General features: G+C 44.0%; 2 protein-coding genes and 1 pseudogene across 3 annotated transcripts; all 3 read right to left on the reverse strand.

Annotated features, from left to right (window-relative positions):
• Window positions 1–32,839: 32,839 nt before the first annotated feature.
• Window positions 32,840–38,304, reverse strand: LOC123190425 (protein FAR1-RELATED SEQUENCE 5). Of its 2 annotated transcripts, none has more exons than XM_044603064.1 (7): window positions 38,081–38,304; window positions 37,602–38,003; window positions 35,469–35,733; window positions 34,688–35,378; window positions 34,148–34,605; window positions 33,791–34,041; window positions 32,840–33,667 (listed from the first exon to the last, which is right to left on the reverse strand). In XM_044603064.1, the coding sequence occupies exons 1-4, from the start codon at window positions 38,140–38,142 to the stop codon at window positions 34,851–34,853; spliced, it is 1,257 nt and encodes a 418-aa protein (XP_044458999.1). In that variant the 5' UTR covers window positions 38,143–38,304; the 3' UTR covers window positions 32,840–33,667; window positions 33,791–34,041; window positions 34,148–34,605; window positions 34,688–34,850. The 2 variants fall into 2 exon arrangements, with proteins under 2 accessions (XP_044458999.1, XP_044458998.1); XM_044603063.1 differs by having other exon boundaries at window positions 33,751–34,041.
• Window positions 38,305–38,645: 341 nt separating this feature from the next.
• LOC123191887 (BTB/POZ and MATH domain-containing protein 2-like) lies at window positions 38,646–39,777 on the reverse strand (annotated as a pseudogene).
• Window positions 39,778–44,856: 5,079 nt separating this feature from the next.
• Window positions 44,857–47,108, reverse strand: LOC123190429 (ubiquitin). Its single transcript, XM_044603067.1, has 3 exons — window positions 46,877–47,108; window positions 46,305–46,518; window positions 44,857–45,196 (listed from the first exon to the last, which is right to left on the reverse strand). The coding sequence occupies exons 1-3, from the start codon at window positions 46,980–46,982 to the stop codon at window positions 45,097–45,099; spliced, it is 420 nt and encodes a 139-aa protein (XP_044459002.1). The 5' UTR covers window positions 46,983–47,108; the 3' UTR covers window positions 44,857–45,096.
• Window positions 47,109–72,089: the final 24,981 nt, after the last annotated feature.

The raw sequence follows: 72,089 nt of genomic DNA on the forward strand, positions 1-72,089 counted from the left end.
CCCATTTTCATATCAACACTGAAAAAAACTATTTTCCTTAACCGTGTATCCCACTGAGAAACAAGTCAAAAAACTGCATTATCATTCAGATAACGCCTCCCTTGGATCCCTCCTGGCCAGCTCCCACCTACATGTCAAATCAACTTAAACTGCTGCCCTGCTTGAACTCTCTATACGCTAGTACCTCAAAGCTGTATATAACTCAACCATCCCTACCTCGTTCTCCTACACACCGACGTCATGGATCACAATGTCGACGAGACGGATGCTCTATTCACCGGTGAAGCCATGATGGTTTCCCCCGCACGCTCAACTGCCACTACCGTCATCCCCATGAGTATTGCCACCGGCCTTTGCTTTCAAACTGGCATTGCAGAAATCATTGATATTTTGTTAAACCATATTAAATGTACAGGTTCATCCATCCACTCTCATGCCTATGACAATTAAGTAGTTGTATGATGGATTCCTGGAGGACATAGAGCGTTACCCTATCGTAGTTGACGGAGACACCGTGTCATCAGTGAGTCTATATATAAAATCATTTAGATTTTCAAAACCATCCACTAGCTGTTCTTAATATATGTCTTCATTTGATAGGTGATCCTGATAGGAACTGTTTCACACTCTACTGTTCGAATGAATCACTGGTCCTTCGATCTACAGGATGCCACAGGGTTAATCAACATATCTTTCTGGTACTAATTTCATCGTCAGTAAACTCCTTGTATCCAAAGAACTTCAGAAACAATGCATTTAACCTTTTGCTCCATTTTTTTTGTTCTTCTGTCAGGCCGGAAACAACTTCCGACTTTAAACTTGCTTGGTCAACAAGGTCTGATTTATGTATTAAGATAAAAATAATAATTTGCAGTCCTAGTTTTTCAACTAGTTGGTCAACAAGCCCACTGTTTCAATCATTACATCTTATTTGCAGCAATGGCGACTACGTTCAACTATTTGGCAAACCTGCCATGAATGACAGATTCCTTCAGATTAAAGCTTTCAAGATCAGGTTATTTTAAACCGCATCTTTTTTCCGTGTCATAAATTTTTCACATATAACATTCTTTTTTACACATAGCCATACATTTTAAAAATATTGCAGGTTAATCGAAAACTACAATGACACCACGCACCACTACTTGTATACCATACACACCACATTAGACATTCGTAAGAGAAACACCCACAAGGTAATTCTTCGTGTTTTTTTGTAAAATGTACCTAAATGATACATACATTCTTTCTCACATACATTACCTCTCATAGGCAAGAATGGAACCTGACTCCACAGCATCAACTGTTTTCCCAAAGGGGCCGTCAATTACCCCGTCGGAGGTGCCCTTAGATTCGTCAACAAAGGACAAGATATTTGCCATCCTGCGAGACCCAGCTTACCGGTAAGTACTGTATGGCTGGTACATAAAGTTCTTTGATTATTACGAAAGCTAAATGCAATATCCTGAACTAAGTTCCTTTGACCATTAAACATGTATATCCACAAATCTCACAAATAACATATAGGTCCCCGTGCCATGCATGACCAACAGTTAAAACATAAAGTTCCATGATCCATCCAAAGGATAACTCCATTTTTTTCTCACATTTGCCCTAACACAGTGATATTCAGCATGGCGTTAGCTTGAAGTTAATCCGTAGTGCATTGGACATCAGCCAGGACGAGATAATGTAAGACATCACATCATTAAATTCATTTAGCCTATTTCCTTATTCAACTTATAGTTGACACATTTTCCGATTACAACTTGGCATAATTAACCAGGCAAGTCATTACGGAGCAAATCTACATTGGGATGATATACACAACTATTGATGACAACCACTTCAAGACCTCCATCTGAATTGGTCGAGTATCCCTGTGTTAATTATTAGAGCTAAATAATGTACTTGAGTGTCAGACATTTATGGTTAAGCCATTCTGTGGATTTTCAGTTAGACCTATCATGATTGTAATATTTATTTCATCACTTTAGCAATTCTCTCAGTTATTTTATTATGTGGTTTCCCTTTCCCAATTCTCTCAGTTATTTTATTATATGTGGTGTCCCACATCAACACTTTATTATTCAGTGTGCCATATCAACACCTTTTTCCTGGCGCACCTGCTGGATAGGTGCCAGTGTGCCACCCTTACACCCCATACCACCCTTCTTCCCCAAACTAACATCTGTCGTTCTCTATCCACCATGGACATTGACCAGATAGATTTTTCATCTCGCTTAGATAACAATATTTTGAGTGAGATTTTCATCAGGCTAGGATGCACTAGATCCCTTGTTCGTAGTTCTGTAGTGAGTCCTAGATGGTTTGAGATCTGTACCTCCCAACAGTTCATCATGGAGTATGCTCGCCGCAATGCTCCAGCCGTCCTTGGATTCATTGCTGAATTCGAGCGCCTCTTCGAGCTACACATACGTCTTGTGGATGTCGTTGCTTCCCCTCCTGATCCAGGACAAGCTGCTCTGCTTGCTAGGGTGGACGTGGCAACCTTTGCCATGGAGAACATCCTTGCATCTGAAGCAGGTGAGTTGCTCGTCTTGGTCAGAGGTCTCGACGGCGGGTTCTTCTCTGTCTGTCCAAATCCTCCATTTTCTCGGTCATTCTTAGCCCCTAGAATGCCTAGAGTCCCCCTGTTCCAACATCAGCACACCCCTAATTTATATGGTCAATTTGGTGTCATTCTCATTGACAGCAGGCCTAATTTTTCGTTCTTCGTTAAGCAAGCAGCAGGCCCTTTCGTCCGTTCTTATTCTGGTTTGAGTTTCAGTTTAGTTGCTGACCTATATGTCCACGTTTGCATCCTAAAAAACAACAAATGGTCACACTTTGTTTCCCCACCGCTTCGAACTCCTCCTGGTAATGATGGACCATTGTTCCATTGGGATCCATACTGTCTCCTAGTTGGTTCCAATCTATACATGATGTATGTGGTGGGATTTGTGGTTTGCTTCAACATAGATACTTTTGTCTTCTCCACTGTCCAATTCCCTGTAAGTGTCACTTCCTGCTTTGATTACCACATCTCTAGGAGCAGTTCAGGTATCATATCATTTGTTCATAGTGACAATCTATCACTTCGCACATGGAGATTATCATCACGAGAGCATGAAGAAACAGCATGGTTTCCTATGTCAGAGATAAACCTTGCATCATCTTTTGGAAGCCGCTGTCAGCATCCCATGTGGCATCAATTATTCCTTGGAGTTGATTTAGACAATGGCATTCATTCTATGCAAATCAGGTCATCTAGCATAGATTCGTCCTTTATCTTCCTGAAATTCAGCTTTCATCATGCAATTTTCATTTTGGAGAACTCAAGCGGCAGCGTACATGAGGTGCAGTACCTTGATGAAGATGGCGCTCTAAGGTCTATTGTTTCTCTTACAGAGCATTGGCCACCAGTGGTTAATATGCCTAATCATGATGCACCATAGAGATAAACATGGCAATGGGCGTGACACCTGTGTATCTTCCTATTCAAATTTATCTTTCAGTACTGTCCAATGTAATATCTTATTATGTTCCTGGTTTGTAATCTCCGAATACTATTCGACTTAGTAATCCCTATGGATTTTTAGTCTTTGCTTTCCTATACATAATCCATTTAGCAAGAAGAATCATTTTCAAGCTCATTTTGTTGCACCACATATTTAAATGTATTGAGCATTTGTTCCGAACTTTGAATAGGAAAAAACTGACTATTATGTTGATCCACTTATGATATTTATTTCTGTTGAAATATTTTCGGTGTGAAGATATAACGATATATAACAGAAAGACTTGTGGAGTATGCTAGTCTAATGTTTTTTTGGAGCTTGACATAATATATCAATTGCTAAAGTCCCGAACTACTTTTTGAATTTATTTCTGATTCCGCTAAACATTTAAACACTAAATTTTAAGGGCCTAGCAATGTGGTACAGTTATCCCACATAAACCGCTCAAGCCAATTCAGCGATATATAAATTAAGTGTGCCACGCGTTTTATCAAATCACTTGGATTCTTTGTGAATGATTGTGAAGTTCATTAGTTTCGACCTCTCAGGGGCGGAACACGCATGAATAAGTTTTTCTATCCTAAGCGATGAAGTGTGGTACACTTTTTAACAAAGTACTCAAATAGTTATGGATGATCTTAAAGTCCTTTCCATCCGTCCTATGAAGGGCGCAACGTGCATGAATAACTTTTTGTATTCTAAGCGTTTAGAATATTTCCTAAGACATTTTGAAACCTATACCTCAAGTGTGCCACACTCCATTAGTTGCATATCATTCCTCACACTCCAGGGCAATTTTCCTAGAGTTATTGAACCGATTTTAATGATGTTAGGGTGATTCCCAATCGAGGTCTGAATTTTGGGCCTTTCATTAATAAAAATGCGATAGGTCCTTCGCGCAGTGTACCTTATGTCCACACACCACTTTATATGGTTTTAGAAAATTAATGGTGTTTTTTAAGGGCATCCGCACCCAATAGTCATGAAGGGCTCGTTTCATATACATTAATCGCGCCTCGTAGTTTAGCAAAGTACTGACATTGTTATTGAGCCCTGTAAAGTTCTTTCAGGTCGACTTCTCAAGTGAGAAACCTGCATTAACAACTTTTCCAGCAGAAAGGTTGAAATAAAGTCGACAAGCCCTTCGTGTCGAATTAATTAATTGCACCACATGCCTTTTAACAAAGTGCACAATTTTCTACGGATGATCTATCAAGTGTTGGGAAACATTGCATGTAAAACAAAAAAAAATTCTACTCACAGGCAAGATCTATCCATGGAGAGTTGGTGAGCATTTTCACACCCTTGAAGACCGCTAAGTAAAAGCGTTTATCAACGCGGTTCATGTAGGCATACATTATCACGATCCTTCCCTATAAATTTCCGAACACACGACACCTCTGTGTGCTGCAAACGTTCATCTCAATGACGTCCTCTCCTTCACTAGGAAATTAGTAGATTCGTCCCGTAGCAATACAGAAACTAGACGGGTGATATACTAGATGGCACGGGATTCCTTGGTTAATATTGATGTGTCTTATGTGCTATTCCTGCCCCTATATTTATAAGTTCAGCCCTGGTGGTGCAGGGGCTTGGAGTAAAAGCCTCATCAAAGTGGCTTTTACACGAAAGGCAGGATTCATTCTCTTACTGCGGGACCAGACGCCATGGTTCCCGTTGTTTGGACCCAGACGCCACGGACCGAGGGGATTGACCACTTGACCCAAAGAAAGTGTTCTCGTGCCCAAACACTTAGGGAGACATCTTAAACACCTTTGATATCAAACACTATTATCAGCTATATTAATCTTTACCTCCTGAATATTCCGTAGTTCCTCATCATGACCGTGATGTCATCCAGAACTCCGAACAAAATTTGTTCACCAACATAGATAACTCATATAAGACTATATCTTGAACAAATGTTAATCGTGCGGCCCCATACGGGTTTGAACGCTACGTAGACATTACCGATACGCCTATCAGTTCAATAACAAGTAGCTGAACATGGATGACAACATACGTAATTTCCTTTGTCCATTGCTATCTTAATTGCTCGAGATTCGATCGTCGGTATCTTCATACCTAGTTCAAACTCGTCACCGGCAAGTCTCTTTACTCATTCTATAATACATCATCTCGTAATTAACCCGTTAGTCACTTTGCTTGCAAGCTCCTTCTTCTGGTGTATTATGGAGATGGCACAGCGATACCTCTTCTTCACACGGAGTGACAAAATCCAGACTCGACAAATGCAAACCCAACAGACACATTCGGAGATACATGTAGAGCATCTTAATAGTCACCGAGTTAGGCTGTGACGTTTGTTAGCACACAAGGTATTCCTCCGGTATCCAGGAGTTGCATGATCTCATGGTCAAAGAAACATGTATATGACATTAAGAATGAAGTAGCAATAAACTAAACGATCTAACGCTATGCTAACGGGTGAGTCTTCATCATCAGATCATCCTCCTTATCATATGAATGACCTGACCTCGTTATCAAATGACAACTCATGTCTATTGTTAGTAAAACATCAACCATCTTTTATCAACTAGCTAGTCAGTTAGAAGCTCACTATGTACACGGGATTTGGTTATGTATCCAAACATGTGCTCAAGATTTCGGTCAATACGATTCTAGCATGAATAAAAAACCTTTCATCATGATTAAGGAAATATAATAATAACAATTTTATTACTACCTCTAGGGAATATTTCCAGCTGTCTCCCACTTTCAAATCTAATTAATATAATAATAAGGAATATAATTAGGAAATATTAATGCCCGTAGTTCACATCAACATATGACCAATACCCAAAAGAGTTTACTAGAGTAAAAAATCTAATTCACATCGCCCACCTAAATATTTCTAAGGTGCGATCATGTTTTGCTTGTGAAAGATGGTTTTAGTCAACAGGTCTGAAACATCTAGTCCCGTTTGTACTTTGCAAGAATCTATGTTTACAATGCTCTGGATAAGGCTACTTTAGCTAATTGCCCCTATATTTATTACGTTTCCATACTGAGACCCAAAGCGATATTTATTGGTGACAAAGCTGTCATCGACTTAACCCTTTAAGACGAACTATTTATCACCTCCATAGCAGAGAAACATCTCATTTTTTCTTTTAGCATAATTTGTTGAGCGATCTCCAGTTATCCACCCCTGGAGCACTCTTGTATCCCCTTGCCAGACACATGGCAAGGCACACTTTTGGTCTGGTACATAGCATGTCATGTTTTATACTCCCTCTGTCCGGTAATACTTGTCGGAGAAATGCATAAAAATGAATGTATCTAGAACTAAAATACATCTAGATACATCCATTCCTCCTACCAGTGTTTCCGGACGGAGGGAGTAGAACCTATGGATGTGGCAGAGGGAATCACTTTCACTATCTCTCTATTTTTATGTTGTGGTTGGTCTTGGAGTCTTACTCAATTTCATACCTTAGAACTCAGGCAAGAACTACCGAGGTCTCAAGCAGTGTTCATTTTGAGCTTGTTCAAAATCATGTCAATATATGTGCTCTGTGAAAGAATTATCAGGCGTCTTGATATATCCCTATACATAAGTAGATCTACCGAGGTCTTTCGTTCAAAAAGGTCCTTTAGAACAACTCTTTATGCTTTGCAGAAAATTATAATTCAGTCCTGATAAACAAGTATGTCATCCACATATACTTCAGGAATTGCTGTAGTGATACCACCCAATTTTAACATAGGTACAGACTTCACCATAAGTATGTAATAGAACAATATGCTTTATGTATAGAACAATATGCTTTGATCACCTCATCAAATCGTATATTATATCTCAGTGATTCTTCCACAAGACCAACAATGGATCGCTGAACTTGCAGAATTACGGTGAATCATATACTTTACACGTGTTCACTTGTACCCTTCGACGATGGTATACTACTTGTGCGCTTACATATGTGTGAGCGGAGCTACAGATTGATCAAGTATGAGTCTAAGATGAAGAGAACAACTCCACAATCCAAGAGGTATGCTTGGAAGCGAAGAATGAACTGTCAAGAATAAGGCGAGGTTCAAGCAGCACCGATGGTAGTCCGCAAGAAGCCACGGTACAAGCCCATGCACACGGCCGAATTCGTCAGTGCGCTTGATACCGCGACCACACATGCTTAGGTTACCCGGTTCACAAGGGCTGCCTCTATGGAGTTGTTTGGATTTTCCCATGTAATCCCAATTCTCCACTCCTTAACCGTTAGTCCCGTGGATGTATAAATACTCCTCCCCATTCAGCAATAGCCAATAATAGATCTAAACATTTGAGCTTAGATCATGTATCTCCCTTTGTGGGATTCATCTTGAGAAAGAGAAGACTCCATTGGAGTACAAGACCTCCACTTGTGGAGAAGCATTGCCCAATTGAATCATCAAGACCTCAGCTCCTATGGGATTTGGGAAGAACTCTACCTTGTATCTTTCCATTTGATTGTTCACGTATCTTGTGGATCTTGTGTGTTTGTTAGTCTAGTGGATGTTTGATTGAACTTGTTATTGAGTGTTTCTCTTGTGTTTTCATCTCTTGTTCTTGATGGAAATATGCCCTAGAGGGAATAATAAAGTTGATATTATTGTAATTCCTTAATCATCATAAGGGATTAATATTAATTCTAGGATTGTATTGACCAGAAATTTGAATATATGTGTGAATACATAAACAAATACCGTGTCCCTAGCGAGCCTCTACAAGGTTATCTTGTTTCAAACATAAATGATGATGTTTTTTGTTAAGTCCTTTCTGAAACATAAATATTCAAGTGTCGTCCTAACCGAAGTTGAGAAGTTCTTAGTGGCTTACACATTAATGTTGGGTTTCGTAGTAATTTCAAAAAAATTCCTACGCACACGCAAGATCATGGTGATGCATAGCAACGAGAGGGGAGAGTGTTGTCCACGTACCCACGCAGACCGACTGCGGAAGCGTTGACACAACATAAAGGAAGTAGTCGTACGTCTTCCCGATCCGACTGATCCAAGCACCGTTACTCCGGCACCTCCGAGTTCTTAGCACACGTAAAGCTCGATGACGATCCCCGGGCTCCGATCCAGCAAAGCATCGGGGAGGAGTTCCGTCAGCACAACGGCGTGGTGACGACCTTGATGTTCTACCGTCGTAGGGCTTCGCCTAAGCACCGCTACAATATGATCGTGGTGGAATATAGTGGCAGGGGGCACCGCACACGGCTAAGGAATGATCTCAATGATCAACTTGTGTGTTCTAGGGTGCCCCCCTGCCTCCGTATATAAAGGAGCCAAGGGGAAGGGGGCGGCCGGCCATGGAGGGCGCGCCAAGGGAGTCCTACTCCCTCTGGGAGTAGGATTCCCCCCCCCCCCAATCCTAGTTGGAATAGGATTCCTCGAAGGGGGAAAGAGAGAGGGGGGGCCGGCCACCTCTCCTAGTCCTAATAGGACTAGGGGAGGGGGCAGGCGTGCGGCCCACCTTGGGCTGCCCCTTTCTCCTTTCCACTAAAGCCCACTAAGGCCCATATAGTTCCCGGGGGGTTCCGGTAACCTCCCGGTACTCCGGTAAAATCCCGATTTCACCCGGAACACTTCCGATATCCAAACATAGGCTTCCAATATATCAATCTTTATGTCTCGACCATTTTGAGACTCCTCGTCATGTCCGTGATCACATCCGGGACTCCGAACTATCTTCGGTACATCAAAATGCATAAACTCATAATAACTGTCATCGTAACGTTAAGCGTGCGGACCCTACGGTTCGAGAATAATGCAGACATGACTGAGACACATCTCCGGTCAATAACCAATAGCGGGACCTGGATGCCCATATTGGTTCCTACATATTCTATGAAGATCTTTATCGGTCAGACCGCATAACAACATACGTTGTTCCCTTTGTCACCGGTATGTTACTTGCCCGAGATTCGATCGTCGGTATCCAATACCTAGTTCAATCTCGTTATCGGCAAGTCTCTTTACTCGTTCCGTAATACATCATCTCGCAACTAACTCATTGGCTGCAATGCTTGCAAGGCTTATGTGATGTGCATTACCGAGAGGGCCCAGAGATACCTCTCCGACAATCGGAGTGACAAATCCTAATCTCGAAATACGCCAACCCAACATCTACCTTTGGAGACACCTGTAGAGCTCCTTTATAATCACCCAGTTATGTTGTGACGTTTGGTAGCACACAAAGTGTTCCTCCGGTAAACGGGAGTTGCATAATCTCATAGTCATAGGAACATGTATAAGTCATGAAGAAAGCAATAGCAACATACTAAACGATCGGGTGCTAAGCTAATGGAATGGGTCATGTCAATCAGATCGTTCAACAAATGATGTGACCTCATTAATCAAATAACAACTCTTTGTTCATGATTAGGAAACATAACCATCTTTGATTAACGAGCTAGTCAAGTAGAGGCATACTAGTGACACTCTGTTTGTCTGTATATTCACACATGTATTATGTTTCCAGTTAATACAATTCTAGCATGAATAATAAACATTTATCATGATATAAGGAAATAAATAATAACTTTATTATTGCCTCTAGGGCATATTTCCTTCAGTCTCCCACTTGCACTAGAGTCAATAATCTAGATTACACTGTAATGATTCTAACACCCATGGAGTCTTGGTGCTGATCATGTTTTGCTCGTGGAAGAGGCTTAGTCAACGGGTCTGCAACATTCAGATCCGTATGTATCTTGCAAATCTCTATGTCTCCCACCTGGACTAGATCCCGGATGGAATTGAAGCTTCTCTTGATGTGCTTGGTCCTCTTGTGAAATCTGGATTCCTTTGCCAAGGCAATTGCACCAGTATTGTCACAAAAGATTTTCATTGGACCCGATGCACTAGGTATGACACCTAGATCGGATATGAACTCCTTCATCCAGACTCCTTTGTTCGCTGCTTCCGAAGCAGCTATGTACTCCGCTTCACATGTAGATCCCGCTACGACGCTTTGTTTAGAACTGCACCAACTGACAGCTCCACCGTTTAATGTAAACACGTATCCGGTTTGCGATTTAGAATCATCCGGATCAGTGTCAAAGTTTGCATCAACGTAACCTTTTACGGTGAGCTCTTTGTCACCTCCATATATGAGAAACATATCCTTAGTCCTTTTCAGGTATTTCAGGATGTTCTTGACCGCTGTCCAGTGATCCACTCCTGGATTACTTTGGTACCTCCCTGCTAAGCTTATAGCAAGGCACACATCAGGTCTGGTACACAGCATTGCATACATGATAGAGCCTATGGCTGAAGCATAGGGAACATCTTTCATTTTCTCTCTATCTTCTGCAGTGGTCGGGCATTGAGTCTGACTCAACTTCACACCTTGTAACACAGGCAAGAACCATTTCTTTGCTTGATCCATTTTGAACTTCTTCAAAATCTTGTCAAGGTATGTGCTTTGTGAAAGTCCAATCAAGCGTCTTGATCTATCTCTATAGATCTTTATGCCTAATATGTAAGCAGCTTCACCGAGGTCTTTCATTGAAAAACTCTTATTCAAGTATCCCTTTATGCTATCCAGAAATTCTATATCATTTCCAATCAGTAATATGTCATCCACATATAATATCAGAAATGCTACAGAGCTCCCACTAACTTTCTTGTAAATACAGGCTTCTCCGGAAGTCTGTATAAAACCAAATGCTTTGATCACACTATCAAAGTGTTTATTCCAACTCCGAGAGGCTTGCACCAGTCCATAAATGGATCGCTGGAGCTTGCACACTTTGTTAGCTCCCTTTGGATTGACAAAACCTTCCAGTTGCATCATATACAACTCTTCTTCCAGAAATCCATTCAGGAATGCAGTTTTGACATCCATCTGCCAAATTTCATAATCATAAAATGCGGCAATTGCTAACATGATTCTGACAGGCTTAAGCATCGCTACGGGTGAGAAGGTCTCATCGTAGTCAACCCCTTGAACTTGTCGAAAACCTTTTGCGACAAGTCGAGCTTTGTAGACAGTAACATTACCATCAGCGTCAGTCTTCTTCTTGAAGATCCATTTATTTTCAATTGCTTGCCGATCAACGGGCAAGTCAACCAAAGTCCATACTTTGTTCTCATACATGGATCCCATCTCAGATTTCATGGCTCCAAGCCACTTTGCGGAATCTGGGCTCACCATCGCTTCTTCATAGTTCGTAGGTTCATCATGATCTAGCAGCATGATTTCCAGAACAGCATTACCGTACCACACTGGTGCGGATCTTGCTCTGGTTGATCTACGAGGTTCAGTAGTATCTTGTCCTAAAGTTTCATGATCATCATCATTAGCTTCCTCACTAATTGGTATAGGTGTCGTAGAAACAGTTTTCTGCGATGTACTACTTTCCAATAAGGGACCATGTACAGTTACCTCGTCAAGTTCTACTTTCCTCCCACTCACTTCTTTCGAGAGAAACTCCTTCTCTAGAAAGGATCCATTCTTAGCAACGAATGTCTTGCCTTCGGATCTGTGATAGAAGGTGTACCCAACAGTCTCCTTCGGGTATCCTATGAAGACACATTTCTCTGATTTGGGTTCGAGCTTATCAGGTTGAAGCTTTTTCACATAAGCATCGCAGCCCCAAACTTTAAGAAACGACAACTTTGGTTTCTTGCCAAACCATAGTTCATAAGGCGTCGTCTCAACGGATTTTGATGGTGCCCTATTTAACGTGAATGCGGCCGTCTCTAAAGCATAACCCCAAAACGATAGCGGTAAATCAGTAAGAGACATCATAGATCGCACCATATCTAGTAAAGTACGATTACGATGTTCGGACACACCATTACGCTGTGGTGTTCTGGGTGGCGTGAGTTGCGAAACTATTCCACAATTTTTCAAATGTACACCAAACTCGTAACTCAAATATTCTCCTCCACGATCGGATCGTAGAAACTTTATTTTCTTGTTACGATGATTTTCAACTTCACTCTGAAATTCTTTGAACTTTTCAAATGTTTCAGACTTATGTTTCATTAAGTAGATATACCCATATCTGCTTAAGTCATCTGTGAAGGTGAGAAAATAACGATATCCGCCACGAGCCTCAATATTCATTGGACTACATACATCGGTATGTATGATTTCAAACAAATCTGTTGCTCTCTCCATAGTACCGGAGAACGGTGTTTTAGTCATCTTGCCCATGAGGCACGGTTCGCAAGTACCAAGTGATTCATAATCAAGTGGTTCCAAAAGTCCATCAGTATGGAGTTTCTTCATGCGCTTTATACCGATATGACCTAAACGGCAGTGCCACAAATAAGTTGCACTATCATTATCCACTCTGCATCTTTTGGCTTCAACATTATGAATATGTGTGTTACTACTATCGAGATTCATCAAAAATAGACCACTCTTCAAAGGTGCATGACCATAAAAGATATTACTCATATAAATAGAACAACCATTATTCTCTGATTTAAATGAATAACCGTCTCGCATCAAACAAGATCCATATATAATGTTCATGCTCAACGCTGGCACCAAATAACAATTATTTAGGTCTAATATTAATCCTGAAGGTAGATGTGTTGGAAATATGCCCTAGAGGCAATAATAAATTGGTTATTATTATATTTCCTTGTTCACGATAACCGTTTATTATCCATGCTAGAATTGTATTGATAGGAAACTCAGATACATGTGTGGATACATAGACAACACCATGTCCCTAGTAAGCCTCTAGTTGACTAGCTCGTTGATCAATAGATGGTTACGGTTTCCTGACCATGGACATTGGATGTCGTTGATAACGGGATCACATCATTAGGAGAATGATGTGATGGACAAGACCCAATCCTAAGCCTAGCACAAAGATCGTGTAGTTCCTATGCTAAAGCTTTTCTAATGTCAAGTATCATTTCCTTAGACCATGAGATTGTGCAACTCCCAGATACCGTAGGAGTGCTTTGGGTGTGCCAAACGTCACAAGTAACTGGGTGGCTATAAAGGTTCACTACAGGTATCTCCGAAAGTGTCTGTTGGGTTGGGCACGAATCGAGACTGGGATTTGTCACTCCGTGTAAATGGAGAGGTATCTCTGGGCCCACTCGGTAGGACATCATCATAATGTGCACAATGTGACCAAGGAGTTGATCATGGGATGATGTGTTACGGAACGAGTAAAGAGACTTGCTGGTAACGAGATTGAACAAGGTATCGGGATACCAACGATCGAATCTCGGGCAAGTACAATACCACTGGACAAAGGGAATTGTATACGGGATTGATTGAATCCTCGACATCGTGGTTCATCCGATAAGATCATCGTGGAACATGTGGGAGCCAACATGGGTATCCAGATCCCGCTATTGGTTATTGGCCGGAGAGTTGTCTCGGTCATGTCTGCATGGTTCCCGAACCCGTAGGGTCTACACACTTAAGGTCCGGTGACGCTAGAGTTGTTATGGGAAATAGTATGTGGTTACCGAAGGTTGTTCGGAGTCCCGGATGAGATCCTGGACATGATGAGGAGCTCCGGAATGGTCCGGAGGTGAAGATCGGTATATTGGACGAAGGGTATTGGAGTCCGGAACTGTTCCGGGGGTATCAGGCTATGGCCAGCATGACCGAAAGGTGTTTCGGGAGCCCCGGCAAGTGTGGGAGGGCCTCATGGGCCAAAGGGGAAGGGGCAAACCAGCCCACTAAGGGGTGGTGCGCCCCCCACACCCTTTCCCACGTTACTTGGGGGGTTGGGGCGCCTCCACCTGGCTTGGGAGGCAAGCCTCCACCTGCTTGGCTTGGGGGGCAAGTCTCCCTAGGATTTTCCCTAGGGAGATCCAATCTACCTAGCCGCCGCCCCCTAGGGGAAACCCTAGGGCGCCTCCCCCTCTCCCCTTGCCCCTATATATAGTGGAGGGGTGGGAGGGCAGCCGTGACCTCTTCCCTGGCGCAGCCCTCCCTCCTCCTACACCTCCTCCTCCTCCATAGTGCTTGGCGAAGCCCTGCTGGAGAACCACGAGCTCCATTGTCACCATGTCGTCGTGCTGCTGGAGTTCTCCCTCAACTTCTCCTCTCCCCTTTCTGGATCAAGAAGGAGGAGACGTCCCCGGGCTGTACGTGTGTTGAATGCGGAGGCGCCGTCCATTCGGCGCTAGATCGGAATCAACCACGATCTGAATCGCTGCGAGTACAACTCCTTCATCCGCGTTCTTGCAACGCTTCCGCTTAGCGATCTACAAGGGTATGTAGATGCACTCTCCTTCCCCTCATTGCTAGATTACTCCATAGATTGATCTTGGTGATGCATAGAAAATTTTAAATTTCTGCTACGATCCCCAACAGTGGCATCATGAGATAGGTCTATGCGTAGTTTCTATGCACGAGTAGAACACAAGTTGTTGTGGGTGTCGATTTTGTCAATTTACTTGCCGTTACTAGTCTTATCTTGATTCGGCGGCATCGTGGGATGAAGCGGCCCGGACCGACCTTACACGTACTCTTACATGAGACTGGTTCCACCGACTGACATGCACTAGTTGCATAAGCTGGCTAGCGGGTGTCTATCTCTCCCACTTTAGTCGGATCGGATTCGATGAAAAGGGTCCTTATGAAGGGTAAATAGAAATTGGCATATCACGTTGTGGTTTTGGCGTAGGTAAGAAACGTTCTTGCTAGAAACCTATAGCAGCCACGTAAAAACTTGCAACAACAATTAGAGGACGTCTAACTTGTTTTTGCAGCATATGCCTTGTGATGTGATATGGCCAAAAGGATGTGATGAATGATATATGTGATGTATGAGATTGATCATGTTCTTGTAATAGGAATCACGACTTGCATGTCGATGAGTATGACAACCGGCAGGAGCCATAGGAGTTGTCTTAATTTATTTATGACCTGCGTGTCAACATAAACGTCATGTAATTACTTTACTTTGTTGCTAAAGCGTTAGCCATAATAGTAGAAGTAATAGATGACGAGACAACTTCAAGAAGACACGATGATGGAGATCATGATGATGGAGATCATGGTGTCATGCCGGTGACAACGATGGTCATGGAGCCCCGAAGATGGAGATCAAAAGGAGCAAAATGATATTGGCCATATCATGTCACTATTTGATTGCATGTGATGTTTATCATGTTTTACATCTTATTTGCTGAGAACGACGGTAGCATAAATAAGATGATCCCCCGCAATAATTTCAAGAAAGTGTTCCCCCTAACTGTGCACCGTTGCGAAGGATTGTTTCGAAGCACCACGTGATGATCGGGTGTGATAGATTCTAATGTTCGAATACAACGGGTGTAAGCCTGATTTACGCACGCAATACACTTAGGTTGACTTGACGAGCCTAGCATGTACAGACATGGCCTCGGAACACGGAAGACCGAAAGGTCGAGCATGAGTCGTATAGAAGATACGATCAACATGAAGATGTTCACCGGTGTTGACTAGTCCGTCTCACGTGATGATCGGACACGGCCTAGTTGACTCGGATCATGTTTCACTTAGATGACTAGAGGGATGTCTATCTGAGTGGGAGTTCATTAAATAATTTGATTAGATGAACTTAATTATCATGAACGTAGTCTAAATTGTATTTGCAAATATGTTGTAGATAGATAGCTCATGTTGTAGCTCCCTGTTTCAATACGTTCCTAGAGAAATACCAAGTTGAAAGATATTGTAAGCAATGATGTGGACTGGGTCCGTAGTCCGAGGAGTGTCCTCACTGCTACATAGAAGGCTTACGTCTTTGATGCACCGCTCGATGTGCAAACCCCTACAACATCGTCTGTGGATGTTGTGAACACCTGAAAGACACATCCTGATGACTACTTGATAGTTTAGTGCACCAAACTTTACGGCTTAGAATCGGGATTCCAATGACGTTTTGAATGCCATAGAACATATGAGATGTTCCAAGAGCTGAAATTGGGATTTCAGGCTCATGCCCGTGTTGAGAGGTGTGAGACCTCTGACAAGTTCTTTTGCCAACAAGATGGAGGAGAATAGCTCAGCTAGTGAGCATGTGCTCAGAATGTCTGGGTGCTACAATCACTTAAATCAAGTGGGAGTTAAAACTTCCAGATAAGATAGTGATTGATAGAGTTCTCTAGCCACTATCACCGGGCTACTAGATCTTCATGATGAACTATGACATGCAAGGGATGGAATTGATCCCAGAGCTGTTCGCGGTGCTTAAGACCGCAAAAGGTAGAAATCAAGAAGGAGCATCAAGTGTTGATGGTTTAACAAGACCACTGGTTTCAAGAAGGGCAAGGGCTAGAAGGGAAACTTCATGGATGGCAAACAGTTGCCGCTCCAGTGAGGGAACCCAAGGTTGAACCCAAACCCGAGACTAAGTGCTTCTATTGTAAGGGGAATGATCACTAGTAGCGGAATTACCCCAAATGCATGGTAGATAAGAAGGCTGGCAACTTCAACAAAGTATATATGTGTTATTAATGTGTACCTCGCTAGTACTCCTGGTAGCACCTGGGTATTGGATACCGCTTCAGTTACTATTATTGGTGACTTGAAGCAAAAGCTACGGACTAAACGGAGACTGGCTAAGGGCGAGGTGACGATGTGTGTTGGAAGTGTTTCCAAAGTTGATGAGATCACCATCGCACGCTCCATCTGCCTTCGGGATTAGTATTGAACCTAGATAAATGTTATCAGGTGTCTACGTTGAGCATGAATATGATTAGCTCATGTTCATTGCAATACGGTCATTCATTTAAGTTAGAGAATAATGGTTATTCTGCTTACATGAATGATACCTTTCATGGTCATGCACCCTATGTGAATGGTTCATTGAATCTCGGTCGTGGTAATACACATGTTCACGCTAAAGGATGTAGAGTTAATAATGATAGTACCACTTTCTTGTGGCACTGCCGCTTAGGTCATATTGGCGTAAGATGCATGAAGAAACTCCATGTCGATGGATGTTTGGAGTCACTTGATTTTGAATCGCTTGACACATGCGAGCCATGCCTCATGGGTAGGATGACTAAGACCCCGTTTTCAGGTACAATGAAACGGGCAAGTGACTTGTTGGAAATCATGCATGCTGATGCGTGTGATCCAATGAGAATTGAAGTGTGCGGTGGATATCGCTATTTTCTCATCTTCACTGACGATTTGGGTAGATATAGGTATATCTACTTAATGAAGCACAAGTCTGAAACGTTTGAAAAGTTCAAGCAATTTCAGAGTGAAGTTAAGAATCATCATAACAATAAGATCATGTTCCTACGATCTGATCAAAAGGGGATTTTCTGAGTTATGAGTTTGGCAAATACTTAAGACATTGTGGAATTGTTTCACAGTTGAAGCCACCTGGAACACCATAGGGTAATGGTGTGCCCGGACGTCGTAATCGAACCTTATGAGACATGGTGCGATCTATGATGTCTCTTACCGATCTACCACTATTATTTTGAGGTTATGCATTAGAGACAGCTGCATTCACTTTAGATAGGACACCATATAAGTCCGTTGAGACGACGCCGTATGAACATTGGTTTGGCAAGAAACCAAAGTTGTCGTTTCTTAATGTTTGGGGCTGCGATGCTTAAGGATTCAGCCGGAGAAGCTTGAACCCAAAGCGGACAAACACATCTTCATAGGATACCCGAGGGTGACAGTTGGGTATACCTTCTATCTCAGATCCGAGGGCAAATTGTTTGTCGCTAAGAACGGGTCCTTTCTCGAGGAGTTTCTCTCGAAAGAATTGAGTGGGAGGAAGATAGAACTTGATGAGGTTGTCGAACCTTTACTTCAACCAGAGAGTGATGCAACACAGAAAGATGTTTTCTGTGGAGCCTACGTCTGTTGAATAGGAAGTTAATGATAGTGATCATGAAGCTTCGGATCAATTTGCTATCAAACCTCGTAGGTCGACAAGGATATGTACTACTCCTGAGTGGTACGGTAATCCTGTGTTGGATATCATGTTGTTAGACAACAATGAACCTACGAGCTATGGAGAAGCGATGGTGGGCCCGTATTCCGACAAATGGTTAGAAGCCATGAAATCCAAGATAGGATCCATGTATTAGAACAAAGTATGGACTTTGGTGGACTTGCCTGATGATCAGCGAGCCATTGAGATAAATGGATCTTTAAGAAGAAGATGGACATGGGCGGTAATGTTACCGTCTATGAGGCTCGACTTGTGGCAAAGAGTTTTTCACAAGTTCAAGAAGTTGACTACGATGAGATTTTCTCACCTGTAGCGATGCTTAAGTCCGTCGGAATCATGTTAGCATTAGCTATATTTTTCGATTATGAAATCTTACAAATGGATGTCAAAACAAGTTTTCTTACCAGTTTTCGTAAGAAAAGTTGTATGTGATACAATAAAAGGTTTTGTCGATCCTAAGGATGCTAAAAGGTATGCTGGCTCCAGCAATCCTTCTATGAACTAGAGCAAGCATCTCGGAATCGGAATATATGCTTTGATGGAGTGATCAAAGCTTTTAGGTTTATACAATGTTTGCTAGAAACTTGTATTTACAAGAAAGTGAGTGGGAGCACTACAACATTTCTGATAAGTATATGTGGATGACATATTGTTGATCCGAAATAATGTAGAATTTCTGGAAAGCATAAACGGTTGTTTGAAGAGTGTTTTTCAAAGGAAGACCTGGATAAAGCTGCTTACAAATTGGGCATCAAGATCTATAGAGATAGATCAAGACGCCTAATGATACTTTCAAAGAACACACACCTTGACATGTTTTTGAAGGAGTTCAAAATAGACCAGTTAAAGAAGGGATTCTTACCTGAGTTGTAAGGTGTGAAGTTGAGTAAGACTCAAAGCTTGACCACGGCAGAAGAAAGAGGAAGGATGAAGGTCGTCCCCTATGCTCTTGTCATAGGCTCTATACGGTATGCCATGCTGAGTACCGCACCTGATGTGTGCCTTGCCACATGTCTGGCAAGAGGGTACAAAGGTGATCTAGGACTGAATCAGCAGATAGCGGTCAAAATTATCCTTAGAGGAATAAGGAAATGTTTCTCGGTTATGGAGATGATAAAGAGTTCGACGTAAAGAGTTATGTCGATGCAAGCTTAACACCTATCCGGATAGCTCTGAGTAGAGATACCGGATACGTATAATGGAGCAAAAATTTGGAATAGCTCTAAGTGGAACGTGGTAGCAGCATCTACGATATGACATAAAGTTTTGCGAAATACATAGGGATCTGAATATGGCAAGACCCGTTGACTACAACCTCTCTCACAAGCATAACATGATCAAACCCATAACTATTTGAGTGTTTATCACATAGTGATGTGAACTAGATCATTGAGTCTAGTAGACTCTTGGATGTTGGTCACATGGCGATGTGACCTGTGAGTGTTAATCACATGGCGATGTGAACTAGATTATTGACTCTAGTGCAAGTGGGAGACTGTTGGAAATATGCCCTAGAGGCAATAATAAATTGGTTATTATTATATTTCCTTGTTCATGATAATCGTTTATTATCCATGCTAGAATTGTATTGATAGGAAACTCAGATACATGTGTGGATACATAGACAACACCATGTCCCTAGTAAGCCTCTAGTTAACTAGCTCGTTGATCAATAGATGGTTACGGTTTCCTGACCATGGACATTGGATGTCGTTGATAACGGGATCACATCATTAGGAGAATGATGTGATGGACAAGACCCAATCCTAAGCCTAGCACAAAGATCGTGTAGTTCGTATGCTAAAGCTTTTCTAATGTCAAGTATCATTTCCTTAGACCATGAGATTGTGCAACTCCTGGATACCGTAGGAGTGCTTTGGGTGTGCCAAACGTCACAAGTAACTGGGTGGCTATAAAGGTTCACTACAGGTATCTCCGAAAGTGTCTGTTGGGTTGGCACGAATCAAGACTGGGATTTGTCACTCCGTGTAAACCGAGAGGTATCTCTGGGCCCACTCGGTAGGACATCATCATAATGTGCACAATGTGACCAAGGAGTTGATCATGGGATGATGTGTTATGGAACGAGTAAAGAGACTTGCCGGTAACGAGATTGAACAAGGTATCGGGATACCGACGATCGAATCTCGGGCAAGTACAATACCGCTGGACAAAGGGAATTGTATACGGGATTGATTGAATCCTCGACATCGTGGTTCATCCGATGAGATCATCATGGAACATGTGGGAGCCAACATGGGTATCCAGATCCCGCTATTGGTTATTGGCCGGAGAGTTGTCTCGGTCATGTCTGCATGGTTCCCGAACCCGTAGGGTCTACACACTTAAGGTTCGGTGACGCTAGAGTTGTTATGGGAAATAGTATGTGGTTACCGAAGGTTGTTCGGAGTCCCGGATGAGATCCTGGACATGACGAGGAGCTCCGGAATGGTCCGGAGGTGAAGATCGGTATATTGGACGAAGGGTATTGGAGTCCGGAACTGTTCCGGGGGTATCAGGCTATGGCCAGCATGACCGAAAGGTGTTTCGGGAGCCCCCGCAAGTGTGGGAGGGCCTCATGGGCCAAAGGGGAAGGGGCAAACCAACCCCACTAAGGGGTGGTGCGCCCCCCACACCCTTTCCCACGTTACTTGGGGGGTTGGGGCGCCTCCACCTGGCTTGGGAGGCAAGCCTCCACCTGCTTGGCTTGGGGGGCAAGTCTCCCTAGGATTTTCCCTAGGGAGATCCAATCTACCTAGCCGCCGCCCCCTAGGGGAAACCCTAGGGCGCCTCCCCCTCTCCCCTTGCCCCTATATATAGTGGAGGGGTGGGAGGGCAGCCGTGACCTCTTCCCAGGCGTAGCCCTCCCTCCTCCTACACCTCCTCCTCCTCCATAGTGCTTGGCGAAGCCCTGCTGGAGAACCACGAGCTCCATTGTCACCATGTCGTCGTGCTGCTGGAGTTCTCCCTCAACTTCTCCTCTCCCCTTGCTGGATCAAAAAGGAGGAGACGTCCTCGGGCTGTACGTGTGTTGAATGCGGAGGCGCCGTCCGTTCGGCGCTAGATCGGAATCAACCGCGATCTGAATCGTTGTGAGTACGACTCCTTCATCCGCGTTCTTGCAACGCTTCCGCTTAGCGATCTACAAGGGTATGTAGATGCACTCTCCTTCCCCTCATTGCTAGATTACTCCATAGATTGATCTTGGTGATGCGTAGAAAATTTTAAGTTTCTGCTACGATCCCCAACAAGATGTAGAGGTAGCGTGCCGATCGTGATCACATCGACTGTGGAACCGTTTCCCACGCGCATCGTCACCTCGTCCTTCGCCAGTGTTCGCTTAATCCGTAGTCCCTGTTTCGAGTTGCAAATATTAGCAACAGAACCAGTATCAAATACCTAGGTGCTACTGCGAGCTCTAGTAAGGTACACATCAATAACATGTATATCACATATACCTTTGTTCACCTTGCCATCCTTCTTATCCGCCAAATACTTGGGGCAGTTCCGCTTCCAGTGACCAGTCTGCTTGCAGTAGAAGCACTCAGTTTCAGGCTTAGGTCCAGACTTGGGTTTCTTCTCCTGAGCAGCAACTTGCTTGCCGTTCTTCTTGAAGTTTCCCTTCTTCTTCCCTTTGCCCTTTTTCTTGAAACTAGTGGTTTTGTTAACCATCAACACTTGATGCTCCTTCTTGATTTCTACCTCCGCAGCTTTCAGCATTGCGAAGAGCTCGGGAATAGTCTTGTTCATCCCTCGCATATTATAGTTCATCACGAAGCTCTTGTAGCTTGGTGGCAGTGATTGGAGAATTCTGTCAATGACGCAATCATCTGGAAGATTAACTCCCATCTGAATCAAGTGATTATTATACCCAGACATTTTGAGTATATGCTCACTGACAGAACTGTTCTCCTCCATCTTGTAGCTATAGAACTTATTGGAGACTTCATATCTCTCAATCCGGGCATTTGCTTGAAATATTAACTTCAACTCCTGGAACATCTCATATGCTCCATGACGTTCAAAACGTCGTTGAAGTCCCGATTCTAAGCCGTAAAGCATGGCACACTGAACTATCGAGTAGTCATCAGCTTTGCTCCGCCAGACGTTCATAACATCTGGTGGTGCTCCAGCAGCAGGCCTGGCACCCAGCGGTGCTTCCAGGACGTAATTCTTCTGAGCAGCAATGAGGATAATCCTCAAGTTACGGACCCAGTCCGTGTAATTGCTACCATCATCTTTCAACTTTGCTTTCTCAAGGAACGCATTAAAATTCAACGGAACAACAGCACGAGCCATCTATCTACAATCAACATAAACAAGCAAGATACTATTAGGTACTAAGTTCATGATAAGTTTAAGTTCAATTAATCAAATTACTTAAGAACTCCCACTTAGATAGACATCTCTCTAATCCTCTAAGTGATCACGTGATCCAAATCAACTAAACCATAACCGATCATCACGTGATATGGAGTAGTTTTCAATGGTGAACATCGTTATGTTGATCATATCTACTATATGATTCATGCTCGACCTTTCGGTCTCCGTGTTCCGAGGCCATATCTGCATATGCTAGGCTCGTCAAGTTTAACCTGAGTATTCTGCGTGTGCAAAACTGGCTTGCACCCGTTGTAGATGGACGTAGAGCTTATCACACCCGATCATCATGTGGTGTTTGGGCACGACGAACTTTGGCAACGGTGCATACTCAGGGAGAACACTTCTTGATAATTTAGTGAGAGATCATCTTATAATGCTACCATCAATCAAAGCAAGATAAGATGCATAAAAAGATAAACATCACATGCAATCAATATAAGTGATATGATATGGCCATCATCATCTTGTGCTTGTGATCTCCATCTCCGAAGCACCGTCATGATCACCATCGTCACCGGCGCAACACCTTGATCTCCATCGTAGCATCGTTGCCGTCTCGCCAATCTTATGCTTCCACGACTATCGCTACCGCTTAGTGATAAAGTAAAGCATTACATCGCGATTGCATTGCATACAATAAAGCGACAACCATATGGCTCCTGCCAGTTGCCGATAACTCGGTTACAAAACATGATCATCTCATACAATAAAATTTATCATCATGCCTTGACCATATCACATCATAACATGCCCTGCAAAAACAAGTTAGACGTCCTCTACTTTGTTGTTGCAAGTTTTACGTGGTTGCTACGGGCTTAAGCAAGAACCAATCTCACCTACGCATCAAAACCACAACGATAGTTTGTCAAATAGGCTCCGTTTTAACCTTCGCAAGGACCAGACGTAGCCACACTCGGTTCAACTAAAGTTGGAGAGACAGTCGCCCGCAAGCCACCTATGTGCAAAGCACGTCGGGAGAACCGGTCTCGCGTAAGCGTACGCGTAATGTCGGTCCGGGTCGTCTCGTCCAACAATACCGCCGAACCAAAGTATGACATGCTGGTAGGCAGTATGACTTATATCGCCCACAACTCACTTGTGACTTGTGTTCTACTCGTGCATATAACATCAAACCATAAAACCTAGGCTCAGATGCCACTATTGGGTTTCGTAGTAATTTCAAAAAAATTCCTACGCACACGCAAGATCATGGTGATGCATAGCAACGAGAGGGGAGAGTGTTGTCTACGTACCCACGCAGACCGACTGCGGAAGCGTTGACACAACATAGAGGAAGTAGTCGTACGTCTTCCCGATCCGACCGATCCAAGCACCGTTACTCCGGCACCTCCGAGTTCTTAGCACACGTACAGCTCGATGACGATCCCCGGGCTCCGATCCAGCAAAGCGTCGGGGAGGAGTTCCGTCAGCACGACGGCGTGGTGACGATCTTGATGTTCTACCGTCACAGGGCTTCGCCTAAGCACCGCTACAATATGATCGAGGTGGAATATAGTGGCAAGGGGCACCGCACACGGCTAAGGAACGATCTCAATGATCAACTTGTGTGTTCTAGGGTGCCCTCCTGCCTCCGTATATAAAGGAGCCAAGGGGGAGGGGGCGGCCGGCCATGGAGGGCGCGCCAAGGGAGTCCTACTCCCTCTGGGAGTAGGATTCCCCCCCCCCCAATCCTAGTTGGAATAGGATTCCTCGAAGGGGGAAAGAGAGAGAGGGGGCCGGCCACCTCTCCTAGTCCTAATAGGACTAGGGGAGGGGGGAGGCGCGCGGCCCACCTTGGGCTGCCCCTTTCTCCTTTCCACTAAAGCCCACTAAGGCCCATATAGTTCCCGGGGGGTTCCGATAACCTCTCGGTAGTCGGGTAAAATCCCGATTTCACCCGGAACACTTCCCATATCCAAACATAGGCTTCCAATATATCAATCTTTATGTCTCGACCATTTCGAGACTCCTCGTCATGTCCGTGATCACATCCGGGACTCCGAACTATCTTCGGTACATCAAAATGCATAAACTTATAATAACTGTCATCGTAACGTTAAGCGTGTGGACCCTACTGTTCGAGAATAATGCAGACATGACTGAGACACATCTCCGGTCAATAACCAATAGCGGGACCTGGATGCCCATATTGGTTCCTACATATTTTAGAAGATCTTTATCGGTCAGACCGCATAACAACATACGTTGTTCCCTTTGTCACCGGTATGTTACTTGCCCGAGATTCGATCGTCGGTATCCAATACCTAGTTCAATCTCGTTACCGGCAAGTCTCTTTACTCGTTCCGTAATACATCATCTCGCAACTAACTCATTGGCTGCAATGCTTGCAAGGCTTATGTGATGTGCATTACCGAGAGGGCCCAGAGATACCTCTCCGACAATCGGAGTGACAAATCCTAATCTCGAAATACGCCAACCCAACATCTACCTTTGGAGACACCTGTAGAGCTCCTTTATAATCACCCAGTTACGTTGTGACGTTTGGTAGCACACAAAGTGTTCCTCCGGTAAACGGGAGTTGCATAATCTCATAGTCATAGGAACATGTATAAGTCATGAAGAAAGCAATAGTAACATACTAAACGATCGGGTGCTAAGCTAATGGAATGGGTCATGTCAATCAGATCATTCAACTAATGATGTGACCTCGTTAATCAAATAACAACTCTTTGTTCATGGTTAGGAAACATAACCATCTTTAATTAACGAGCTAGTCAAGTAGAGGCATACTAGTGACACTCTGTTTGTCTATATATTCACACATGTATTATGTTTCCTGTTAATACAATTCTAGCATGAATAATAAACATTTATCATGATATAAGAAAATAAATAATAACTTTATTATTGCCTCTAGGGCATATTTCCTTCAATTAAGTGCGCCTCCCTCTTCGTAGAAAGTACTACATAATGGTATGAATGGCGGTACAGTTCTTTACGGTTGGCATCACAAGTGCGCAACGTTCATTGAGAACGTTTCAATCCGAAGTGACAAAGAGGTGAATAAGCACTTCGTGTCATATTATTAAGTGCACCACATGCCTTGACGGAGTACTAATGAACTTGTGTAAGCTCGAGAAATCTGTCTATGTATAACATATGAAGTGCAGAGCATGCATGAATAACCTCTCCTACCCTAAGTGGAAATTTCATTTGCTAAACCCTTTATAAAGTGCGGAATATGAATAAATACTGTGCGTCATATAATTAAGTGCACCACATGCATTAGCAAAGTACTCAAGAAGTCGCGTACGTTCGTGAAAAGGTCTATATGTTTGACATATAAAGTGCGGAAGGTAGATGTATAAAGTATTTCTCTCAGGCGACGGAGCTCACATGACCTCGAAATACTCAAGAAGCTTTGTACGCTCGCGAAAATTTCTATATGTTTGACATATAAAGTGCGGAAGGTAGATGGATAAAGTGTCTCTATCAGGCGATGGAGTTCACATGACCTCAAATGCGCCCACACGCATTTGTAAAAGTTCCGTGGAATATTATAGAAAACGGTGTTTTCATTTTTGGTCGACCTCTAAGTGCGGAAGAATTCAAAGATAACTTTCTATTAATTAAGCCCTACGTGTGCTCCAAGTTAAGTGCGCCATTCTTTCTGGTAAAGTATTGAGATTCATATAAATGACGTTTCAGACATAAATGGCGACGCTCTTTGGTTAGTCCTTCCTGGTCGACCTATAAGTGTGAAATTATGCATGAATAAGATTTTCATTAAGCCCCACATGTCGTCTAACTTAAGTGCGACATTCCTTCTATTAAAACACTAAGATTCATATGGACAATGTTAAATTCTTTTCTGTTTGGCAACTCGGGTGTGGAACGTGCGTGAATGATGTTTCAAACATAAATGATGAGGTTCTTTGCTAAGACCTTTTTGAAACCTAAAGATTCTAGTGTCGTCCTAACCGTAGTTGAGAAATTCTTAGTGACTTATACATTAAGTGCGCCTCCCTCTTCGTGAAAAGTACTAAAAATGGTAGGTCGGGCGGTAAAGTTCTTTCCGGTTGGCATCTCAAGTGCAGAACGTTCATTGACAACGTTTCAATCCAAAATGACAAAAAATTGATTCAGCACTTCATGTCATGTGATTAAGTGCACCGCATGCCTTAGCGGAGTACTCAAGAAAATGTGTATGCTCAAAAAAGTTCTCCATGTATGACATATGAAGTGCGCAGCATGCATGAATAACTTCTCCTACCCTAAGTGGAAAATTCATTCGCTAAGCCCTTTATAAGGTGTTGAACGTGAATAAGCAGTGCGTGTCATATAATTAAGTGCACCACATGCATCAGCGAAGTACTCAGTAAGTTGTGTACGCTCGAGATAGTTCTATATGTTTGACATATAAAGTGCGGGAGGCAGATGGATAAAGTGTATCTCTCAGGCGATTGTATCTCTCAGGCGATTGATTTCACACGCATGAGTGTAAGTTCCTTGTAATATTATGCAATACGATATTTTCATTTATGGTGGAACTCTAAGTGCGGAAGAATGCACGGATAACTTTTCCACTAAGCATTACGTGTGCTCCACACTAAGTGCGCCATTCCTTCTAGTAAAGTATCGAGATTCATATAGATGTTGTTAAAGTTCTTTCTGTTCAGCAAATCAATTGCGAAACATGCGTGAATGACGTTTCAAACATAGATGATGATGTCCTTTGATACCTCCTTTCTGGTCGACCTCTAAGTGCGACATATGCACGAATAAGTTTTACATTAAGCCCTACTTGTCGTCTAACTTATGTGCGCCATTCCTTCCAGTAAAGTCATAAGATTCGTATGGACGTTGCTAAAGTTCTTTCTGTTCAGCAACTCGGGTGCGAACGTGCGTGAATTATGTTTCAAACATAAATGATGAGGTTCTTTGCTAAGTCTTTTTTTGAAACCTAAAAGTTCAAGTGTTGTCCTAACCAAAGTTGAGAAGTTATTAGCGGTCTATACATTAAGTGTGCCTCCCTCTTCGTGGAAAGTACTAAAAATGGTATGAATGGCGGTAAAGTTCTTTCCGGTTGGCATCAAAAGTGCACAACGTTTGTTGACAATGTTTCAATCCGAACTAACAAAGAGGTGAACAAGCACTGTGCGTCATATAATTAAGTGCACCACATGCATTAGCGAAGTACTCAAGAAGTTGTGTACGTTCGTGAAATGGTCTATATGTTTGACATATAAAGTGTGTGCATGAATACATAAACGATGTGTGAATACATAAACAAATACTGTGTCCCTAGCGAGCCTCTACAAGGTTATCTTGTTTCAAACATAAATGATGATGTTTTTTGCTAAGTCCTTTCTTAGACATAAATATTCAAGTGTCGTCCTAGCCGAAGTTGAGAAGTTCTTAGTGGCTTACACATTAAGTGCGCCTCCCTCTTCGTAGAAAGTACTACATAATGATATGAATGGCGGTAAAGTTTTTTCCGGTTGGCATCACATGTGCGCAACGTCCATTGAGAACGTTTCAATCCGAACTGACAAAGAAGTGAATAAGCACTTCGTGTCATATTATTAAGTGCACCACATGCCTTGGCGGAGTACTGATGAACTTGTGTACGCTTGAGAAATTTGTCTATGTATAACATATGAAGTGCAGAGCATGCATGAATAACCTCTCCTACCCTAAGTGGAAATTTTATTTGCTAAGCCCTTTATAAAGTGCGGAATATGAATAAGCATTGTGCGTCATATAATTAAGTGCACCACATGCATTAGCGAAGTACTCAAGAAGTCGCGTACGTTCGTGAAAAGGTCTATATGTTTGGCATATAAAGTGCAGAAGGTAGATGTATAAAGTATCTCACTCAGGCGACAGAGTTCACATGACCTCGAAGTACTCAAGAAGCTTTGTGCGCTCGCGAAAATTTCTATATGTTTGACATATAAAGTGCGGAAGGTAGATGGATAAAGTGTCTCTATCAGGCGATGGAGTTCACATGACCTCAAATGCGCCACATGCATTTGTAAAAGTTCCGTGGAATATTATGGAAACGGTGTTTTCATTTCTGGTCGACCTCTAAGTGCGGAAGAATTGAAAGATAACTTTCTATTAATTAAGCCCTACGTGTGCTCCAAGTTAAGTGCGCCATTCTTCCTGGTAAAGTATTGAGATTCATATAAATGACGTTTCAGACATAAATGGCGACGCTCTTTGGTTAGTCCTTCCTGGTCGACATATATGTGCGAAATTATGCATGAATAAGATTTTTAAAACCTAAAAGTTCAAGTGTTGTCCTAACCAAAGTTGAGAAGTTATTAGCGGTCTATACATTAAGTGTGCCTCCCTCTTCGTGGAAAAAACTAAAACATGGTATGAATGGCGGTAAAGTTCTTTCCGGTTGGCATCAAAAGTGCACAACGTTTATTGACAATGTTTCAATCCGATCTAACAAAGAGGTGAATAAGCACTTCGTGTCATATAATTAAGTGCACCACAAGCCTTGGCGGAGTAGTTAAGAACATGTGTATGCTCGAAAAAGTTCTCTGTGTATAACATATGAAGTGCAGAGCATGCATGAATAACTTCTCCTACCCTAAGTGGAAAATTCATTTCCTAAGCCCTTTATAAAGTGCGGAGTGTGAATAAGCGATGTGTGTCATATAATTAAGTGCACCACATGCATTATCGAAGTACTCAAGAAGTCGCGTACGTTCATGAAAATTTCTATATGTTTGACATATAAAGTGCGGAAGGTAGATGTATAAAGTGTCTCTTTCAGGCGATGGAGTTCACATGACCTCGAAGTACTCAAGAAGTTTCGTACGGTCACGAAAATTTCTATATTTTTGACATATAAAGTGCGGAAGGTAGATGTATAAAGTGTCTCTCTCAGGTGATGGAGTTCACATGACGTCAAATGCGCCACACGCAGTTGTAAAAGTTCCTTGGAATATTATGGAATACGGTGTTTTCATTTCTGGTCGACCTCTAAGTGCGGAAGAATGCACATATAACTTTTCAATTAACTAAGCCCAACATGTGCTCCAAATTAAGTGCGCCATTCTTTCTGGTAAGGTACTGAGATTCATATGAATGACGTTTCAATCATAAATGGTGAGGTTCTTTGGATAGTCCTTCCTGGTCGACGTATAAGTGCGAAATTATGTACGAATAGGTTTTACATTAAGCCCTACATGTTGTCTAATTTAAGTGCGACATTCCTTCTATTAAAGTACTAAGATTCATATGGACATTGTTAAATTCCTTTCTGTTTGGCAACTCGGGTGTGGAACGTGCGTGAATGATGTTTCAAACATAAATGATGATGTTCTTTGCTAAGTCTTTTTTGAAACCTAAAGATTGTAGTGTCGTCCTAATCGTAGTTAAGAAGTTCTTAGTGACTTAAACATTAAGTGCGCCTCCCCTCTTTGAAAGTTATTAAAACCATCGTAGGAAGGGCAGTAAAGTTCTTTCTGATTGGCATCTCAAGTGCAGAACGTTCATTGACAATGTTTCAATCCTGAATGACAAAAAATTGATTCAACACTTTATGTCATATAATTAAGTGCACCACATGCCTTAGCGTAGTACTCAAGAAAATGTGTACGCTCGAAAAACTTCTCTATGTATGACATATGAAGTGGGCAACGTGCATGAATAACTTCTCCTACCATAAGTGGAAAATTCATTCACTAAGCCCTTTATAAAGTACGGAACATGAGTAAACAGTGCATGTCATACAAATAAGTGCACCACATGCATCAGCGAAGTACTTAATAAGTTGTGTACGCTCGAGAAAGTTCTATATGTTTGACATATAAAGTGCGGAAGGCAGATGGATAAAGTGTATCTCTCAGGCCATGGATTTCACATGACCTCAAATGCGCCATACGCATTAGTGAAGGTTCCTTGTAATATTATGTATTACGGTATTTTCATTTTGGGTGCGAACGTGCGTGAATTATGTTTCAAACATAAATGATGAGGTTCTTTGCTAAGTCTTTTTTTGAAACCTAAAAGTTCAAGTGTCGTCCTAACCAAAGTTGATAAGTTATTAGCGGTCTATACATTAAGTGTGCCTCCCTCTTCGTGGAAAGTACTAAAACATGGTATGAATGGCAGTAAAGTTCTTTTCGGTTGGCATCAAAAGTGCACAACGTTTATTGACAACGTTTCAATCCGAATTAACAAAGAGGTGAATAAGCACTTCGTGTCATATAATTAAGTGCACCACATGCCTTGGCGGAGTAGTCAAGAACTTGTGTACGCTCGAAAAAGTTCTCTGTGTATAACATATGAAGTGCAGAGCGTGCATGAATAACTTCTCCTACCCTAAATGGAAAATTCATTTGCTAAGCCCTTTATAAATTGCGAAAAGTGAATAAGCGATGTGTGTCATATAATTAAGTGCACCACATGCATTAGCGAAGTACTCAAGAAGTCGCGTATGTTCGTGAAAATTTCTATATGTTTGGCATATAAAGTGCGGAAGGTAGATGTATAAAGTGTCTCTTTCAGGCGATGGAGTTCACATGACCTCGAAGTACTCAAGAAGTTTCGTACGCTCGCGAAGATTTCTATATTTTTAACATATAAAGTGCGGAAGGTAGATGTATAAAGTGTCTCTCTCAGGCGATGGAGTTCACATGACCTCAAATGCGCCACACGCATTTGTAAAAGTTCCTTAGAATATTATGGTGCACCAGATGCATTAGCAAAGTACGCAAGAAGTTATGTACGCTCGGGATAGTTCTATAGGTTTGACATATAAAGTGTGGAAGCTAGATGGATAAAGTTTCTCTATCAGGCGATGGATTTTGCATGACGTCAAATGCGCAACACACAATTGTAAAAGTTCCTTGGAATATTATGGAATACGGTATTTTCAGTTCTGGTCGACCTCTAAGTGCGGAAGAATGCACAGAGAACTTATTAAGCCCTACGTGTGCTCCAAATTAAGTGTGCCATTCTTTATAGTAAAGTACTGAGACTCATATGGATGTTGTTAAAGTTATTTCTGTTTTGCAACTCGAGTGCAACATAAATGATGAGGTTCTTTGGTAAGTCCTCCCTGGTCGACCTCTAAGTGCGAAGTCATGCACTAATAAGTTTACATTAAGCACTACGTGTCGTCTAACTTAAGTGCGTCATTCCTGCTAGTAAAGTACTAAGATTCATATGGACGTTGTTAAAGTTTTGTATGTTCGGCAACTCAGGCGCGGAACGTCCGTGAATGATGTTTCAAACATAAATGCTGAGGTTCTTTTTTAAGTCCTTTTTGAAACCTAAAAATTCTATTATCGTCCCAACCGACGTTGAGAAGTTCTTAGTGAATTATACATTAGGTGCGCCTCCCTCTTCGTGAACAGTACTACAAAAAATGGTATGAAGGGCAGTAAAGTTCTTTCGGGTTGGCATCTCAAGTGCACAACGTTCATTAACAATGTTTCAATCCGAAATGACAAAAAGGTGAATAAGCACTTCATGTCATTTCATTAAGTGCACCACATGCATTAGCGTAGTACTCAAGATCCTGTGTACGCTCGAAAAAGTTCTGTATGTATGACATATGAAGTGCGTAGCAGCCATGAATAACTTCTCCTACCCTAAGTGGAAATTTCATTTGCTAAGCCGTATATAAAGTGCGAAATGTGAATAAGCACTGCATGTCATATAATTAAGTGCACCACATGCATTAGCAAAGTACTCGAGAAAATTCTATACATTTGACATATAAAGCGCAGAAGGTAGATGGATAAAGTGCCTCTATCAGGAGATTGATTTCGCATGACCTTAAATGCGCCACAGGCATTTGTAAAAATTCCTTTAAATATTATGGAACATGATATTTTCACTTCTGGTCGACCTCTAAGTGCGGAAGAATTCACGGATAACGAGTCCATTAACCTCTATATGTGCTCCAAATTAAGTGCGCCATTCTTTCTAGTAAGTACTGAGATTTATGGAATGTCATCTTTTTAGAACAAACACATCTGGAAGTACTACATGCCCAGCAATTCATGTTGTTTCCGATCATAGAACAGAACAGAAGAACTTGTATTTTGCACAGTCATTTAGTTTCATCTGTGTTTGTTCCATGATCTTAATCAGATTTCCAAACATAATAATGAAACATCTGTCACATAACACGCTGTCACACTGACAAGCAGTCTGTTTAAAAAGATATGGAATTCAAGGATCATCATTACATTTCCAATACACATCAGGACATTGAGTTTATGTCCGAAGTGCTTTGATTTGTTAAGCTACTCATCTAAACCACGATTCAAATGTTCTGTTGCATTGTGTCCTGATGTGTCCAAGTACGCCACACTTCCCGCACTTTGGTTCTTTCCTCTGCTTCTTGTTTGATCCGTCATTTGTTGGGCACTTCCCAGAGCTGTGTCCCTTTCCCCTGCAAGTTTTACAAAACTTGGTTCTTGGATTGCTCACTTCATAGCCTGGCCTAGATCTTGCGTTGGTAGGTCGCCCACGATCTCTCTTGCGAGATTCTATCCTCATTGATGATTTGAGATTAGTGTCGCCTGCATCAACCCCGTTGATATCAATGTTTTCTTTACCTAGTATATCCTCTAGTCCTTTGCCATCTTTCTCAGTTGCTTTTTCTTTGAGATCATCCCTTGCATCTGACAGCCTTACCATTGCAAGGTCGAAGGCCTCAGGGTTGCTGTCACCCATCCTTACAATATCAAGAGCTGTTGTGTAAAGTGTTGTATGCCTGAAGGTAGTTGATTCCAGGATAGGGCTGCGTCCCTTATATATTTTCAAGTGCTCAGGTAAATCTTCACATGCGTTTTTAGTCCACCTCCTCATGATGTGCTCTTCTGGTATCTTCGTGAATTTCAAGTGTGCCATTACCTGAAACATTAGTTAGCACGTTTTAAATAGATTCAGTAATGGTCTTCAAATTCTAACATAACCTTTTAAGGAAAACATTTTACCCGGATCGCATGGCAGCAGAGCAAACCCATATGCTCATACATTCCACACTCGCATTTGAAGATATTCTCAGGTTGATGCACTTTGACATTGTAAGATGTTTTTCACTAGCTCTCTCTCCGCTCTGCAAAAAGGTGTGTGACACAATATGTATCGTTCATGACCAGAGTGTTCTCGACGTAGTAGGATGCAGATTTGAAGCATGCTTCTTGGAACTGTTTGAACAGCGCAGGTGTGTAAACCTTCGCAGCATGCCTCTCCATAGGCAAACCGGTCTTGAGCACTGTGCTCACCTATATTAAGAACAATGAAAATTATAGTCAGAATTGTTTGTCCCAACAGTTAGAAAAAGAAAGCTAAGTACTTAGTATTTAGTACAGTTAAGGCCATTAAACACACCAAGTGGCTTTTCTTCTCAGCAAAATTTTCTTCTGAATCACGGTCAAACTGAAGTTTCTGGTAGTTCCTAACAAACATGTGCATTGAGGCACCAGCAGGTACAAAATTCTTCAACATGTGGTTAGCGCTCTCTGACCGTTGGATGCTTGTCATCCTCGCGCAGAATACACCTGCAAAATATGGCTTTGCCCATTTCTGTCGAAGCTCGTATATCTGTGTCAACATTGGGTGTTCCTGAAGACCATACTTTTGAATCAACTTTGCCCAAGCTGCTTCGAACTCTTCTACAGTGAGCATATATTCCAATATCTTGTGTAGTTCATCCCTGAAATCTTTGTTCTGTGTGTATACAGAGCCAAGGGATTCCTTTGCACGACGCAACACATGCCATTTGCACCACCGGTGCTTCGTTCCAGGCAATACTTCAGCAATAGCCAACTCCATGGCACGACATTGGTCTGATAGGAATTTTATGGTCATAATGAAGGTACAAGATAAATTACATGTTTTGAAATGCATTAGGAGGCTCCAATTATTTACCTGTTAGGATAGTTACCGGTGCTTTACCTCCCATTAATGACACAAATTCCTTGAATACCCACTCGAATGATTCTTGCTTCTCGTTCCTCATCATAACGCCTCCTAATATTATGCTCTGGAAATGATGGTTGACCCCAACAAATAGTCCGAATGGCATATCGTACTAGTTTGTACGATATGTTGTGTCGAATGTGATTGCATCGCCAAACATTTTGTATTGGTATCTACTCCTTCCATTGGTCCACATAAGAGCCTGAATCTTGCTGTCGCCGTCGACAAGAACACTGTCAGCAAACATTGGGTCATTCTTCTTAAGTTCAAAGAAGAGCTGAACTGTTTTCCTTATGTCATCATCTGCAGTTTCTTGGTTCATCCTCTTGCACATGTACTTGAGAGCTCTCTTGTTAAATGGTACACTCTCCATTGATCCAAAGAAGCTTGCGATGACACAAAAAACCTTGGTTATCCCAATGTTGTTGCTCCTCAAGTGCTTGACAATATCTTTTGTGTGTGTGTCAATGTTCCTGTGTGATGGCCAATGTAGTTTCTCGCCACACGATGAGGACAAATGGTGGTTGTGTTCAGATCTAAAATCATGTATATACCATCCATTGTCGGCTGTGCGGTGTAGCCTGATCAAGGCTTGGCAGTTGCAGGCTATTGACTTTGTGTTTTCTTTCTTTGGACTTCCCTGAAATTATAACGGTAGTGCAACATTAGTATTTTTTAGTGGCTAAGAAGCATGTCATCCAAAGAATCACTTGATGCTGTCTATACTTACCGCACAGCCGCAAACGATGTCCTGAACGGTTCTGCTCTTCTTTGCATTTGTCCTAGATTGACCATATCTGATGCCAAACCCAATCTCCCAAGAATAAAGATTATAAAATTCAAATGCCTCCGCAAGTGAGTCGAACTCTCTTCCAATCTCAGGGGCGACAACTTGTCCAGACTTCCTTTGAACAAATTCACGCATTGCTTTTTCGAGCGCACAGACCCTTCCCTGTTTAGGCTGCCGCTGATCTGGTATTTTCCCACGACGTATCCTGACAGAAATGGAAGTAAACTTCTCAGGGAAAGACTGAGTTATGTGAAAAAGAGAAAATCTAGCGGGGGACTAGCTAGCGGGTGGAAGGCCTAGGCGACTAGGGTTTCCCCCTCCCCACCTCCCGCCGCCGCCGGCCCTCCCGCCGCCGCCGGCCGCCGGCCCCGCGCTCCACCTTCGCCCCCTTCCTCCCTCCCCTCTCCCCCGTCCAGACCCACCTCGCGCCGCCTCCCCGGGAGGTGGCCGGGGCAGAGCTCGCGCCCCTCCTCCGCGGGCCTCCCGTTCCCCCTTTGTCCGCTCGCCGCCGCCGGTGGTCGCCCCCGGCGCTGGCCCGGGTGGCTCCGGCGGCGGCGGGCCTTCCCTTCCCCGTGCGCGCGTGCTCCCTTCCCGGGGCAGGGAGGCGGCGGCGGTGCAGCTCGGCGTGGCTGCGGTCCGGCTGCCCTGCGGCGGCGGCCGGCGGCTGGCGTGGTGTCGGCGCCGCTCCTTGGCGGCGGGGCGGCGTGGTGGTGCTGGGTGGCCGTCGTCGCGACCCCGGCCCAGATCTGGGCCCGGCGGGCCCCATCTGGGTCCTAGCGGGCCGGCTCCCCGGCGTGGCTTCGTCGTCGTCTGTGTGGTGAGGAGGAGGAGCGGCTTGGATGGGGGGCGGCGATGCCGATGGCATGCCGGCTGCAGCGCGATGGCGGGAGCTGTCCGGGAATGGAGTTCCCGGCCGGGCCTGTGGGCACACGGGCCTGGTAAGCTCCTGCTTGTGTGTCCGGTCGGCTACCGTTGTTGACGGTGGAGGTTGTGCCCTCCCGCGTGCCGACGGTGCCGCGGCCCCTAGTCCCGGCTCCTATCCCTTGTCGTGCAGACCTCACCTCGTGGTGCCGTGGTGAGACGGCGTGGAGGCTTCTTGACCATGGTGGCGCAAGTTGGTGGTCGGTTTGGTGGCAGGCTCTGGAGCACCCGAGGTGAAGGTTGGGATCGAGGGAAACCCCTGTCGGCCTGTCCGACACCGACGCGGCGACGCCGGTGGGTGTCGCCGGACCTTCCTGGAGGGCGTCAGGGGCGACCCTTCCCCTCACCTCGTCGGGTACCGGGGGAAACCCTTGGCAGCAGCGTCGTCTTCGTCGCGGTCCCTCTTGAGGTGCTGATTGGTACCGGTGCTTCGGAGCCTTGGAGCTTGGTGGGAGACCCTCGGTGAGCGCAGTGGTTGTGAAGCTTCTTCGTTTCCGTCGATCCGCCGTTGTCGGCATTCTTTTCTTTTGTTGTTTCTCTTTCGTTTCTTTTGGGTGTGATTGTGCTGCTTCCGCCCCAGCACCTATCCTTGGATGTATCGGTTGGTTGCTTTGGAATACAAAGCGGGGGGAAACCCTTTTTCGTCAAGACTGAGTTATGTGGCGAATCTTATCTGCATTTTCATGAAAGACTAAGTTTCAATATGATTTTTGCAGAGCTATTTGGAGTCCTAGATGACCATAAAAAGCTGTCACAACCCATAATTCCTCGCATGTAAAACTAACCATACTGCACATACAGCAGTTACCAGTTCATGGAGTTCTGAACTTTATGGCTGCTCAATGTTATATGATTAACGAGATATGCACACAAGCTACAAATGGTTCAGACCAAAAAGTTCAGTATGTAACCCAGATTAGAATCCAAAGTCCAAAAAACAGATTCAGTCCCAGCTTCCTCTACTGCAATGTAAATATTGCAGTGATTGGAGTTGCATATAGACACAGTTTCTTTCACTGAAAAAACCACCATATTGACTGTAATCGCTGATAAGTTAGTGCAGTATGCAACTCCTTGTAATCGGTAACCACAAAGCATTCAACAGGATGCAAAGGAAAAGAACATGGAGACCTAAGCGGCAGATGTGGTTACCTTCTCTTCCATGGACATTGGTTAGGACGAGATTGGTCTGACTGAACCAGGTTTGGCTTGTTGGTTTTCTCTGACAACGGCGACTCCAAGCATTCATCTCCTGACCAAGTGTATCCATCGAGCTCTGGCGTTGGCGAGCGGAGCTCTGGCGTTGGCGAGCGGAGCTCTGGCGTTGGCGAGCGGAGCTTGGCATCGTCGTTCTCACAATTCACCTCGCCGTCGGCCTCATAGATGGGGGAAGTTGGATCTGGTATGGTGGGAGAGGACTGAAATTGATCCTCGGTGTCGATGCCGCCCCCGCAATGGTTTCCGCCCTCCGTCCAATCTGTCTCTCCCACATACTCTTGTTCTTCTTGCTGGGTCCAACAGAGATTTGGATCTTGGGAAGGGATGGAGGAGAAGCTGTCCGCCGGAGGGCATGCGAGATGAATCGTTGAGGAACAAAGATTTGAATGGATTGACAATGGGTTTGAGCATACCTTAGAAGTAGTTGGGTGAACGATCCAGGCGCGAGGACCATCCGTGGCGGCGGCGTATCCATCGCCGGACGGGAGATCTTTTGCGGAATTCTCTCCGAAATCTCGGAGCTCTAGTCAGGAACTGGGAGCTGTTCAAATTTTGAATGGTTTGCTCCTCCCACAGGGTGGGGTCGTTTCCACAGCACAGGTATGGGCCGCCGCTCGTATCTGAATATGTATGGTAGGAATGGTCTCTGTATTCCTGGCGTATTTGTTTAGGAAAAGATGTGAGGTGGGGTCGGAGAGAATTGCCACATGGGCTGCGGGTCCACACAAGCATGGATCCACACGCGCTCGCGAGCGGTTGGGATAGCCGCTGTGAACGGAACGCGGAAGTAAAAGGCTTTATCGATAAAATAGTTGGCAAAACAAAACTACTTCTCTTCCTGAAGCACCAAACATATTTTTTCCAATCAAGACACTCGTTAGAGAAGTACTACTATATCAAGTTGCTATTTATGCGACTAAATTACCAATATGAAATAAAGACTTTGTTTGCCGATCGAGCCTACTAAGTAAAACTAACTTACATCCTGATATATCTTACTGTTTGCACTAAACTACCAATATGAACTGACGACTTTGATTTGCCGAGCCTATTCGTTCAACTAAAACCAAAGGAGATGTTGCTTTGAGCTCAGCATACTCTTGGCTCGCTATCACATCATCCAGTTCCGTTGCATCCAAGGAGGCAATGAACTGAATGCAAGCATCATTCAACCTGTTGCAGCGATGCTGATCAGCCAAGGCTAGCGAGGTCATCACGGTCTTTGCATGAATGTTCTTACAGAGGATGCTTTCACATATGACCTTGAGCCTCTCCATGGCATACCGATCCGCCGCGACAAACAAATGCATAACAATCTCTTTGTAGTCATCACGGCCAGGATCAACCATGGCGGGCAGCGAATCGGTGTAGATAAAATGGAGCAGGGCCTCGAACACGGCCGGCTGCATGTCGATGACGGTGATACGACCCGTGTCTTTTTCTCCTCTCATGGCGCCATACAGCTCTCCGCTTTGAAGACCGGCGACCGCATCGCGAGCACGAGCTTGTGGGCGTGGAAGGCCTCCCCTTGGACCTCGAGAACCACGTCGGCGCCCTCTTTCCCCTGCAGCAGCTTCCCGAGATGCGCCGCGATGTCGGACGGCGGCACCTCGGCGTCGGCGACGTCATCGACGAACGGCCTCGCGTCCTTGAGAATGCTGATGACGCACTCGATGGTGAGGCGGTCGTCGCGAAGGTAAGGCGACGCCTCTAGCTCGCCCCTCTCCATGAACCGGTAGAAGCCGGTGGAGAAACTCTTGCCGCCGGTATCGAACTCGTGCGTCTTCGCCATCGTGTGCGGCGGCGAGCGCCCGGTGACGTCCACCAGGCTGAGCCGAAAGGATGCCCTCACCTTGGCGTCCCCGTTCTTGCTCCGTAGCAGGAGGAGCACCGCCGCGTAGTCTTTGAGAAGCTCTCGGCGGAACTGGATCTGCCAGTCGTGGCCTCCGACGGCGAACTCGGCCGACGACACGCTCCCGCGTTCTCCCAGCCGCTCCCGGAACAGGCTGTAGCCTGAGATCTCGAACACGTGAGTGCCCTCGTGGGATCCCGAGCGCTGCGCCTTGCTCGCGCCGCCGGCGCGGCGGGTGGACGACGTGCTGCTCCCCATGATCGCTTGTCGTGCTCACGGGTTGGGTGTTGGGTTTGTTCCGGGGGGTGGAGGGCCTTTTTGTAGGAAGGCGACGGAGCCGCCGGCCGGGTTGGACTCCGATCACATCCTTCCTGAAACTTGCATCTTTCCATTTTTGGTGCGCGGATCAGATCAGAAATCGCAAAGTCCTCGGCCGTGTCCTGAATTCCTGATGAACATCGTTCGTTTTGGCAAGTCTACCTGGCTAGCTGTCTTTTTTTTCATGATAAAATATGACTCATTTATATCATAAAAATCAAAATATAAGTCAAGTAAAAGTGAATATGGTAAAACTGAAAAGATAACATAATATCTTTGAGTTTGACATCAATGTCCGTCATCTGCCTCCGGCACAACCATAGAAGTCACCAAAGGAAAAAATAACGGATCCCCTTCTCACCTGAGCTTCACGCGGCTCCATCGCTGATATGCAGTTTTATGGACCTCCAAGGTGTCTCACCAAAAATGAAGTCATTGTCGTTGAACGAATAAGACTGGAACAACGTTCCGGACACGTCATCGAACTTCAGATCTGACACTCCACCACGAATGTGATGTCAAAGGAGGAAACCATATCTGCCATCCATCAAACACGAACCCAGCACACGTTTCGTCTTTCAGATGTTGTCGATGCAGATAACTCCTGGACTATCTACCAAGCTCCGCGTCGGCGTTGGAGCAAACGTCGTCGCAACGGCGGAGCCCGAGGACACAGGTCCACCACAAGGATGACGCAGCTGCCACCATCCTCACTTGAAGACTGATTTTCAAATCTATCCCCATCCATAGGACCGATTGTCTCGTTGGGGACAGATATAAAGTTTGTTTATTCAGAGCCGCCATCGCTGTCGCCGAAACAAAGACGATGAGCAACCGAAAAACCTAAGCTATTAAGGCATAATCTAAAGCTACACGATCCAGACGAGTAGCTCCGGCTACTCCCCTCACCACCGACGACCGAGGTCGCCGACGCAGGGAAGCCGCCGGAACAACGAAGCGGAGGGACCCTCCTGGCCGCGGCTTAGGGTTTCTAGTCGCCTACCCAAGAGAACAGAACAGAACGATAGCTGCTCCAAGAAGAGACTCAAAGTACTACCTGGCTCGCTGCTGACCACCAAGTTTGGCAAGATTGTTCATTTTCACTTTTCACTGAAGATACGGGTCGCAACTCGGCTGAGTAGGCCTTTATCTCAAGAAAGTGCATGTGTTGAATCCTTCGGATACATAAAAAAAGGCGGTTATGTGGCTTGCGGTTTTACACTAGATACTAGTACTCCCTTCGTAAACTAATATAAAAATATTTAGAATATTAAAGTAGTGATCTAAACGTTTTTATATTAGTTTAAAGAGAAAGTATTGAACATGACGTGGTCCTTGCGGTTCTAGACTAGATACGGTTAAGGGCTGTGATGTTTACGCTATTAGATTACGCGGCAGTGCACAAACCCATCTCCCTGCTGTAACTATGGACCTCTGAATCAGGTGCCAGAAACAAGCATGGATATGCCTTGCCACATTTAAATTCAGGTTCAGGTGTCCATGCTTTGTATGTCTTGTAACTGCACAGTTTCCTAATTCTCCAGTTGTGGACACAAGTTCTCCTAGTATGGTCCCCGGAATTTCATCTACCAAGGCGCTACCGTATGATCTGATCGGCAAGGGCTGGCAGTAGTGTATATATGTGGCAACAAGCATGGATTCTGCCAAGGTGACAAGGTAAAGCGATTTCAGTGCTTCGACTCTGTTTTACATGCTCCTAAACAAATTCCATCTATGGTTCTACTGTTTCCATGTGTGGCAGCAAATACAGAGTCTCATTTTTTTTTCCAAGCAACTGATTAGTGTGACATATTACTTGCATGTTCTGTTTCAGTTTACCCCATTTGACAATCAACAGTGTGAATTAGAGCTTCTTTGTTAAGAAGGGCATGACAGTCTTTTGTACATTTATGGAAACTCATATTGTATGGCATCGTATGTACGTACATTCTGTATACCCATTCAATCTTCTATTTATAGTACATTTTTTATTAATAACCAGTACATTATTTCTTTATTCCTTATTTTTTTGGTAAAAGCAAGTTTAAGAATTGAGAAGGAAATGTTGTTATTCAAAAAAATGTCTGAAAAATGATCGTTGTGAATTTTGAATTGGTTGCCGTGTATTTGAAAAATATCCATCAAGTGTTCAAAAATTTAATCATGTATTCAAAATTTGTGCACCGTGTATTTGAAAAGGTTTTGTCACATATTTTTAAAAATGTTCGACATATAATTTAAGTAATATCCATATGTACAAAAAGTGAAAAATAAAATAAAATGAGAAGAACAATTAAAAAACCTGAAATAAAAAAAAACGAGCACAAAACATAAGTACCTTGCCTAATGAAAGTAATACAAAGAAACCAAACCGTCAAAAATCAGCCTGGATACCCAGAAAATGGGCCTACTCACATGATGCACGCTTGGGCGTATGGCACTTCCCATCGTTATGAGCATCAACTAACTTTTCTTTTACCCGCAAAAAAACTAAGTTTTCTTTTATCCAAAAATATAAAATAAGTTTGTTTGTGCTATGCGTCACTTAGCAATAGCCTAGAATTGCCCGTGTTGCACTCATTGTGGCTCATTAAGATAAATGCATTTTTCTGGAATTTTGTTAAACTAGACAATAACTAAGAGCCTATTTGGGACTGCCCCACCATCAAAATCAACTTCCCTCCAACAAAACCACTTTGGAGTAATTCCTCCCAGGAGTTCCAACTCCACCAAAGAGCATTTTATCTTGTTTGGTCTTCCTGTTAGCTCCAATTTAAGAATGGAAAATTTTGATGGGAAAAGTCTATTTAATTGGGTGACATGGGAAGAAACAAAGGGATATCCACTGATAATTCTCTCTCAACACCATGAGGACTCTATGAACTAGAGTTCTTTTCGAACCCCTGAAGAGCTTCACAAAAAATAGGCAGTTGTACCCCACATTTCAGTTTTTTTTTGCGTAGTGGAACATCGTGAAGCCGCCCTTTTTGGGTCTGTTTTTTAAAACGAAACTGAATTTTACGAAGCGGAGCAATCTCAAACAGGTTCTAACTAGGGATGCCCCTCGGTGGACTTATCAGAGGATGGGGTGCTTGGATGGTGTGCCGCGTGGTGGCTTGGCATGGAGCGCACAAAGTGAGGCAAGTGAAGTGCTTCAATGTTTTTTTTTTTGTTTTCTGGTTTCTTACTGCATGTTTTTTCTCATGTACTTTAATACGTCGAAGTATAATGCATGGGTTGTGCTACCTGTGGACGACATGTGCTTCGTGTGGGAATCATGGATGTGTGAGTTGTAAAGGTATGCTGCATGGTGAAGTTGTACTTCACACTCCAATGGGTTTGTTGCACGCTTCGCACCAAAGCACATGTGTGTTTTGGCGACGTAACACACTTTTGTCGGAGTTTCAAGTACACCTATAATATTGCCGGGAGCAAAAGTTTATTATTTTTCGGAGTACATATTGCGTTTGAAAAAAATATCATTGAAACCATCAAGACAGGTCTCTTTATAGAAAAAAAATTCAAAATGGGGTCTAGTTTCAAAAAGCTCAACGAAAGTAATACAACCGTGAAAAAGGTTTGTAATTTGAGCGCTCGATTCACGAAACAAAGCGACACAACATCTTCCCATCTTCTTTGTGGCATGAAAGAACACCAAAACTCTCTGGTGGCGACAAGGGGCGCTTGCCACCAGGGTGGTTTGACAGTAACCTTTGAGAGAGTATCATTTATCCCCTTAACTAGTGATTTTGGTTAAAATAATATATTAGAATTAATTTAATAAATAAATATCCATGTACTTCTAAAAAAATTCATTTTTAAGTTGTGTTCACAAATTTTCAAAAATAATTCATGTAATTTTTTTGTGTACTTTAAAAAATGTTCATGCATTCCAAAATATATTCATGCAACTAAAAAGATCTATCTTAATAATATGATGACAGCTTTCAAAAAATATTCATGTAACTTTTAAAAGTGTTAACATATTTATTGAAATGTTCGTATAACTAAAAAAAGTATTTACCTTTTTAAAAATGTCATTTACTTTTACAAAGTGTTCATGTGTTTAAATTATTTATTTATTTTTTAACATTTATATTTATTATAAAAAGGAAAATGATAATAATCATCATAACAATAAATAGAAAAATGAAAAATAAACATAAAAAAGAGAAGGCAATGCAAATGGGTGTCGGCCATGTAGGGCATAGGTGGGTGATTTGGCAATGTACATGGTAATTCTCTAGAATGAATTTACCCAATTCAAAATTCTGAAGTGGGGCGTACCGAAGCAAGACCTATTTCTGTTTCCTTAAGTGAGGGTCTACTTCGTTCTCACATTGGCATCCTTTTGGCGTTGGTTATCCTGAAACTCAAAAGTGCACGTCCCTGATCCCTCAGATTATCCTGAAACTCAAAGTCCAAGGCTCCGAAGTGCATATAATAGAAGCTGTTATAAAATGTGGATTCCTGAGATACTAGTACTGAACATGACATGGTCCTTGCTGTTTATGCTAACGATGGACCTCTGAATCAAGCGCCACAAATTAGCCAGTCCTGCCACATTTACATTCAGGTTCAGGTTTCCATGCTTGGTAATATGTCTTGTAACTGTACAGTTTCCTAATTCTCAAGTTCCCTCCATGGACACAAGGGGGCTGCAACTATTAATAGCACCGGAGTATGGTCCCTTCCCTTGGACGAAATGTACCCGGTGGACGACGGTGGAAATTTCATCTATGAAACTACTGCATAGATGGATTCAGTGAAGGTGACAATGCAATGTGATTTCAGAACTGCAACTCTGTTTTGCATGCAGGTGGCATTTGGTTTCCTAACAAATTTGTACTTCAGAGTTTTAACAGTGCTCATGCTACACCAGATAGAGATGCAGCAGCAAATGCAGCGTTGCATATTTTGATTTGGACGACGAAACCATGCAATTCCCAAGTAGGAGTAATTAGCAGAATATGCTGCCAGGAGAAACTTGATTCAACCATAGTGCACAGATGACAGAAATATAGAAAGCAAGAGCATTACTTGACTTCATCATCCATTCAAGCTAGTAGACCTCAAATACCTGATTAATTTCATCATTCATGCAAGAGCAAATTGGACAGTACTACGAGAGAAACTGATACAAGAGCATAGGGTTCTAGATTCCAGAAGCAACATTTAACTGAAACTAAGACTCGAACCGAACTTTGAATTCCCAGTTAATCCAGCTATCGCATGTCACCTAGTTATGTTTCCAACGCTTCAGTGGGGGCGCAGCTTCTCCTTGGGCCTGATGTCATTGCTGTGGCCGCACTTCTTCTTGCGGCAGTTGGCAGACCTGAGGGGCAGGCGTGCATAGCACCTGTAATGCAAAATCATGGACAAGTTAAGATATAATCTTGTGAACGACTAGTACTTATTGTGATAAGGCAAATAGAGTAAGGCACCAACTAATACTAATACTTGTTGAAAGTATGCTAATAGGCTACTAGTTCCCTGGATCCAAACCACACTGAGATATGATCTACATACGCATCCATGCATCCCCATCGAACGGCTCACAAAAGAAACATGGCATTTCACAAACTTCTATCATGCATAGACATCCAGATACAAATATCAAACATGTACACAATTGCATACTGATGAATCGTGAAAGAAATAGTCCATCTACACCTCAACAACAGTATGCATCCATCCCCATTGAACAGACCACAATATCAAACATGGCATTTCACAAGCTTTAATAGACATCCAGATACAAACATGCATGTAAACAACAACAGTATATTGATGTATATATAGTGAAAGAAATCGTCCAAGTAGTACTTGATTAAAAGTATGCTAACTAATAAGCTAGTTCCCTGGGTCCAAACCACAGAGATATGATCTACATATGCATCCATCCCCATCGAACAGGCCACAAAAGAAACACCGCATTTCACAAAGTTCTATCATGCATAGACATCCAGATACAAACATGTAAACAACTGCATATCTATGAATCGTGAAAGAAATGGTCCATCGATCTAGTACTTGATGAGAGTATGCTAATGAGCTAGTAGTTCCCTGGATCCAAACCACATGGAGATATGATCTACATATGCATCCATCCCCATCAAACAGAGTACAAGAGAAACATCACAATTCACAAGCTTTTAACATGCATAGACACATCCACATAAATACAAACAGAGCATGCATGCAACAGAAGCATATATCGATCTGTACTTGATAAGAGGTATGACAATAAGCTAGTTTAACCTCCTTTATTTAAAAAAGAAGAAGACAATAAGCTAGTTCATGGATCCAAATTGACCACACAGACATACGGTGATCCCCCCATTGAACAGACCACAATGGAAACATCTCAATTCACAAGCTTGTATCATTCATAGTGATCCAGACATGCATGTAACAGCGGCAAATCCATGTATAGTGAAAGAAATGGTCCAAGGAATAGAACATACTTGCGGCACACAAGCCTGTGCTGCCTGTACTTGAGCGCGAGCATGCGCAGGTTAGGCTCCATCCTGGTGGGGTAGAACCCGCCCTTGCCACCGCCGACGAGGCGCAGCGCGAGGTGGATCGTGGACTCCTTGTGGATGCTGTAGTCGGTCAGGGTGCGGCCATCGTCGAGCTGCTTCCCCGCGAAGATGAGGCGCTGCTGGTCCGGCTGGATACCTGCGATTATATTGAAGCCAACACAGCGTCCGCAGTTAGTTTAGCACCACAAACTGTAAAATCGAGCAAGAAACAGAGGATCCGCTCAGATCCGGGCAGATGGCGTAGAAAAGGTGGCTAATTTGTCCTACCGCGAGGTCAATTGCAAGGCAATCCAACATCAGATTACGGAACCCGCCGGACAAGCTAGCGGAGAAGCCATGATATTTTATTTTCTAACCCAAGAAAAGGTAGTCACGGAGGTCGATCTGCTCTGAACCGGGGCAAGACCATCGATCGAACAAAGGAGCAACACAACCGACGGCGGCGAAGGCGACCGGAGGCCGTCATGTGCGAAAGGCGGAGGGCGCGCGCGTACCTTCCTTGTCGTGGATCTTGGCCTTGACGCTGTCGACGGCCGCGCAGCTCTCGACCTCGAGCGTCACGGTCTCCCCGGTCGGCGTCTTCACGAAGATCTGCATCATCTCGCCGCCGGCTGCTCGCTCCTCCTCTGCTCTCCTCTCGCCGGGCGGTGGTGGTGGTGGTGGTGGAAGTGGAGTGGCGCCGCGGACGCAGGGCTCTTTTATAGAGCGGAGTGGAGGAGGAGACGACGCAGCCGCTACGTAATCTATGGAAGCCCTAGCGAGCGAGTGAGGCCCCGTCGCCGCGAAGCCCGGGGCTCGGTCGGAGGAACAGGGCTGCGCGGCCACTCTCTACAGTTTTGGCCCATTAAAGGCCCAAACCAAATGTCTGATTCATTTGGGAAAAGATCTGCCCCAAATGTCTGATTCATCTGGGAAAAATTCTGAAAAATATGATCTCACAATGTCTTGAAAGCAAACTCGTCCAACTCTTGTGGAAATTATTTTGCATTTATGAATTCCAAACATGGCTCCTATATTCGCAGCATCCGTTTGAGCATTTCTTGGCCGATTAATATCCGGTAACACCAACTCAAAAATAAATAAATTGGTGACTAGTATGAACAGTCAAACCTTGCGAAGTGTCAATCTGAACCTCTCGACACAATATAAGTATATTACTGGTGCTATTTATCATATTAAAATGTGTTTGCGACACTATCTAAGATTTAAGTATTTTTGTCACAATTTACCAGATTTAATAACAAATTCCCCCTTTTTAAATGATAAGTAGTTTATTTTTTTGAGCAAAAGAGAGGCCATCCTCTCCTATTTTAATTACCGGAACCATAGGTTTTCGAAAGTACAACTCACACCACACACACTCTAAGCTAGACGAAAGCGAAATATATCACTAGGTTCCATTACACACACACCAGGGCTCAACAGCTAGACTACAAATTCAAACGGGAGATAGAAATAGCAAACTGCTTTGTTCTCAGGGTCAAGAACTTTGCCTCTGGATCCTTTATTTGTAAAACAGACCAATCATTGATCTAATTACACATCAGTTTCACAAACATCATAGGATCACATAATTTCTATATGTCAAAGATTATAGCGTTTCTACATTTCCAGACGCAATCCAGCCCCAAACTCGACACTAGTAGAAAACATGACTTTGGTCCAGGCCTGGCTAGCCCATTAGTCCCGGTTCAGTCACGAACCGGGACCCATGGAGACATACATCCCGGTTCGTGAGCTGAGGGGCCGGCCGGGCCTCGTGGGACATTGGTCTCGGTTCATCTGTCCCCTTTGGTCCTGGCTCAGTCACGAACCGGGACCCATGGGGGCATACGTCCCGGGTCGTGAGCCCAGGGGGCCGGCCCGGCCTCGTGGGGCATGGGTCCCGGTTCATCTGTCCCCTTTGATCCCGGTTCCAGACATGAACTGGGACCAATGGGCCTCGCTCCTGGCCCACATCCATTGGTCCCGGTTCGTGGCTGGAACCGGGACCAAAGGGGGGCCTTTAGTCTCGGTTCCCCCCTTTAGTCTCGGTTTCAGCCACGAATCGGGACCAATGAGGTGCCTATATATACCCCCTCGCCCGCGAGTAAAGCACTCCACTGCTCTGTTTTTTTCTGGCCGGCCAGGGGAGGGCTTTGTGGTGCTCTAGCTCACCTCCTATGCACATTAGGTGTTCGATGAAATGCCCAAGCCACACTACTTAAGCTTTCTCCTCTCCAAACTCGACCTCCAAGCTCCATTTTCTCAAGATTTGTCTAGGTTTAGCGGTCCATCACGTCCCGTCCCCGTCTTCACCGCCGTCGATCGCCCGCGCCGATCTCGTCGCCGGCACCACTGTGGTGAGCCTCTTGTTCTATCTTCTTTCTAAAAGAAAAAAATTATTACATGTATGATTTAGATCAATTGTTACCTTGGTTGCGGTTATGATTGCATTTTCTTACTTTTATTATTGTTTGTTATTATATAGTACGATGGTTTTGGTATTCGCCTCCGTCGGTCCTCGTCCTGTATATGATTCGGATGTGGTATATATTATCTTTTATAACTATTTGGTTCATTTATTGTTTATAACAATTATGCCGACCAACGCGACATCAATTTTTTTTATCTAGGAGGTATGTGAACCGGAAATTCCAACCGACCCTATTGTCGAGAGGTTAAATTTAGTTGAAGAAGAAAACAATTACTTGAAGGAAAAAAATAAAAAGGAGGAGAAGATGATATTGGAGTTTCATGTTGCGGATGTCGTCGATGATCACACGATCAAGATGGATGCAATGCGCTTGAAGATTAGAAAGATTGGAAAATATGCCATTCATACCGAGGCTTGGTATCATTATGCCGTTGGATCAATTGTTACCTTGGTTACGATTATGATCGCATTTGTTGTTGTATTGATTTTTTTTACATAGTTTCAATGTATGGTTTAATTAGATGCTCTGGAGAGCTATATGTTATTCAATGAGAACTATGTATGTACTTTGGTTTTAATATGATGATGAACTTCTATTAATTTGGTCACTTATCTATTCATGATGTTCTGTAATGGTTTTGACACACTTAATTATATATAATGCACGCAGATGAACTGGCAATGGATGTACGGTGACAGACGCACCTCCGGGTACATTAAGGGCGTGCATAATTTTCTCGAAGTGGCTGAGGCAAACAAGCAGAATGGTTTTATGTGTTGTCCATACCCTATATGAGGGAATACGAAGTCTTACTCTGACCGGAAAATCCTTCACAGCCACTTGCTTTATAAGGGTTTCGTGCCACACTATAATGTTTGAACCAAGCACGGAGAAATAGGGGTTATGATGGAAGACATCGAAGAAGAAGAGGATGATGACAACTATGTGCCCCCTAAATACGGTGATGCTGCAACGGGGGAAGCTGAAGATCAAGTGGAACCAGACGATGTGCCCGATGATGATCTCCGTCGGGTCATTGTTGATGCAAAGAGACGGTGCGAAAGTGAAAAGGAGAAGCTGAAGTTCGATCGCATGTTAGAGGATCAAAAAAAGGGTTGTACCGCAATTGCGAAGATGGCAACACAAAGCTCGGTACCATACTGGAATTGTTGCAGTGGAAGGCAGAGAATGGTGTGCCTGACAAAGGATTTGAGAAGCTACTGAAAATATTGAAGAAGAAGCTTCCAAAGGATAACGAAATACCCGACAGTACGTATGTAGCAAAGAAGGTCGTATGCCCTCTAGGATTGGAGGTGCAGAAGATACATGCATGCCCTGATGACTGCATCCTCTACCGCGGTGTGTACGAGGATTTGAACGCATGCCTGGTATGCGGTGCATTGCGGTATAAGATCAGACGAGATGACCCTGATGATGTTGACAGCGAGCCCCCCAGGAAGAGGGTTCCTGCCAAGGTGATGTGGTATGCTCCTATAATACCATGGTTGAAACGTCTGTTCAGAAACAAAGAGCATGCCAAGTTGATGCGATGGCATAGAGAGGACTGTAAGAAAAACGGGAAGTTTAGAGCACCCGCTGACGGGTCGCAGTGGAGAAAAATTGAGAGAAAGTACTGGGAGGAGTTTGTAGGTGACACAAAGAACGTATGGTTTGATTTAAGCGCGGATGGCATTAATCCTTTTGGGGAGCAGAGCAGCAATCACAGCACCTGGCCCGTGACTCTATGTATCTATAACCTTCCTCCTTGGATGTGCATGAAGCGGAAGTTCATTATGATGCCAGTTCTCATCCAAGGCCCTAAGCAACCCGGCAACGACATTGATGTGTATCTAAGGCCATTAGTTGAAGAACTTTTACAACTATGGAATGGAAACAGAGTATGTGTGTGGGATGAGCACAGACAGTAGGAATTTCACCTGCATGCATTGCTGTTTGTAACCATCAATGATTGGCCTGCTCTCAGTAACCTTTCAGGACTGATACGTCTCCATCGTATCTACTTTTCCAAACACTTTTGACCTTGTTTTGGACTCTAACTTGCATGATTTGAATGGAACTAACCTGGACTGACGCTGTTTTCAGCAGAATTGCCATGGTGTTATTTTTGTGCAGAAATAAAAGTTCTCGGAATGACCTGAAACTTCACGGAGAATATTTTTGGAATTTATAAAAATACTGGTGAAAGAATCAACACTAGGGGGCCCACACCCTGTCCACGAGGGTGGGGGCGCGCCCACCCTCCTAGGGTGCGCCCCCTATCTCGTGGGCCCCCTAAGACTCCACCGGCCTCAACTCCAACTCTATATATTCACATTTTGGGAGAAAAAATTAGAGAGAAGGATTCATCGCGTTTTACGATACAGAGCCACCACCAAGCCCTAATCTCTCTTGGGAGGGCTGATCTGGAGTCCATTCGGGGCTCCGAAGAGGGGAATCCGTCGCCATCGTCATCATCAACCTTCCTCCATCACTGATTTCATGATGCTCACCGCCGTGCGTGAGTAATTCCATCGTAGGCTTATTGGATGGTGATGGGTTGGATGAGATTTATCATGTAATCGAGTTAGTTTTGTTAGGATTTGATCCCCAGTATCCATTATGTTCTGAGATTGATGTTTCTATGACTTTGCTATGCTTAATGCTTGTCACTAGGGCCCGAGTGCCATGATTTCAGATATGAACCTATTATGTTTTCATGAATATATGTGAGTTCTTGATCCTATCTTGCAAGTCAATAGTCACCTACTATGTGTTATGATCCAGTTGTTGGGTAACGTAGTAATTTCAAAAAAATTCCTACGCACACACAAGATCATGGTGATGCATAGCAACGAGAGGGGAGAGTGTGATCTACGTACCCTTGTAGACCGACAGCGGAAGCGTTAGCACAACGCGGTTGATGTAGTCGTACGTCTTCACGGCCCGACTGATCAAGCACCGAAACTACGGCACCTCCGAGTTCTAGCACACGTTCAGCTCGATGACGATCCCCGGACTCCTATCCAGCAAAGTGTCGGGGAAGAGTTACGTCAGCACGACGGCGTGGTGACGATCTTGATGTTCTACCGTCGCAGGGCTTCGCCTAAGCACCGCTACAATATTATCGAGGATTATGGTGGAAGGGGGCACCGCACACGACTAAGAATATGATCACGTGGATCAACTTGTGTGTCTATGGGGTGCCCCCTGCACCCGTATATAAAGGAGTGGAGGAGGGGAGGGCCGGCCCTCTCTATGGCACGCCCTAGGGGAGTCCTACTCCCACCGGGAGTAGGATTCCCCCTTTCCTAGTCCAACTAGGAGTCCTTCCATGTAGTAGGAGTAGGAGTCAAGGCAAGGGAAAAGAGAAGAGAAGGAAGGAGGGGGCGCAGCCCTTCCCCCTAGTCCAATTCGGACTAGGCCTTGGGGGGGCGCCCAACCTCTCCTATCTCTTTCTCCTAAAGCCCAATAAGGCCCATATACTCCCCGGCGAATTCCCGTAACTCTCTGGTACTCCGAAAAATACCCGAATCACTCGGATCCTTTCCGATGTCCGAATATAGTCATCCAATATATCAATTTTTACGTCTCAATCATTTCGAGACTCCTCGTCATGTCCCCAATCTCATCCGGGACTCCGAACTCCTTCGGTACATCAAAACTCATAAACTCATAATATAACTGTCATCGAAACCTTAAGCGTGCGGACCCTACGGGTTCGAGAACAATGTAGACATGACCGAGACACTTCTCCGGTCAATAACCAATAGCAGAACCTAGATGCTCATATTGGCTCCTACATATTCTACGAAGATCTTTATCGGTCAGACCGTATAACAACATACGTTGTTCCCTTTGTCTTCGGTATGTTACTTGCCCGAGATTCGATCGTCGGTATCTCAATACCTAGTTCAATCTCGTTACCGGCAAGTCTCTTTACTCGTTTCATAATACATCATCTCGCAACTAACTCATTAGTTGCAATGCTTGCAAGGCTTATGTGATGTGCATTACCGAGAGGGCCCAAAGATACCTCTCCGACAATCGGAGTGACAAATCCTAATCTCGAAATACGCCAACCCAACATTTACCTTTGGAGACACCTGTAGAGCTCCTTTATAATCACCCAGTTATGTTGTGACGTTTGGTTGCACACAAAGTGTTTCTCCGGCAAACGGGAGTTGCATAATCTCATAGTCATAGGAACATGTATAAGTCATGAAGAAAGCAATAGAAACATACTAAACGATCGTGTGCTAAGCTAATGGAATGGGTCATGTCAATCACATTATTCTTCTAATGATGTGATCCCGTTAATCAAATAACAACTCTTTTGTTCATTGTTAGGAAACATAACCATATTCGATTAACAAGCTAGTCAAGTAGAGGCATACTAGTGACACTCTGTTTGTCTATGTATTCACACATGTATTATGTTTCCGGTTAATACAATTCTAGCATGAATAATAAACATTTATCATGATATAAGGAAATAAATAATAACTTTATTATTGCCTCTAGGGCATATTTCCTTCAGTCTCCCACTTGCACTAGAGTCAATAATCTAGTTCACATGGCCATGTGATTCAACACTAATAGTTCACATCACCATGTGATTAACACCCATAGTTCACATTGTCATGTGACCTATACCCAAAGGGTTTACTAGAGTCAGTAATCTAGTTCACATTGTTTATGTGATTAACACCCAAAGGGTACTAAGGTGTGATCATGTTTTGCTTGTGAGATAATTTTAGTCAACGGGTCTGTCACATACAGATCCGTAAGTATTTTGTGAATTCTATGTCTACAATGCTCTGCACGGAGCTACTCTAGCTAATTGCTCCCACTTTCAATATGTATCTAGATCGAGACTTAGAGTCATCCAGATCTGTGTCAAAACTTGCATCGACGTAACTTTTTACGACGAACCTTTTTGTCACCTCCATAATTGAGAAATATTTCCTTATTCCACTAAGGATAATTTTGACTGCTGTCTAGTGATCTACTCTTAGATCACTATTATACTCCCTTGCTTAACACAGTGTAGGGTATACAATAGATCTGGTACACAGCATGGCATACTTTATAGAACCTATGGCTGAGGCGTAGGGAATGACTTTCATTCTCTTTCTATCTTCTGCCGTGGTCGGGATTTGAGTCTTACTCAATTTCACACCTTGTAACACAGCCAAGAACTCTTTCTTTGACCGTTCCAATTTTTGAACTACTTCAAAATATTGTCAAGGTATGTACTCATTGAAAAAAAAACTTATCAAGCGTCTTGATCTATCTCTATAGATCTTGATGCTTAATATGTAAGCAGCTTCACCGAGGTCTTTCTTTGAAAAACTTCTTTCAAAACACTCCTTTATGCTTTGCAGAATAATTCTACATTATTTCCGATCAACAATATGTTATTCACATATACTTATCAGAAATGTTGTAGTGCTCCCACTCACTTTCTTGTAAATACAGGCTTCACCGCAAGTCTGTATAAAGCTATATGCTTTGATCATCTCATCAAAGCGTATATTCCAACTCTGAGATGCTTGCACCAGTCCATAGGTGGATCGCTGGAGCTTGCACATTTTGTTAACACCTTTAGGATCGACAAAACCTTCTAGTTGCATCGTATACAACTCTTCTTTAATAAATCCATTAAGGAATTCAGTTTTGTTTATCCATTTGCCATATTTCATAAAATGCGGCAATTGCTAACATGATTCGGACAGACTTAAGCATAGATACGAGTGAGAATCTCTCATCGTAGTCAACACCTTGAACTTGTCGAAAACCTTTTGCGACAATTCTAGCTTTGTAGATAATAACACTACTATCAGCGTCCGTCTTCCTCTTGAAGATCCATTTTTTTTATGGCTTGCTGATCATCGGGCAAATCCATCAAAGTCCATACTTTGTTCTCATACATGGATCATATCTCAGATTTCATGGCCTCAAACCATTTCGCGAAATCTGGGCTCATCATCGCTTCCTCATAGTTCGCAAGTTCGTCATGGTCTAGTAACATGACTTCCAGAATAGGATTACCGTACCACTCTAGTGCGGATCTTACTCTGGTTTACCTACGAGATTCGGTAGTAACTTGATCTGAAGTTACATGATCATCATCATTAGCTTCCTCACTAGTTGGTGTAGTAGTCACAAGAACAGATTTCTGTGATGAACTACTTTCCAATAAGGGAGAAGGTACAATTACCTTATCAAGTTTTCTACTTTCCTCCCACTCACTTCTTTCGAGAGAAACTCCTTCTCTAGAAAGTTTCCGAATTTAGCAACAAAAGTCTTGCCTTCGGATCTGTGATAGAAGGTGTATCCAATAGTTTCCTTTGGATATCCTATGAAGACACATTTCTCCGATTTGGGTTTGAGCTTATCAGGTTGAAACTTTTTTCACATAAGCATTGCAACCTCAAACTTTAAGAAACGACAGCTTAGGTTTCTTGCCAAACCATAGTTCATACGGTGTCGTCTCAACGGATTTAGATGGTGCCCTATTTAACGTGAATGCAGCTGTCTCTAATGCATAACCCCAAAACGATAGTGGTAGATCGGTAAGAGACATCATAGATTGCACCATATCTAATAAAGTACGGCTATACGTTCAGACACACCATTACATTGTGGTGTTCCAGGTGGCGTGAGTAGTGAAACTATTTCACATTGTTTTTAACTGAAGGCCAAACTCGTAACTCAAATACTCTTCTCTACGATCAGATCGTAGAAACTTTATTTTCTTGTTACGATGATTTTTCACTTCACTCTGAAATTCTTTGAACTTTTCAAATGTTTCAGACTTATGTTTCATCAAGTAGATATACTCATATCTGCTCAAATCATCTGTGAAGATCAAAAAATAATGATACCTGTCGCGAGCCTCAATATTCATCGGACCACATACATCAGTATGTATGATTTCCAACAAATCTGTTGCTCGCTCCATTGTTCCGAAGAACGGAGTCTTAGTCATCTTGCCCATGAGGCATGGTTCGCAAGCATCAACTGATTCATAATCAAGTGATTCCAAAAGCCCATCAGCATGGAGTTTCTTCATGCGCTTTACACCAATATGACCTAAACGGCAGTGCCACAAATAAGTTGCACTATCATTATTAACTTTGCATCTTTTGGTTTCAATATTATGATTATGTGTATCACTACGATCGAGATCCAATGAACTATTTTCATTGGGTGTGTAACCATATAAGGTTTTATTCATGTAAACAGAACAACAATTTATTCTCTTACTTAAATGAATAGGCGTATTACAATAAACATGATCAAATCATATTCATGCTCAACGCAAACACCAAATAACACTTATTTAGGTTCAACACTAATCCCGAAATTATAGGGAGTGTGCGATGATGATCATATCAATCTTGGAACCACTTCCAACACACATCGTCACTTCACCCTTAACTAGTCTTTGTTTATTCTGCAACTCCCGTTTCGAGTTACTAATCTTAGCAACTGAACTAGTATCAAATAATGAGGGGTTGCTATAAACACTAGTAAAGTACAGATCAATAAGATGTATATCAAATATACTTATGTTCACTTTGCCATCCTTCTTATCCGCCAATCACTTGGGGTAGTTCCGCTTCTAGTGACCAGTCCCTTTGCAGTAGAAGCACTTAGTCTCAGGCTTAGGACCAGACTTGGGCTTCTTCACTTGAGCAGCAACTTGCTTGCCGTTCTTCTTGAAGTTCCCCTTCTTCCCTTTGCCCTTTTCTTGAAACTAGTGGTCTTGTTAACCATCAACACTTGATGTTTTTCTTGATTTCTACCTTCGTCGACTTCAGCATCACGAAGAGCTTGGGAATTACTTTTGTCATCCCTTGCATATTATAGTTCATCACGAAGTTCTACTAACTTTGTGATGGTGACTAGAGAATTCTGTTAATCACTATTTTATCTGGAAGATTAACTCCCACTTGATTCAAGCGATTGTAGTACCCAGACAATCTGAGCACATGCTCACTAGTTGAGCGATTCTCCTCCATCTTTTAGCTATAGAACTTGTTGGAGACTTTGCTTGAAATATTAACTTCAATCCTGGAACATCTCATATGGTCCATGATGTTCAAAACGTCTTTGAAATCCCGATTCTAAGCTGTTAAGCATGGTGCACTAAACTATCAAGTAGTCATCATATTGAGCTAGCCAAACGTTCATAACGTCTGCATCTGCTCCTGCAATAGGCCCGTCACCTAGCGGTGCATCAAGGACATAATTCTTCTGTGCAGCAATGAGGATAAACCTCAGATCACGGATCCAATCCACATCATTGCTACTAACATCTTTCAACACAATTTTCTCTAGGAACATATCAAAATAAACATATGAAAGCAACAACGCGAGCTATTGATCCACAACATAGATATGCTAATACTACCAGGACTAAGTTCATGATAAATTAAAGTTCAATTAATCATATTACTTAAGAACTCCCACTTAGATAGACATCCCTCTAATCCTCTAAGTGATTACGTGATCCAAATCAACTAAACCATGTCCGATCATCACGTGAGATGGAGTAGTTTCATTGGTGAACATATCATATCTACTATATGATTCACGCTCGACCTTTCGGTCTCCGTGTTCCGAGGCCATATCTGTATATGCTTGGCTCGTCAAGTATAACCTGAGTATTCCGCGTGTGCAACTGTTTTGCACCCGTTGTATTTGAACGTAGAGCCTATCACACCCGATCATCACGTGGTGTCTCAGCACGAAGAACTTTCGCAACGGTGCATACTCAGGGAGAACACTTCTTGATAATTAGTGAGAGATCATCTTAAAATGCTACCGTCAATCAAAGCAAGATAAGATGCATAAAAGATAAACATCACATGCAATCAATATAAGTGATATGATATGGCCATCATCATCTTGTGCTTGTGATCTCCATCTTCGAAGCACCGTCGTGATCACCATCGTCACCGGCGCGACACCTTGATCATCATCGTAGCACCGTTTTCGTCTCGCCAATCTTATGCTTCCACGACTATCGCTACCGCTTAGTGATAAAGTAAAGCATTACAGCGCAATTGCATTGCATACAATAAAGCGACAACCATATGGCTCCTGCCAGTTGCCGATAACTTGGTTACAAAACATGATCATCTCATACAATAAAATTTAGCATCATGTCTTGACCATATCACATCACAACATGCCCTGCAAAAACAAGTTAGACGTCCTCTACTTTGTTGTTGCAAGTTTTACGTGGCTGCTACGGGCTTAAGCAAGAACCAATCTTACCTACGCATTAAAACCACAACGATAGTTTGTCAAGTTGGTGCTGTTCTAACCTTCGCAAGGACCGGGCGTAGCCACACTCGGTTCAACTAAAGTTGGAGAAACTGTCACCCACTAGCCACCTTTGTGCAAAGCACGTCGGGAGAACCGGACTCGCGTAAGCGTACGCGTAATGTCAGTCCGGGCCGCTTCGTCCAACAATACCGCCGAACCAAAGTATGACATGCTGGTAAGCAGTATGACTTATATCGCCCACAACTCACTTGTGTTCTACTCATGCATATAACATCAACACACAAAACCTAGGCTCGGATGCCACTGTTGGGTAACGTAGTAATTTCAAAAAAATTCCTACGCACACGCAAGATCATGGTGATGCATAGCAACGAGAGGGGAGAGTGTGATCTACGTACCCTTGTAGACCGACAGCGGAAGCGTTAGCACAACGCGGTTGATGTAGTCGTACGTCTTCACGGCCCGACCGATCAAGCACCGAAATTACGGCACCTCCGAGTTCTAGCACACGTTCAACTCGATGACGATCCCCGGACTCCTATCCAGCAAAGTGTCGGGGAAGAGTTCCGTCAGCATGACGGCGTGGTGACGATCTTGATGTTCTACCGTCGCAGGGCTTCGCCTAAGCACCGCTACAATATTATCGAGGATTATGGTGGAAGGAGGCACCGCACACGGCTAAGAATATGATCACGTGGATCAACTTGTGTGTCTATGGGGTGCCCCCTGCACCCGTATATAAAGGAGTGGAGGAGGGGAGGGCCGGCCCTCTCTATGGCGCGCCCTAGGGGAGTCCTACTCCCACCGGGAGTAGGATTCCCCCTTTCCTAGTCCAACTAGGAGTCCTTCCATGTAGTAGGAGTAGGAGTCAAGGCAAGGGAAAAGAGAAGAGAAGGAAGGAGGGGGCGCAGCCCTTCCCCCTAGTCCAATTCGGACTAGGCCTTGGGGGGGGGCGCCCAACCTCTCCTATCTCTTTCTCCTAAAGCCCAATAAGGCCCATATACTCCCCGGCGAATTCCCGTAACTCTCCGGTACTCCGAAAAATACTCGAATCACTCGGATCCTTTCGGATGTCCGAATATAGTCGTCCAATATATCGATTTTTACATCTCGATCATTTCGAGACTCCTTGTCATGTCCCCGATCTCATCCGGGACTCCGAACTCTTTCGGTACATCAAAACTCATAAACTCATAATATAACTGTCATCGAAACCTTAAGCGTGCGGACCCTACGGGTTCGAGAACAATGTAGACATGACCGAGACACTTCTCCGGTCAATAACCAATAGCGGAACCTAGATGCTCGTATTGGCTCCTACATATTCTACGAAGATCTTTATTGGTCAGACCGCACAACAACATACGTTGTTCCCTTTGTCATTGGTATGTTACTTGCCCGAGATTCGATCGTCGGTATCTCAATACCTAGTTCAATCTCGTTACCGGCAAGTCTCTTTACTCGTTTCGTAATACATCATATTGTAACTAACTCATTAGTTGCAATGCTTGCAAGGCTTATGTGATGTGCATTACCGAGAGGGCCCAGAGATACCTCTTCGACAATCGGAGTGACAAATCCTAATCTCGAAATACGCCAACCCAACATTTACCTTTGGAGACACCTGTAGAGCTCCTTTATAATCACCCAGTTATGTTGTGACGTTTGGTTGCACACAAAGTGTTTCTCCGGCAAACGGGAGTTGCATAATCTCATAGTCATAGGAACATGTATAAGTCATGAAGAAAGCGATAGCAACATACTAAACGATCGTGTGCTAAGCTAATGGAATGGGTCATGTCAATCACATCATTCTTCTAATGATGTGATCCCGTTAATCAAATAACAACTCTTTTGTTCATTGTTAGGAAACATAACCATCTTCGATTAACGAGCTAGTCAAGTAGAGGCATACTAGTGACACTCTATTTGTCTATGTATTCACACATGTATTATGTTTCCGGTTAATACAATTCTAGCATGAATAATAAACATTTATCATGATATAAGGAAATAAATAATAACTTTATTATTGCCTCTAGGGCATATTTCCTTCACCAGTAACCCCGAAGTGACAATAATCGGGACCACTCCCGGTGATGACCGTAGTTTGAGGAGTTCATGTATTCACTAAGTTAATGCTTTGGTCCGGTACTCTATTAAAAGGAGGCCTTTATATCCCTTAGTTTCCAATAGGACCCCGCTGCCATGGGAGGGTAGGACAAAAGATGTCATGCAAGTTCTTTTCCATAAGCATGTATGACTATATTCAGAATACATGCCTACATTACATTGATGAACTGGAGCTAGTTATGTGTCATCTTATGTTATAACTGTTGCATGATGAATCGCATCCGATATAATTATCCATCACTGATCCAATACCTATGAGCTTTTCACATATTGATGTTTGCTTAGTTACTTTACCGTTGCCACTGTTACAATTACTACAAAACTGCTACTGTTACTTTTGCCACCGTCACCGTTACTTTCATATTACTTTGCTATTAAATACTTTGCTGCAGATATTAAGTTTTCCAGGCATGGTTGAATTGACAACTCAACTGCTAATACTTGAGAATATTCTTTGGCTCCTCTTCTGTCGAATCAATAAATTTGGGTTGAATACTCTACCCTCGAAAATTGTTGCGATCCCCTATACTTGTGGGTTATCAAGACTATTTTCTGGCGCCGTTGCCGGGGAGCATAGCTCTATTCTTCGAGTCACTTGGGGATTTATATCTATTGATCACTATGAGGAACTTGAAAGATGAAAGAACCAAGATTTTTCCCTCAACTACGAGGGGAGGTAAGGAACTGCCATCTAGCTCTGCACTTGATCCACCTTCTGTTTTGAGTAAACTTGTGACACCTACTCCTGCTATTGATTCTGATATGTCGCGTGTTATTGATGATGTCACTTCTGCTATGCATGATGCTTATGATGAAACTACTTCTATGCTTGATAATACTGTGCCATTAGGTGAATTTCTTGATGAACAACTTGCTAGGGTTAGAAGAGAATGAAATTATTGAAACTGATAATATTGATGAAAGTGATGATGAAGATTCTCCCCCTAGATATGAATTGCCTGATGTACCTGAGGGTTATGTTATGGATGAAGAAACTGCTAAAGACCTTTTTGCTTGCAAAGATAGATATGATCTTAAGAAACTGCTAGCTAAGCTGAAAGAAAAGTCTTTGAATGCTAGAATGAAATATGACCCTGCTTTTGCTACTTCACCTATCGTGTATTTCTGATAGGATTATGATTTCTCTGTCGATCCTGAGTTGATTACTTTGGTTGAATCTGATCCTTTTTATGGCTATGAATCTGAAACTATTGTGGCACATCTTACTAAATTGAATGATATAGCCACCCTATTCACTCATGAGGAAAAAATTCGCTACTACTATATCCTTAAGTTATTTCCGTAGTGTGCGTAGTCCCTAGGAAAAAATATGTTAAAATATGGTTTAATTCTCTTGCTCCTGGTTGTGTGCGTAGTCCCCAGGATATGATTTATTACTTCTCTGGTAAATATTTCCCCGCTCATAAGAAACAAGCTGCCTTAAGGGAAATATATAATTTCATGCAAATTGAAGAAGAGAGTCTCCCACAAGCTTGGGGGAGGCTTCTCCGATTACTGAATGCTTTGCCTGATCATCCTCTCAAGAAAAATGAAATACTTGATATCTTTTATAATGGACTAACCGATGCTTCCAGAGATCACCTGGATAGTTGTGCTGGTTGTGTTTTCAGGGAAAGAACTATTGATCAAGCTGAATTGCTATTGATGATATGTTGAGTAATGATAATGGTTGGACACTTCCTGAACCAACTCCTAAGCCAACTCCGAAGAAAAGGGGTATTCTATTTCTCGGTCTTGAAGATATGCAAGAGGCAAAGAAATCTATGAAAGAAAAGGGTATTAAAGCTGAAGATCTTCAGAATTTACCACCTATTGAAGAGATACATGGTCTTGATAACCCGACACATGCCAGAAAGACGGACCAGGAGGCCGAGCAGTCTGTGGTGTCGCCGCCGTCCTCCTCGTCCGCGGTAACGGAGAGAGACGACCCGTCTGGAGCTCAAGTATAGGTGACCGCATCTCTTTCCTTTCTCATCTTTCGTATGTATCTTTTTCGCTAACTGTTAACGACATATGATGCATGGTCGCTGACTGTATTGTAGATGTAATAACATGATTTGTTAGGCAATCATCATGCAATCTTCACCAACAGCATTGTGCCCTGCTAAGAGCGAATCTGTTAGGATATAGATCTAGCTGGGGTTGCTGCTGGCAAATCATCCTGCTTAATTTATAGGTACAAAGTACTTCAATTCCTCACATGGTTGGCTGGTCGTTCCAAAACATTCTCGCCACTAGGATGTATAACCCAACTGCAGGAATCACCTTTTATTTACATAGTGTTTCTGGGTGTGGTCGTGCGTGGATATATATCATTTTGTGCATTAACACTTTTTGGTTCTACAATCGCTTTCATGGTTTCTTTTGACGCTCACCTATTGCATGGCTTGGTGGTGTTGTTCGTCGTGATAGCACAAGGCAGTGATTTGTTCACTTAAGATACATATCCTGTCCCCATAATGTAATTGTCGGGACCCCGATTCTAAGTCACACTGATCTAGCATGTAACACCTCATATCACTTTGCGGCCTCACGCACGGTATTCCCATGGTTGTCGCCTTACCATGGCCGGGACCGTTTGTGCCTTTTGGCTCACGTATATGATAGTATCGCTAGCATCCATATGACAGAGAACCCGGGCCGACATGGCTAGTCGTGAACCCAGAGCGACACTAACCTATGGGGACATGCATACATGATTCACATCGAGCATGTCGGTTAGCAGCGTGTGAATCCGGGTTGTAGCACTGGGCTAACAGGACTCCGGGGAACCCGAGCTGTAGCAGGCTAGGCAGGACTCCAGATGTCACTGCGTGACATTTCCCCGAGGGGACAGACACAGGAACAAAGCGAAACACGTGCCGGCCAGTCAAGTGTCCTGAGCAGTAGTGCTGGGCTAGTAGGACTCCGGTGAACCAGACTGTAGCGGACTACTATGGCTCAAGGAAGCACTAGACTACATTTCCCCACAAGAGAGGCTGCCAAAGATAAACAGCTAGATTGTCGGACCCCACACATAGCAATACACGTCACACGTACGCATAACATGCAAGTATGTGCTGTACAACATGGCATCACAACATAACGCAAACTCATATAGATAAAGGCCCAGAAGAGCCACATAGCATTAAATACAAACAGGGGTCACATGACCCATCATTCAGAGCATACAAGCAACGGAAGCATTACATGTCTGAGTACAGACAACTACAAAAGAAAAAGGCCAAGAAGCCTGACTATCTACAAGTCCCTCCCAAGGGTACAAGATCGTAGCTGAGGTAACAAGCTACTCGTCGAAGTCCAAGCGGTACTACTAGTGAGACAGATGTCTCACCTGCAAAACATAAATAAAGCAAACGTGAGTACAAAGGTACTCAGCAAGACTTACATCAGATCCTATCATACATGCATTTGTATCAAGAAGGTAATGTGGGGTTTAGTTGCAGCAAGCCAGCTTTGACTCAGTGGCTATCCTGTTCTACGACAACGAGAAACTTCTTTGAGGTGAGGCAGCGCACACGAGTCCACTAATCACCACATCAATACACTACTATGGATTCATCCTCGTCTCCTACGAGAAGGCCATCCATAGCACTCACACTTGTCTTGAGCATTTTAGAGTATCCACTTTAAGTTGTCTATGTACCACGTAAGCATCCAAGAAGTCCATAACCGAGGACACGGCTATTCGAATAGATCATGATAACCCTGCAGGGGTGTACTTCTTCACACACGCTCTCACCACTTATCACCATATACACGTCATGTATCTCGGCAACCTTCAAGCGGAAGCCTGGCGAGGGTGTCGGCCACGACCTGACTAACCACACAAGACTCTAGTCCAGGTTTATCGCCTATTCGGGTTCCATCCGCAAGGAGATCCGGCCGGGGTTTCGCTCACGGCCCCAAACGATGTGTACAGGGTTCCCGAGCCCACCATCCGGGTGCCACTCGGTACACCGGGCCACGGTGCCTAGTCTGTCCCAAGTCCACCCTGCCGGGTGCCACTCGGTAGAAAAATAGCACTACCTACAAACACCAGAAACTATTTGCAACTCCTGGACAGAGATCAAGTTGGTTAATAAGTCGAGAGGGGCACTTAAGCATTCCAATGTGTGGTAGTAGCTAGTCATTGGACGACATACATGGAACTCAGTGCTTAAGGACGGTTCCAGTGAGACAACCCACCATGTACTCCTACATGGCCTCTCACCGCTACCTTTACCAAATCGTGTTCACACACTTAACTCTCAGCATCAGAACATAGCATTACACTCCAATTCATTCCCAATGAATCAGACCTGACATACTCTAAGCAATAGCAGGCAAAGCATGGTAGGAACACAACATGGCTCAATCAACTCCTACACACGCTAGTGGGTTTTAACTATTTACTGTGGCAATGACAGGTCATGCAGAGGAATGGGTTCAACTACCGCAGCATAAAGTAGCAGTTGAATCGTTGTTGTCCTAATGCAATAAATGAGAGCAGGAGCGAGAGAGTAGGATTGTATCGGAATGAACAAGGGGGTTTGCTTGCCTGATAGATCAACAGGGGGCACTGCTCCTCAGACAGGTACTCTGGAGCACTCTCCGGAGCAGGACCTATCGAGAGGGAACAGTGTCGGAAATCAAACACAAGCATATGCAACATTATGATGCATGAATATGGCATGAGTATGTGATGTTGTTTGAGTTAATGCATCTAGCATTTATTTGGTTGAAGTCCATTTGAACCAAGGGTTCAAATGCAACTCCAAATTAAGCTCTTAAATATGCCATTTATATGTTTTCATATATAAATCATGTATAGGTTGGTTTGTCATGCATGAAAATGGTACGGATGGATAGATTGAATTTTTTTGATCATTTTTCATATATAAATTATTTCAATCTGAGCTACGGTTGAATTTCTATGAATTTGTGAAGTTTTGGCTAATTTCTGGAATTTCCGAATTGTTTTAAATCCAGAAAATCCATTACTGCGTCAGCACGGCATCATGCCTGCGTCAGCAGGTCAACAATGCTGACCAGGTCAAACCTGACATGTGGGGTCCACACGTCAGTGACACAGTTAGTTAACAGGGGGTTATAATTAGCCTAACTAAAAATTAGGGGGCGCCAGGGCCCATCTGTCATTGACCCAGAGGGTCATTAGGTTAGTGTTAACTGGGGTTTGACCGGCGTTAAGCCGCCGGTGAGGCCGCACACGGCGGAGGGGCACAGGAATCACCCTCCAGCGACCATTTAGGCGGCGGAGACCATGGACGAGGAGCTGGAGCTCGTCCGCGTCGTTTGGAGCAAGCGGGAGGCTGCGGGGGTGCCAGAGCTCGCCGGAAACAAGGTCGAGGCGGCGGCCGGAGTTCGGCCGGGTGCGCGCGCAGCGCTACGGTGCACGGCAGGAGCTGCGGAGGGCCTCAACGGCCTCCTGGAGTCACCAGGGGCACGGTGACGCGCGCGGTTGCGAGCTACGGCGGCTAGCGCGACGTCGGTGGCATGGATGGCGGCGAGGAGCTACGGCCATGGTGCGGAATGAAGCTACGACACAGAAACGACAGAACGGAGAGGGGGAAGCGGAGCAGAAGCTCACAGCGAATCCGGCGAAGTCTTCAGCGAGCTTGGGGGAGGTCGAATGCGAGCAGAACAGCGTGGGCGATCTCCGGCGGCCGGAAGTGAAGACGACGGCGAGTCAGCGCTCCAGGGCCTCCCGAGGTGCGTGTCTTGGCGGAGAGGACGAGGAAGACGCGACAAAGCTCTTGGGCTTGTTGGAGAGGCGTGGCCGTGGTGGTGGGCGCGGCAATGGCGTGCGGCGGCGACGGCAGCGCTCGGGCGCGGTGAGAGAGAGAGCGAGGGAGAGGAGGGGAGACCACGGGAGAGCAAGAGAGAGGTGCGGGGCGGCGCATGGCGTCGCGCGGGGCATCCAGGCGACGGGGAGGGGGGAGGACAGGCAGGCAGGAGGAGTGACGCCCATGCGCGCGGGCGGCGAGCGCGTGCCTCTCATCCTCCTGGCGCCAGGAGGACGACGACTGGCGCTGCCAGTCGGCTGGGCCAGCCTGTTGGGCCACTGGGCCAGGCCAGGCTGCACAGTGACGGGCTGCACTGTGAGATAAGTGCAGGTAAGCGTTTTTTCCGGTTTTGTTTTCTTTTCTATTTTCTGACATTTGTTTCTGCTTTTAAAATAATACTAAACTAATTTATTTCCTTATGCCAATTTTTGTAGGAGCTAATGGTATTATTCCGGAGCTCCTCAACAACTAGCATAATTTTTGGACATATATTATTTATATAACATATATATATCCAAAGCAAATAATTATGCATTAATTCCAAATGGCCAAAATAAATATTTATGAGCTCCTGAAAATATTTGTTAGAATTTTACCTTTGACCAATATTTTCAGAGAGCAACATGAACATTTTCTTGGACCCTTTTGGAGCAATTCTTATCTGGGTTATTTCCAGAAATAATTTCTGAGGGTTTCACAAATCCCCATTTCAAATTTAAATGAAATTTAAACATGATGCGAACATGAAGGCTAGCCTAGGTCATACCAGAACTAGGGATGTGACAACTCGCCCCCACTCGGAAGAATCTCATCCCGAGATTCAGGAGTTGGCGGAAAGAAAGCGGGGTACTCAAGTCGAAGACAATCTTCACGCTCCCAGGTAGCTTCTCTCTCGGAATGATGAGACCACTGAACCTTGAGAAACTTGATGTTATGACGTCGAGTGACATGCTCTGCTTGATCCAGAATGCGGACGGGGTACTCTCGATAAGTGAGGTTATCTTGGAGATCAAGCGTTTCGTGGTCCACTCCGCGGATGGGATCCGAGAAGCAACGCCTGAGTTGAGAGACGTGGAAGACATCATGAACTCAAGAAAGATGTTGGGGTAGTTCCAACTGGTAGGCAACCTCTCCTCGTTTAGCGAGAATGAGAAAGGGACCAATGTAACGAGGAGCCAACTTGCCCTTGATACCGAAACGATGGGTACCCTTCAAAGGAGTAACCCGAAGGTAAGCCTTGTCGCCAACTTCATAAGCCACTTCCTTATGACTACGGTCATACTGGCTCTTTTGACGAGATTGGGCTGTTTTCAAATTCTCACGAATGATGCGAACTTGCTCTTCTGCCTCCTGGATCATATCCGGTCCAAAGAATTGTCTTTCACCGGTTTCTGACCAGTTCAAAGGTGTTCGACATCTTCGTCCATACAGAACCTCAAAAGGAGCTTTCTTGAGGCTGGATTGGTAGCTATTGTTATAAGCAAACTCGGCGAAGGGAAGACACTTCTCCCAATCCATACCGAATGAGATAACACAAGCTCTAAGCATGTCTTCGAGAATTTGGTTGACCCTTTCCACCTGACCACTTGATTGAGGGTGGAAAGCGGTACTGAAGGAAAGATGGGTGCCCATGGCAGTTTGGAAACTCTCCCAGAAATGAGAAGTGAAAAGACTACCACGGTCTGAATTGATCTCTAGTGGAACACCATGAAGTGACACTATTCGAGAAATATATAAGTCAGCGAGCTGACTAGCAGTGATACTCTCTCGAACAGGTAGGAAGTGAGCCACTTTGGAAAGACGATCAATGACTACGAAGATAGCATTATTCCCTCTCTTGGTCCTGGGAAAGCCGGTGATGAAGTCCATACCAACTTTATCCCATTTCCACTCAGGAATAGCTAAAGGCTGAAGGGTGCCAGCAGGCCTTTGATGTTCTGCCTTAACGCGACGACAAACGTCGCAGTTAGCAATGAACTGAGCAATTTCTCTCTTCATCCTAGTCCACCAGAACCTCTGGCGTAGGTCCTGATACATTTTAGTACTACCGGGATGAATCGTGAGAGGAGATTCATGAGCCTCCTTAAGAATCAGTTGTCGCAGATGTTGATTCTTGGGAACCACCAAGCGATTCTCAAAGAAAACAACACCTCGATCATCCATAGAGAAACATCCACCAACTCCCTTCTTAATGTTCCTCTTAATGCGGATAACACCCTTATCAAACTTCTGGTCAGTAATGATCTGATCCTCAAGGGTAGGTTTCGCCACCAAGGTTGATAGGAATCCGTGAGGAGCAAGGTGAAGGTTAAGCTTACTGAATTCCTCATGGAGAAGTGGTTGGCCCTGCTGCAACATGAGATTGTTGCAATAGGACTTACGACTTAGCGCATCAGCCATGACATTGCCCTTGCCTGGGGTGTAGGTAATTCCTAAGTCGTAATCTGAGATCAACTCCAACCAACGTCCTTGCCTAAGGTTTAAATCTGGTTGGGTGAAGATATACTTGAGACTCTGGTGATCGGTGTAAATCTCGCAACGCTTACCAAGAAGGTAATGTCGCCAGGTCTTATGTGCATAGACTACGGCTGCAAGCTCTAGATCATGTGTAGGATAATTCTCCTCATGTGGATGCAACTGTCGAGATGCATAGGCAATCACATGGCGATCTTGCATAAGAATGCAACCTAGTCCCTGTCGTGAGGCATCACAATTGATAACAAAGTCCTTAGTGAAATCCAGTGGCACAAGTATGGGAGCAGAAGTCAGGCGTCTTTTCAGTTCCTGAAAACTGTGCTCACACTGTGGGGTCCACTCAAACTTTTTATCTTTCTTGAGAAGTTCCGTGAGAGGTTTGGCCACTTTGGAGAAGTTCTCAACAAAGCGGCGACAATAACTGGCTAGGCCAAGGAAACTCCTAACTTGCTTAACCGTTTCAGGCGGAGTCCAATCAAGAACGGCCTGAACTCTCTCGGGATTGACAGCAATGCCCTTACCAGATATCACGTGGCCTAGGTAGGTCACTTCTGGCAACCAAAATTCGCACTTGGAGAACTTGGCATAAAGGTGGTGCTCTCTGAGTTTCTCTAACACAAGTCTAAGATGTTCGGCATGCTCTTCCTCGTTCTTCGAGTAAATAAGAATACCATCGAGGTAAACCACGACGAACTTATCTAAGTACTCCATGAAGATCGAGTTCATCAAGCGGGAGAATGTAGCTGGAGCATTGGTTAGACCAAAGGACATGACGGTGTACTCGTACTGGCCATAACGAGTGACAAAAGCCGTCTTAGGAATGTCCCCATTTCTGATCTTGATTTGGTGGTAGCCTAACCTCAAATCCATCTTGGAAAAGACTGAGGATCCAGCGAGCTGATCATACAGATCGTTGATCCTGGGGAGCGGATACTTGTTCTTTATTGTGACCAAATTAACGGGACGATAATCTACAACCATCCGGTCCGTACCATCCTTCTTCTTGACGAAGAGGACGGGGCAAGCCCAGGGAGAAGAACTAGGACGGATGAAACCCTTTTGCAAGGATTCATCGAGTTGTTTCTTAAGCTCAGCTAGTTCTAAGGGTGCCATCTTGTAAGGTCTCCTAGAGATTGGAGCGGTTCCTGGGATAAGATCTATGACAAACTCTACATCTCTGTCAGGTGGAATACCTGGCAGTTCCTCTGGAAAGACATCCGGAAAGTCACGGACTACCGGGATATCTTCAAGGTCTGGAAGAGGGCTGGCATTAAGAGAATAGAGTTGACGCTTTGCAACTCTAGTGGAGACAGTGACTATCTTGCCAGATGGGTGTGTAAGCTGAACAAACCTTGTGTAACAATCAATCTTGGCATAATGAGCTTTCATCCAGTCCATACCCAAGATGATGTTAATATCTGTAGACTTGAGGGCTATAAGTGATGCAAGGAATACAAGTCTGTCAGCAAGGATTTCATTACCATGGCTTATTTTGGTAGTTTGCCATCTAGACCCTGGAGTTTGGATTTCAAGTGGAGTTGGCATATCACAAAATGACATGTCGTGCAAACGAGCATAGCCTTCAGAGATGAAGGAGTGAGATGCTCCGGTATCGAACAGAACCGAAGCTGGATGACAGTTGACAAGGAGTGTACCAAGAACGACATCCGGATCATCATGAGCGTCTTTAGCTGAGACGTGATGCACACATCCACGTTCAGTGGGAGCTGACTTGACACTAATCATCTTGCGTGATGGCTTACCACGGCCAATAGACTTGTGAGACGGGGATGGAGCATAGTTGGTTTGAGAGCAGTCACGTGCATAGTGTCCTGGCTCTTCGCATGTGAAACAAGTCCCTAAAGTAGGACGTGGACCCGCATTGACAAGCGGTCTACCAATAGGTCTGGGTGGAGCATGTAACTGAACTGGGTGAGGCGCCACATAAGAGGGCCTCGGTGAATAACCGGGTGGAAGAGCAGAGTTCGGAACCCAAATCCGACGCTTCTACGAACTAGAACCGGAGGAGGAACCCAAATCACGGGTGTGCTTACGAGACTCCTCGTAAGTGAGTTGAGCTGTCTCTGCATTAATGGCCTTGTTTACAAGAGCCTGGAATGTATTGCAATGATGCAAGTGCAGATCACGACGCAACTTGGGGTTGAGACCCTTCCGGAACCTAGCCTGCTTCTTGGCATCTGTGGACACCTCTTCTATAGCATAGCGGGCGAGGTTCTCAAACTCTCTACTATAAGCATCAACATCCATCTTACTCTGGGTGAAACTACAGAACTCTTCTCTCTTGCGGTCGATGAGATCCTGAGGAATGTGATGCTCGCGAAAAGCCTCAGTGAAATCTCTCCAGGTGGTTATCTGGCCAGCTGGAAGCATAGCCTCATAGTTCTGCCACCAAATACTAGCAGGACCTTCCAGATGATAAGCAGCATAGGTGACCTTGTCACTTTCAGCTACGTTCACAGAACGCAGCTTGTGTGTGATACTACATAGCCAGTCATCTACATTGAGTGGTTCAATGGAATGATGGAAGGTAGGTGGTTTCAGACCAATGAAATCATAGATGGTCGCTGACTCTTTGCACTGGGGTGCGGTGTTCTCCTCAATACGTGCTAACAAGCAGTTAGACTCACGCTTGTTCCTCTCCATCTCTAACATGAACTCTACCAACGAAGACTGATCGGGAGGATCCTCATCCCTAACATCTCCGTGGTTCCGACTACGAGCAACAGAACTTCGGTTAACCGGCAACATCCCGAAGAACGAAACCAAGGAAACAAGGATGGATTCAGTATCATCATAAGGATGTAGAATATAGTACAAGGAAAATACTATCTCTTGAACTCCTAGGACAATTCCGGCAGCATAACGACAGTAAAATGCTCAAAATGAAACATTCTGCAAAAGACGGGGTAGCACCAAACTCAACATCATCACTCAAGGTTCAAAGATATTACTAAACAGGCTACACCGGAGGTACTCAAACTGGGATAAGACTCATATCAATGAAACCTTAGAGACTATGGAGTAGTAACACGTGATCCTGATAGACGGAAGAGAAAGCCTAGTTCCTTAACCCCGTAGGAAAGATACGATGACTCAGATCAAAAGGCATGAGGTATAAGGAGTAAAAAGAGCCTTACGTTCCCTTCCACAATCAATTCCCCTATATAACTAAAGAATTTCTAGACTCAACTTCGACCAGGTTGGCTTGGTAATCCTACAGGCAGTCAGGCTCTGATACCAAAGCTGTCGGGACCCCGATTCTAAGTCACACCGATCTAGCAGGTAACACCTCATATCACTTTGCAGCCTCACGCATGGTATTCCCATGGTTGTCGCCTTACCATGGCCGGGACCGTTTGCGCCTTTTGGCTCACGTATATGATAGTATCGCTAGCATCCATATGATAGAGAACCCGGGCCGACATGGCTAATCGTGAACCCAAAGCGACACTAACCTATGGGGACATGCATACATGATTCACATCGAGCATGTCAGTCAGCAGCGTGTGAATCCGGGTTGTAGCACTGGGCTAACAGGACTCCGGGGAACCCGA

Source organism: Triticum aestivum, chromosome 2A (assembly GCF_018294505.1).
Source record: "Triticum aestivum cultivar Chinese Spring chromosome 2A, IWGSC CS RefSeq v2.1, whole genome shotgun sequence".
In the NCBI taxonomy this organism is placed as follows: Eukaryota; Viridiplantae; Streptophyta; class Magnoliopsida; order Poales; family Poaceae; genus Triticum; species Triticum aestivum.

Coding starts and splice junctions, on each gene's coding strand:
- LOC123190425 (XM_044603064.1), bottom strand. CDS start 38,142: ATGGATACGCCGCCGCCACGGATGGTCCTCGCGCCTGGATCGTTCACC. Junction 35,734..37,601: donor CAATGTCCATGGAAGAGAAG/GTAACCACATCT, acceptor CATTTCTGTCAG/GATACGTCGTGGGAAAATAC. Junction 35,379..35,468: donor ACATCGTTTGCGGCTGTGCG/GTAAGTATAGAC, acceptor TTATAATTTCAG/GGAAGTCCAAAGAAAGAAAA.
- LOC123190429 (XM_044603067.1), bottom strand. CDS start 46,982: ATGATGCAGATCTTCGTGAAGACGCCGACCGGGGAGACCGTGACGCTC. Junction 46,519..46,876: donor CAAGATCCACGACAAGGAAG/GTACGCGCGCGC, acceptor ATATAATCGCAG/GTATCCAGCCGGACCAGCAG. Junction 45,197..46,304: donor CACAGGCTTGTGTGCCGCAA/GTATGTTCTATT, acceptor TTTGCATTACAG/GTGCTATGCACGCCTGCCCC.